The sequence below is a fragment of the Cupressus sempervirens genome, chromosome 5 (genome assembly GCF_028749045.1).
Source record: "Cupressus sempervirens isolate cs-2001-9-10 chromosome 5, ASM2874904v1, whole genome shotgun sequence".
Classification (NCBI taxonomy): domain Eukaryota; kingdom Viridiplantae; phylum Streptophyta; class Pinopsida; order Cupressales; family Cupressaceae; genus Cupressus; species Cupressus sempervirens.
The window spans coordinates 306,218,651-306,290,739 of NC_143122.1; the positions used below are offsets into that span (position 1 = coordinate 306,218,651).

The 72,089-nt window shown below is 35.6% G+C and overlaps 1 protein-coding gene across 1 annotated transcript; it reads left to right on the forward strand.

Moving 5' to 3' along the window:
* The first annotated feature begins 4,568 nt into the window (after positions 1-4,568).
* On the forward strand, positions 4,569-42,869 carry LOC149555803 (exosome complex component RRP4 homolog). Its single transcript, XM_089829958.1, has 7 exons — positions 4,569-4,967; positions 5,060-5,161; positions 11,819-11,864; positions 39,302-39,391; positions 41,180-41,245; positions 41,558-41,626; positions 42,038-42,869. The coding sequence occupies exons 1-7, from the start codon at positions 4,813-4,815 to the stop codon at positions 42,488-42,490; spliced, it is 981 nt and encodes a 326-aa protein (XP_089686084.1). The 5' UTR covers positions 4,569-4,812; the 3' UTR covers positions 42,491-42,869.
* Positions 42,870-72,089: the final 29,220 nt, after the last annotated feature.

Consider the following 72,089-nt stretch of genomic DNA (forward strand, 5'->3'; position numbering starts at 1 on the left):
TATATATATACATATACATATACATATACTATTTTTGGTGTGTGTATATATATACATGTATATACATATACATATATATATGTATATGTATATACATATACATATATATATATATACATATATATGTATATATATGTATACATATATATACATATATATGTATATATATATATATGTATACACATATACATATACATATACATATGTATATGTATATACATATGTATATGTGTATACATATATATATATATATGTATACACACACACATATATATATATATATATATGTATACACACATATATATATATATATATGTATACACACACATATATATATATATGTATACACATATATATATATATATATATATATATGTATATATATATATATATATATATATATATACATATGTATACATATATGTATACATATATATGTATACATATGTATATATATATATATATATAGGATAGGTTATGTATTGTGGGAAACATATATATACATATATATATACATATATATATATACATATATGTATATATGTATGTATGTATGTATATATATGTATATATATATATATATGTATATATATACATATATATATACATACATACATACATATATACATATATGTATATATATATGTATATATATACACACACACACATATATATATATACACATATTTATAATTTTACACATATTGGTAAAATCCTAATATGGTTTACCTTTGGGAGTAGCCCTAAAGTGAAGTGCATGTTATAAGCATTTTTAGGGTTGTGAAGAGATGCGATACGAAAAAGTGGTGTATTGTTGGTATTGCATGTAGCTACTGGAGTCTTCTGTTATCGATGTTGAGCTTGCACTGCAAGTGTATTGTAACCTTTTGTTGAAGATAATACATTGTGCAGGTTCTGGAGGGGTGGGGTTGTTTTACCAAAAGGTTTTTCACCACCGACAAATCCTTGTATTATGTGTTCCTTTCTCTGTCAATTTTCTGTATGCATGGTTGGCTACAATATTGTTGTTTACATGATATTGAATCTGTAAGTGTAGAAGATTTTAATAGGATTTGCATCATACTTTCCTTATGAGATTAGTGTAGGAAGCTGTTTCCGCACCTGAGTTTCCTTACAGTCTTATGTGGGATAATCTTTGTAAGCACAAATTTTAGGGCCCCACAATAAGTGTGTTGTGTGGTAATGGAGAGGAGTCTGTCTCCCATCTTTTCTTCTATTGTTATTTTTCTATTCAGATATGACACCTTTGGTGGAATGCTTGGGGCTACCCCTATTGGTGTGTTTCTTCCTTGTCTACTTTCTGGGATCAATTGGGGAGTGCCCCCACTAAAGCCTCTCCTCTTCTGGTTTCTTGGGTTGTTGGTCCTTTATTTATTCTTTGGCATGTCTAGTTGGATAGTAATAGGCAAATATTTTAGGATGTGTGGGTCAGAGCAAAGCAACTCTAGTAGAAGATTATCCACTCTTCATGAAACAATTCAAGCTAAGTGTATGTTAGATGAGGGTATAAACCCTGGAGATATTTCTATATGCAATTGCCTCAACTTTCATCTTTAAGGAGGGGTTCCAATGGTTGTGGTTCCATAGTTTTGTAGTATGCCCAAGAAACCTAGGTGCTAGGTGAATTAAGAAGGGCATTGGAATCCTCTACTTGAGTTCTAAAGGCCAACATTGATGGTTCTTCTCAAGGGAATCCAGATCCTGCTAGCATTGGGGGAGTGCCCTGTAGCAACTCTGGTGAAGTCCAATATATTTTCTTTATGCATAAGACATTTCCTACTTATAATCTTATGGAGGCTCTAGCCATTTTACATGCTTTGGAACAATGCTATTTGCGGGGGGCACATGATTATCTATGAGTTCGACTCCCATATGGTTGTGAACTTGCTAACTACATATGCGCTTGTGGATCTTAGTTGGCACTCGACTTTAGTTGTTAATTAGACTCTCCTCTTCTATAGATATCTAGAGTCCATTAGTTTTATTTACATCCCTTCAGAGTGGAACGAAGTTGTTGATTGTGTGGCTAAATGGACATTCGCTCATGTGCATGATTGGAACATTGTGGATGGGGGCAATTACCCCCTAAGTTATCTTGTGAATTTGATGACCTTGTTGATCGAGATAGAGCTCCTTGTTTAGCTCTCTATTTTGTATTTCTTTTTGTCTTACTACATTTTTACCCCTCTTTTGGTCAAGAGATATTAAAATTACTGGTTCAAATGTTGCCAAAGTTGCACTTACATTTATTATTAACTTACTTAGAAATGTTAGGTCAAATGACAATTGATAATTTAAAAAAACAACCAATTCTTAATTATAAATGAAGAATAATTAAATTTATTAATTATTATTTTAAAAATGTGTAAACTCATATTTATAATAATGAATAAAATATAAATTTTAATAAAAAATAATTTACACCTATTAATCTTTTCAATAATATTTAAGAATATGTTAAATTGAAAGGTCATTTATTTGAAGAATAGACGGAAAAAATAAATTATACTTTAGAGAAAAGTAATTGTTAAATATATTAGAAGTGATGCTATTAAATGCATTAATATCTTTATACTATTTTTGGTGTGTGTGTGTGTGTGTGTGTGTGTGTGTGTATACATACATACATACATACATACATACATACATAACTCCTCTTCTAGAGGATAGGTTATGTATTGTGGGAAACATAAATTTATTTCTACTGATATATCATAGAAAATGATAAAAAATTTGATACCAATTTCTTCTTAAAATATTATAACTATAAAAAAATTCAAATTCAAATTCCTTAAATAGGATCTTAATATTATAGTAAATATTAACCAATCTTATATTAAAAATTATAATCTCACATTTTTTTTCAAACTCTTATTCGTTAATTTTTAAAAAGATATGCACTTAAAAAATCTCAACGTCTATTTATTATAAGACATGTTTCAATGATACATTCAATATCATAATGATAACATAGGCAATTGTAAATGGATAACTTTTAATTGTAAACTCCTTTCTAACAAATCAAAATGTGCAACTTGACACAACCATATTCTTAAAGCATTAAATGTTTGCAATCTCTTAAATGTTTTTCTCATAATTTTTTACATCTTATTCATTGATTCTTTTAGATAATCGATCTCAAAATGTAACACCTCATATACACTTGAAGATAGCTTTTCCTATATATTTTTATACTATTAAAACATTTTTACAAGAGTTGACAACTAATTTCTTCCACTTTTCTTTTAACTCTTTTGATATTCTTAAAAAGTTACTCCAAATATATCTTACTTTCAACATAGCCATTGCACCTTATTAATCAATTACAAAGAATGAATGAATGGATGCAATTTTAATGAGGTCCACGAGACCACAACAGTCTATGGGACCAACCGAATGTGCTAAACAAATTCCATATTTCTTTCCATTTCCAATCTTCTGATATGGATCTTAATCAAGAAGTTCGTTGTTTGCTCGATCCTGTCAACCTCAAACAAACTATGTATGTTGACTATCTTTTGTATGAAATCATAGTATATTCGGATGTTGTTATAAGTTGTGCACTTGGTGAGAAAATGCCATTTTGTTTCACTCGCGTGTTACAAAACACACATATCCTCTCCTCCCAAACCTCCTTGGGCCTCTTCCATTTGTTTATCTCGCATATGAGGTGATGGGATCTAGTCCTCAACTGAGCAAATAACAACCTTGCCTTACCTTTTATAACAACCCCAAACCCCAAGACACGCTTTCTCGCTGTGATCCCCTGTTGGTTTGAATTCATTAATGTAATAAGCATTTTTTCTGCCAATATTATTATTCCACATGACACTGAAACTTTTCCCTAACAAACTTTTTTATGCCCTCATTATCATTTAGACACTCATGCACCTTGATGTTCCATTTATCCACCCATTTAATGTTTTTCTTCATCTAGGTTTTCTTCCTATGGTTAAGAGCTTCTTCTTTCACGATTTTAGGCCACCGATGATCATACATGTTTTTTGTCCTTTTTAAGAAGCTAATTAACAGAATTAACGTTGAAGCCTCTAATGGAAAAGTGTCAGCTTCTGATGAAAGAATTGTATAGGGAACGAAGGATTTGACTTTGAGATTGCTTGTGGTTAAGTGTTTTTTAATTCTCTCTATTTGCCTATATCCACAATTTGATATGGTACCCCCCAAACCTCGCAACCATAAAGAACCACCGACATGACCAACAAACCAAAAAGAGTCTTCTTAGTTATCCAATCTCATAGTTTCGTTGTCTTAAGCAAAAATGAAGCTTTCCAATCCCCTTGAATCCTTTTTGCTCTACATGTCTCCCGAGTGAGTTTATGATGAAAGTCAATCCCAAGGTACTTGTATTCTTTCACGATTTCCAATAGGTTGCCTTAGAAAAGGAATGTGGTGTTCTTCATGACATTAGTTTTAGAGATATTCACTTGCATCCCAACTTCTCGACAAATTTTTTCCAAATGATCACTTAATCCTTCAGCCCTTTTTCTATCAAAATAAGGTCACCCGTCTACCCAAAAAAAAGCTTCACCACATACACAAGCATGTGTTTGTAGACCATGTAAACACTAAAATCCATCTCTACCAAGAGGACACCTTAGTTTGTATCCCGAAATCTAGTTGGCTTGATCGCCACGAGTTTGCAGAAGCGTCCAAGATTTTGAACACAGTAAAATTACAGTGTAATATGGGAGACAAGTACTGATAGCATTCGCTGGTTTTGAAAGCATTTACCCTAGATAGTAGCGTGTCCTTTTAGTTGGATTTGCAGAAATGAGAGGAATACATTTTCAAATGAGTGATAGCCAGCAGAAAAGGCTGGCCAGAGCTCAACAGCAGTTGCTTCAATCAGCTGCCAAAATCCCTTCTTCAGTTTGTGTCAATGTGGGCGATGCCATTCCTGTGAACCAGGAAGATGGAATTCTCAAGTAGTTTATGCTTGCCATGTCATTTTACCCAAAAAAATATTAATAAGAAGAAGCGCAGTGACTCATTTTACTAATTTATTTGTGTCTTGCAGAGGGCACGGAACCATCGATGTTAATGGCCAAATCGTCGCCACGCTGTGCGGTGTGGTTGAGCGCGTCAACAAACTCGTTCTTGTTCGCACTCTCAGAGCCAGGTCACTTTTTCTCGTTAAATCTTCTTATTTTTTTTTCGCGCTTTCTTTTTGCAATGATCTATTCTTGGGAACCTTCACATGATTCAGGGGAAATTTTATTAGTAAGTTAAATTCATGGAATTTGTAGCATTATTGTCGGGTGCCTTCTTTTTCCTTTTTCCTTCTGGCTGTCGGTCCATATCTCAGCTTTCAGTTGGAGCTAGGTAACCAAACTGAGAGAATAAAAATGTGATACGGATTATGTTATGCATTTTTTCCCAAATGCTGAGAAATCCCCCTCTCCAGTTACATGCTAATTCCAGCTGTAAGGAAATCGCTTCTTCATCTCCATGCTTATTCCAACGGCCAGAAAGTTAGAAAAATGGAAAGTGCATCTTTCATTAATTATATGTCACACTTCTCCTTCTCTTGTAATTTTCGGCGGTTTACTGTGTCTTTTCCCTGCCATCGAGAATAATTATTTATGTTTCCAGTTGTCTTATTTGTTTGATCGAGCTTCCTAGTTTCTGTCATGGCAACCTATAAATGATAATTTAATTATTTGAGCTTAAGTAATGAGATAACAAATTATATATGACGACAGAGCTGTAACATTACTGCTTATCATTTATGTGCACGCCTTCAATAATGTAAAAACACCGTTTACAGCTGGAAAACTAGGGAAGTTTATATATATAGTTTGAATACTTGATTTGGTGTTTCTCTCTCATTTTCTTTGTATTTAACAATACTGATATTATTAATCCACTTACTTTTTGATCTTTTTCTGCATTTAGTAAATAGCACATAAGGTATTTCATGGATTATAATTATATACTTGGATCAAAATATGATTGATAGTTACAGGACTTGTTATGTTATTCTTTATCTCTGGCATACGTTTTTTAATAAGAAAATGACCTTTGAAGTATTACATGGACGGCAATCAAATTCTTAATATGATTGATATTCACCTAAGTTGCTTGTTTGGGTTTTGGTTCACCGGCCTGGCAATGTTATCCTGGGTTTAGTATGGCTGGATTCAATCGCATTATATATATAGTACAATTGAACATCCATAGTTTGTTAGAGAATATATAGAAGTGAAAACATTGTTGATAAGGTGACTGAAAATTCAATGTCATATTTATAATTGGTACGAAATTACAATCAATAGTCTTCAGATTGCTATTCATCAAGAACACCAACGTCATCTCTTTGTTTGTTTAAACTTTAGATCCCAAGAAGTGACAATACCACTACTGCTAGTGACATCGTGCAAGTCTTGTGTATGACACTCCTCATTTTCTAAATAGCCTAGTAAATTTTACAATATAAGCATCTAAGTTGACACACCTAGGCATTATGTCCCAATTCTCATTGCCCCTTTTTGCCTTTGACCTGTTTATTTGATAGGGTTACATTGTACAAGCTGGAATGCACATAGATGGATATCTTTGGCTTTCTTAAAGAAAATTGATTGCACATAACTCATAAGTGAGGGATAAAGTAGGACATATTCTAGTTCTGCTCATATGAAGAATTCACAACCTGTGAAGAGTGTGGATAGTCAATACAATGTTTGCAATTGTAAAATATGTTATATGTAGCTGCCAAAGATAAATAATAAAAGTAAAAATTTATACTCTTGATAGAACTTTGATTGCAAGAGGCTGCAGGCAGACAAAGCCTTGGTCATGGAGGCAATGCCATATATGAGCATACTTCTTGTGTTAGTCTCAAAGAGTGCTAATATCTAAATTTCTAAGTTCACCCACACTTAGGTCTTCCAGGTTTAAATCTGGGAAGAGTCTACGAATGCTGCCTTTTGCCCATCACTAATTTTGACATCTCTATATAAAATCTTCCCAAATGAGCAAAGAAAGTATCCCAATGTTGTAATATTTGGGGGAGAAGGCAAAATGCTAGGAGATGAACACTGCAATCATTTTATTCCATCATCCAACAATGATTTTTTTGTATCTGTTTAGAAAATGTTTCTGTGTGGCCATTCCTCTTAGCTCCTATTATGCTCCATCTTTTTCTATCATGGAGTTAATTTTGTCATTTATCTTGCCCAAACATCACTGATTTGTATTGCCAAACCAGATTATACTCATGATGAGCTTAGTTAAACTTAAAACATAGTCTACACTAGGCCATCTTTCATTATCTAGGACCAATTCATTAATCACTTGAGCTCCCCCTGTATTTGTTCATCTCCATATGCTCCAAAGGTTGCTAGTGACTAGGGTGTTCAATGTCTCATGCACCTTCACAAGTCATCTCAACATGATTGTGTGTGATGCAAATCGAGTCATAACATCCACTATTGGAGATGGCCATGTATGTGGCTTGTTTGATCCTTTCTTGGCTGATGGATATGATCTTGGTCTTAATCTCTTAGTTGCACTATAAACTGCTTGCTCTTTGATATAAGAGACAATTTCCTTAATTGGCAAACCATATTTGTTTCTCTTGAGATGAACTCTAATTTCTGGCCAGCCATTGCACATGGGTAACTGTTCATTTCAATATATGAGTTCTTATACTCATTGAGGCATTTACTACAATGCTAGAGCTAACCCTTGCCTCTAGCAAGCTGCTTAATTATTGGGACATGTCATGGAAGAGATGACACCTTGTCAAAGTTGAAAGGCCTATCGTTCTTTGGGCTCATTGAACTAAAACTAACAGCTATTATTTGTTAATGTTTAAAATAAACAAATATCAGGAAAATCAAGGAAAATAATAACCTAGACATATTATCTTGGTAAAACTAAAAAACAACAATGTAAGCCTATGATACTTTAAGAAATGAACAAGAATTCATTAAACAAAAAACACTTAAAAAAGGAAGCTAGGAAATAAATTTTGAGAAACTCAAAAAGCTTAAGAAAACTTATCTTTAATGATGAATCTCCTTAGTGAAAGCATAATTGGAAGAATCTCCTTAAGAAAGGTTGAAGGCATAATTGTAAGAAGAGTTTATAGCATAATTCTATGGAGTTTATATGCAGGAATATTTGCAAATATAAAGGAATATGCTGATGCGAATTGAGAAGAGAAGTCTATGCTGACTTGAAGTAGAAGTATTAAGGGATGACATTACTTGAAGATATATCAAGAGAGAATTAATGGAGAAGAAAGAATAGTGAAGCAACTCCTTTAGAAAGCAAAGGCTGTGAAGGGTTGTGACTATTTCAAAAGGTGGTAATGATCAAAGGTTATGACTCATTCAAAGGACATAGAGGATGAAGGGTTGTGACTCTCTTGGAAGGTTCTAATAATGAAAGGTTGCGGCTCTCCCATCATGAAGATATAAATAGGAGGAAAAGTCATTGTTGAAGTCATGGAAGAAGGAATCATCATAAGATAACCATAGTAAGTTTTAACCTGAGATATAAGACAGCTCTGATCTGCATAAAGGGAGCATAGGAATTAAGGGGGAGAGAATAAGGAAGTACTTCTGTAAGGGACAGCAATGATGAAGGGTTGTGACCCTTTTAAATGTTGTTAATCATGAAAGGGTGTGACCGTTGTCAGGGGCAGATATGGTGAAGGGATATGACTCTTCCTCACATTGAAAGATATTAAGAGAAGGTTTCATTTGAGGAGGGCAGCCAAGAGTGATAAAGTTGGGGAATAATATTTTATTCCCGGAGGCCATAATGGAAAGTGGTGACTCAATTCTTATTAATGTGTTGACCCTTTCACCAATAATGTATCAAGGATCATTTCTCTATCATCACTCACAAATGAATCAAACCAGAATGAACTCACTCCTCAATCTATGAATTCCACATTTATTCAGTCATCATTCACCAACATATCAAATCATCAATTGAAAGGACACCATTCTACCATTTGTCAAACATCAATTGGAATCGAGCAAATAGACCTGCAATCAATTTTTCAATCAATTCAATCAGTCTACATTAATTATTCAATCACCGACATAAGGACTATCAAGCAAGACAGGAATTTTACCTTATAAGCAAACATTAAAAATGACCGAATCAGACAGAAGGAAGGAAATCTGCGAAGTCTGAATTACAGGTACATGAGTAGATGTTATAACAATCTCAGCTAAATGACCGCAGATAATTATATCACATTGAACTGACATAGATGTGGCACTGTTTATGGACTGAATATGACTGCAATATATTAATACAAATAACTGCATAGTATCACCTTAAATCTGATCAATATTAATTACATATGCGATCAGGCTTTGTATACTTTAGTGGCACAATATGTTTATATGGTGTAAAGCACATTTTGTCAATATAATTATTAACATCATCTGTCTGCAATATGGTATGAAAAGTAATTGCAATAAGGAGAAATGGTAAGGCCTCACTAAGTATGCCAATCCCATGAAGTATGTGGCGAAGGGGGACAATGTTTTCGCTCTTTGGCCTAGGGTTGAGTTAAGGGAACCCTATTGTAATCCTTCACCAACTTATATCAGAGATTATTGTGATAGCTAAGGAAAGAATCCTTAACCATATGAGGTGAGTAAGATAGAGTGATGGAGGGGAATGGTGTAGTTATGCCAACCCCATGAAGCATGGGGCCAAGGGGGATGGAGTTTCCACTCTTGGGCCTAGGCATAGACAATGAGGGCACCTCATCAAGTCTTTCTTATCTCATTTCTCATTATGGTTAAGGCCATGATAGTTAATCACTTTGAGTAAGTTTCTTCCATAATCTTAAATATGCATTATATTGTCACCTAATTGCTAGGACTGGATTCTAAATCTCTCTGTATTATCAATTTGTAAAGCTTAAGCCAGATTATATTATGCTAACAATATAGTTAGTTTGTGTGTATGTGTGTGTCTATATATATATATATATGCACTTGTTCCTTATTCAGTGATTGCATGACTTATATTCAAAGCACAGTGGATAAAATATCTAATTTGGTAAGACACCTCTCTAACCCTAGTAATTGCAATTGTGTTTTAAAGAATATAAATTTGGGCAAATTCTAGAAGGGGACATTACAAAAACTAAAAAACAATAATGTAAACCTAATATCTAAGTTGCTGAATCAAGAATCATAACGGGTACGGGTACATGGGTACAAAACGCTGGTGTGGCAGACATTTGTGGAGGGGGTTGGTTACGTCTTTGGTAAGTTCATATATATATGTGTGTGTATACTATATATATGTGTGTGTATACTATATATATGTATGTATATATACATACACACATATATTTATATTTATATGTATATATATACTTACATATATCTACATATGTATGTGTGTGTGTATATATGTATCTATATATGCAGCTTAAAATAGGTTAAGTTTAGAATGTCATATACCTATAGGTTTGCTTAACAAAACCATTACACATCTCAAATTTTGAAACATATTCGATCTTATTTAAATTCAGCTTTCTGCATCAAGAAGATTAAGCCAGAATCTCATGGTAGATAAGTTCAGAGTTCGTTAATCAGCAGTCTATGTCTTAAATTTTTTTAAAAGATTAAACTAGAACATTAAATATTTCAGCATTTAAGAACACAAATCCAGGTGTGTACCCACAGGAGTTTCGTTTCAGGATCAGATCCCAGTACGTTCGGTATCTGGAAACGCTCAGAAAAGTCTCACGATTCAGCAGCTTAGCCTAATATACATAAGAAATGAACACAAACTTATTAAAAAAAACCTAAGTTGTTTTTTTGGATGCAGGTTTGAAATTCTCTCAATTTTTTTGGGGGTGGGTTTGAATTTGATTTGGGTTTGTTTGTATAACATTTTTTTTTCAAATATATATCTTGTGTATGTATATATATTATATGCACAGCAGCAAATAAGTTCGTACACCAATATGCTAATAGTAAAACAACAAAGCAAAATACACCACCGTATATATTAATGTTTTAGTCCAAATGACATATATTTTACCTTTCTGGCCTTTTTAGTGGTCTATTTTAGGGTTGGAGGGTTGAATTGACTAAAATAGACTTTAATTTTTATTTTCAAAAGTTAAAAAAAAAAATCTATTTTTGGCTGAATTTGGCCTGGGTCCTGCTGCAGATTTGCAAATTTGCAATAAAAATGGTAAAATTAATGCCGAGTTCATCTGACGGAACTTGGGCAGACTTTGAAGGCCAGAATTTTGCACAAACTGACCCAGATTTTGGGATTGCGAAGAAAGAATTTGGTAACATGGAAAAATAACATTTAAATAAAGGAAGCTAGGAAATAATTATATAAAAGCTCAAGAAAGTATAACTTAAACGATGAATCTTCTTAATAGAAGCTGTTTGCTAATCTTTGTATTACCTATCAGACATGACTTGCAATCGTTAACACTCAGAAAAACCAGTAACCGAAACAACTGGTTTTGGAAAATTTTAATGGTTTGTGTTTTGTGTTCATATGCCATCTTTTAGGTTTAGGATCTAAAAAACAAGAGCTTTTCTTAAAGTGAAATGGCCTTTTTTGGGATGCATATGCTCGTGTATAACCAGGATGCGCCTTAGTGGTTACTGTGACTGGATCCAGTAATATACATAAGCTTTATCTGTTAATATTATATATTTTTATATCTTTTAAAATATAGATTTTTTTCCTTTCCCTCTTTAGTTTGCATAAATTTCTGTTCCAATGTTATTTTTTGAAATTTACCTTGATTTGGCTTTTTTGGCAGATATAAGCCAGAGGTTGGTGATATTATAGTCGGTCGTGTGGTCGAGGTGGGTGCCTTGGGGTCTACTACCACTACTGCCACCATATTTATCCTCAAGAGAAAAAATCTTAGATTATATAATTCTGTTCAAAGTTGGTGTGAATTTAAAATATATGCTCATTTTTACTTAAGTTTTTGGGTTCCCTGTATGTTTTAATCTGTATATCAAATCTTCCCTTCTAATGATTGAAGTACATTAGAATAAAACTACTGCTGTGAGGCCCGACCTTGTTGGTGCAAGGAAAAATACAATGATCGCACACAAACCTTATGTTATTATAAATCAAGTGCTGTCCCGATTGATTGAGCTCTACTTCCCAAGGATACCATTCTCTTAGGTAGGCAATGGCATTGGATTAATCATTTCTGTGATGATGGGTCAAATGGGGAGGCTTGAAATGTCAGAAACCTTTTGTACTGTGCGTTGATCCCAGAAAGAAGTTGTAATTGATTCCACTGCAAACAAATCACTCTTTATGTAAAAGTATGTAAGGATATATGATAGATGGCCAGCCCACTAACATAATTATAGGTAACATTGTTATAGGTAACATTGCTAGATTATGAAACTGAAAGATTCCTTTTACTAGTCTCTTTAATGATTATTCATTTTGGATAACAAGCAGGAAGTTTTTACTGTCACCACTGTTCTATAGTTATTTCATGTTCTTTAAGTTTCTATTATGTTAGGAATTTCTAACATGCATTTATGATGCCTCTTGTTCAGGCTGTGTCTAAGGCATACAAAAATTGATACCTTTCTATGAGTCAAGTTTGTAGATAATTCCTCTTCGAACTCTTTGTGTTCTTGTGAGCATTCTAGGGAATCTTGGGCATCAAGCAGAAGAGGGAAGAGCATAAAACAAAAAACTGAGGGTAATGGTCTATAAAAAGTAATATTGTTTCAGAGATGCATAATTGATAATTTTCACAATCATTGGTACACTAAAGAAAGGGCAAGAGGTGCTTGTTTATGTTTAGTTAATTTCCAATTTCCAAACATCAATGTAAAGAGATAAATATAAGGTTGAAGAGAGCTGAGAGGAAGCACTGGAGCGGGGTCTCACCCAAGGGAAAATTGAAGTCTGTAGTACAATAGACAGGTCAATTTCATAGTGGATTTATATCTTTCTCAAATTGTCTATGTCGTCTTGCCCAAAGGAAGACGGGTCAATTTCATAGAGGATTTTACTCAAATTGTCTAAGTCCACTTTTTGAATGTATTGAGCTCAGTACCAAGTCCAATTATTTCCATGTGAGAGCTTTTTGTCAATTTGTTTCTTGGATCTCCCAGGTAAGTTGTCATCTTGGGAGTTTCTTGTGTCTACATTTAAACCCTTCTTGTCTTGTTCAGCACAATTTTCCACAAAATAAAATTTGTCTTGGAACAGAATGGCACTTCAAATATATGCACAGACGCAAAGATTAAAAATGTAATTCATATTAGTGTAGAACATGTTTGCACTTTTTGGACCTCAATGGAAATTTATTGAACCAGCAACATGGCTCATCTTGTGAATTCGTTGTGGCCAATCTTCATGAACTTACATATCAGTGTAGAAACAGTTTATCTGAGAATTATATTCCTCACTGTATATTGCACAAAACCATGGAGTCTATAACCCACTTGAGTAAAAAGGAGAAACTCCTCAAACCAAAAATAATGATTCTTGGGCTCTAGGACAAGCAAGGAGGGCATTGGTGTGGGATAAATAAATTATTAATGGATTAAGTAAGAATCTGTAAAGTTAGATTGATGACAGTCTGGATAATGTATAGAATGCTCATTTCTGTTCGGTTGAAGAATCCAAACAAGGAATTTGGCGCTAGAATAGGGAGCTGCTGTGAATGAACAAATGAGAATTAAGTAGAGGAGGCTGTCATATTCTAAAAGAATGGCAGGAGAGAGTATTTCAGACACTATGCTCCCTTGTTTGGCTAGTAGCAAATTGCTAAGGGTCCAAATCTGAAATTTCTGAAGTTGACACCACTAGTGCAAAAAGGGTTGTGGTGGAAGCAATGTGAAACGTTTGCAGTCTAGGCCTAGACTGAACACAGTTTTATAGGTTTAAGAGAAGCAATATTCCATAGTAGTTCTTTTCTTTACCACCTATTCGACTTTTTTGACATTGTTAAAAGGCAATAATGAATACATAAGCATGTAAAGGTTGTAGCTATGCTGTAAAAACAGCCAAGTTTACTCACTCTTCATAAGGATTGATTTCTTTTTAGAAAGTATTGTATCTATCCTTGCTTCCATAAGTTCTCTCAAATTCTTTGTGCAAAAGGACCCCCTGCTAAGCATGATGCATTTTCAAAAATAACTACAGATTATGGTTTATAAAGCAGCAATGCTGGTAAATGGTAGCATGGGAGTAATAAATGAAGTGGTGAAGAGATTGGATGAAGTCCGATTTGAAATTGTGCCCCAGGCAATATAGATAAGCTATCTTTGTTCATCACTGCGTAATGGCTATGGCCAATGAATGACAAAAATACATTAAATTATAAAATGGACATTGTTGGCAATTAAATTGCCATATTTTTGGATCACAACCTCCTTTGTAGATGCCCACATTATTCTGAATGAGCACACAATAAGCAGTACTGTTGAGAGTTGTAATTGCACGATGACAATGACAAAAATTCATGAGAATCTCTCTCTTGAAAAGTCAATAAAATATCAAATCCAAAGTTCTGGGAGGCTGTTTTTCAACTGATTGGGTAGCTCAATTGAAGATAAATGTTTCTGTTTAACAAGGAGGCCTTTGCTGATTCGGTGAAGTCCAATTTGTAACTCTGTGACACTTCAAAAATATTTAGTAGAAAACAATATCATTGTTATTTTCCAGTGTAACACGGGGACGCGTCCCCCCCTGAAAACTGGGCCGTTTCGGAGACGGGGACGTCCCCAGGATGGGGGGACGGCGTCTCGGTGTTTCGGGCGGCGCCACTTAGAGCGCCACCGCCGCCGGAGACGGGGAGACGTCTCCGAGACGGCTAGAGGTCTCCGAGACGGGGGAGACATCTCCGAGACGGCTAGAGGTCTCCGAGTGTGGGGGTGCGGGGGGACGCCAAGGAGTCTCCTTCATTGAGGGGGGACGCCAAGAAGTCTCCTTCATTGTGGGGGGACGCCAAGGAGTCTCCATTGATTTGACATTTTGATTTGGACTCTAGGAGACTTGTAGTTTTTGTTTGCACTATATACTTATTTTGATATCATGATTCATGGCACATGATACTTATTGTAATCATCTTTATGTCATGACTCATATGATCATTAATTACTATTAGATAGTAGAATCTAGATACTCATACTATTGATTTGAAGGTTGATATATAGAGTTTAGACTAATATTTATTATTTGTTGATGTTCAATGTTTAATGTTCATTGTTTGTTTGTCATTTGCTCATGAATCATGATATTCCAGTTGATATGGTATATGCTATACCATATACACCCCTACTCCTTCCGCCACCGCCCATCCCCCGCCGCCGTCCCCTCGCCGTCCCCTTGCCATCCCCAAATCAAAGCCCCTTTGTCCCCCCGTCTCGAAAACCCGTCCTCCCGTCCCCTCGTCTCCCAGGGCGGTGTAACTATGTTATTTTCTGAATTTTATGGCGATGCATGCAAGTCTAAACTAATATGAATTTCTAACTTAACCAGATTTTTTGTGAAAGCAAATTACAAAGATTTAAGGTAACAAGAAGATAAGCAAATTGCTGAAAGTGAAATCTAAACGGACATAAGCCACAATGTCAATGTTTCTGCGAATTAAATCTTTGAAGGAGATGGTACAAAACCAACAAAATTCGGAGCAGCGTGACTGGAATCTCCCTAATGCAACTGTCAATGGAACTTTGTAAGATTCTATGATTTGTTAGAATTGATCAAATCGTGCAGCTACGGAAAGTGTGCGCACACAAGACAAATGGCTATGAACGCATGTAAGGAATCCGCTTCTCCAATTAGTCACAATAGAGGTATTATGTGCCTATTTTTGACAAACTCCTAGAATACTAAATTCACACGATCATTCAAAACAATAAGACTATTAGCACCTTTGTTATTTATGAATTATTAATTCACAAAGAGAACACACATTCTAGCAAGAATCACTACATAGAATGATAGCACCAATAGCGTACTTTATTGCATAGAACTTCGACCTTGAATACATGTTACATCCTTGTATTTATGGTGAACCCTCTCAGTATGAATTTTGGTGCTAGGGTTTTTCCCATGCAAAGAGTATGCTAAAACTATTAAAACAAGCTAAATATATACAAACTGATCCCTAATATGGTGCTAAGTAGTCTTGTACACTTGTTTTTATTAGTTAAATGGTGCATGGGCCTTTACATGACTCACAACTATAAAGAGAAGAAGAAGATAGGCGAGAGACATCTCTGAGTGGTAGCTAGAGCTTAGGAGCCTTATAAAAAAACAACTCATCCTCCATGCATATATAGCTGTTAACCACTGCCCAGCTTAAAAATGTGGTTTTAGTGCATGAAAATGCCAAAAATAGAAACTGGTAGTTAATTGTTGGCACAACTATAAGTGGTTGGAAATTGTCGCACCTGCGAAGATGTGAAATTATAGACCTGTGAAGTTACGGAGTTGCGGAGCTACAGACCTCTTTGGAGCCAAAACTGCAAAATTTATTCGAGTCAAAAACTTAGTTTCTAGCATCTGGGTTTGGCTCTCCCTCATCCAAAATGACACTTGGATAGGTTGTCTTGAACTTTTCTATAACAGCTGTGATCTTTGAAGGATCTAGTAAATCAAGGCCTCATATTTAGCCTACACCTCGCCGTAATAACAACGAACTTCTTGGTGCACTTCTTTAAAACTGGGAGCCCTCCCATCCAATTCCCTGAGTACCTTCTCAGCTTTGAAAATTCTTTTAAGGTTATCCTCAGAAGATATTGCCTCAAAGATGGCTCAAAATTGTTGTATAACTGCCTCTAAAGAGCACAAGGTCATTTGGGAGTCATTCTCAAAAATCTCTAGGCTAGCCCTAGTATATAACTTGTCTTCCTCCATGGTTTTGGCCTATGCCTTATCCCATATATCTTGGATGTCAATGAACATTAGAAGCATAGCTTGATTGTTAGCTTCAATCTTCTCAATCAAGTCATCAAATTTATCCAACTCCGTGGGAGTGAAAATGGCCAATAGCATTTTATATCTTTGCCCTTTGATTGTTCTCACCTTATCCAGATCCTATGACCATGTTTGAACATCATCGGTTAGGCTAAACTCCCTATCAATCATGCCTCCTAACTTTCGCATACTTGCTTGTATCCCATGTGATAGCCACATGTTCTCCTCTATATACTCTGTTCCTTTCTCCTCAAAATTGTGCCTCCATTTATAACAAACATCAAAAAATGAATCTCTAGATGGTGCGTTTGGCGATCATTTATCGAGGGCAACCTTTAGTGTAGCCTAAGGGTTAGCTAGATCAATGGGACCCACTACCTCTAATATAATCTTGCAAAACTTCGTTTTGTTTCTTCAAAGCTAGAATCTTCTCTCCATCTCTGTCCAGCTGGTAAAATACTTGCCTGAGACCGATGGTAGTCAACCCATATCCTTGGTGAGCTTGTCGAGCACTATTTCTTGCATCTTGCAGTCCTGTGGATCTATGGTCTGAATATCACCAAGCGGCGGCGGCATAGCAACCTGTGCTACGAAGTTATCTAGTTTGTCCTTGTTATGAAAGCTAATTGCCAAGGGTCCTCATGAATAGGTGTTGGAGTTTGTAAGGCGCTAGTGAGCCATCCCCTTAGATGCCTCTGTGACATAAGTCCTCTTTGGAGCTTCTATCGTTTGAGCCAGTCATTTAGGTGTTGTACCCACTTTCGATAGGTATTTGCTTAGCGACAGAGTTGTTGATGCCAAACCCTTTCCTTTATCTGTACTTTGTTCTGGGGTCTTCTCAATCCTTGGCTACTCTTGTTCCTCTCAGGCATTGTTTGCGTAGGAGGGGATTGGCTCTTGGTTACTTTTGGAGTAGCTCTCTCTTGTTTAGGAGCTTGTTTTGCTTATGTCTTACTCATCTCATGTTTCTTACTTATCTCTCCCTCTTCCAACTCCTGACTCTGTGAAGGTGGAGGCAAAGTTATGGTGTCATGCTCAGGTGGAAGAGTGAACCTTGATTGGTCGAGAGGAGAGATGCCCGTGTACAAAAAATTGAGTGTGTGTATACACACATCCTCCATGCTCTACCCTTAGTGCATCCCTTATAACTCTTCCTTCCATGTATGTCCCGACTAGCATGAAATTAAAATCGGTCAGGTCGAGGGTATTAGAATCATCCCTGATGGTGGTTTCTGCCCATCCCTCCTGATTTTGTGGAGTCTTTAACCACAACGGCTTGCTTTTGTGTCAAAGGAGGGGTTTGTGTTTGGCTCCGCCTCCTTTCCTCTTCAACTACTTTGGCTAACTAGGTCCTTTGATTAAGAGGTATATGTTCCTCTTCTTCTGTTTCCTCCTCTTCCGGCTCCTTGAGAATGGTCTCAGGAATAATGTGAGAGACACTTTGTTTCTTCTTCTTGAGCCTCTTGCCTTTCTAACCCACTATCATAGTGGATGTCCTTTTCTTCTTGGTAGCAAAGGGTCCGGGTGTAACCTCTTCTTGAGTCTCTTGCTTAGGTGCTTGCTCTTGCTCCGAGGCCTCCTCGTTCTTCATGGACTTCCTCTTCCTCTTCTTGGTCTTCTCCTCACGATGGTAGTAAGCGACATCTCTGTCGTATCCATAGATCGTCTCTAAGCACACTAGGGATGCAAAAGACCAAGTAGGAGCTATTACTTTTACTCCTTTTCCCTTCTTCGGGTGTGTGTTGGAGCCTTTAATAAGGGCTTTTCTGGCAATGGGTCCAACGGTAAAGGTTTCTTGACCCAATTCGTGGTCAACTGAACAATGTGCCCAACGCGGTGTTGTAGTTCATCATTTTCCTCACGATGGCTTTCAGAATGGGCTTGTCAAAGATTTTGTCCTTGTTATACAAGGGATCTGGGATCTTTGGAGAATCTTTGTTCCATACTTTGCTCGAGATCCATGGCCCTAAGACCTTTTTTGCCAAGCTTAGGTCTATCTTGCAACAATCCCTTATCTTGACCTCATAATCATCTACACAATTGATCCAGTGATCTTCTATAGAGGAATTAGGTACAAACACCTTGCCCGCAATATGCTGGAACATGCCAATGTTGTTGAAGTTCGGGCATGCGACAGGGTAATCCTCTAACGGGCAATCTTCCTATTCTGAATCAAAGGTGCGAATATACTACTTCTGTTTGACCTCAATGGTGATGGGCTACTTAAAGACTTTTGATGCTTTTCACAGATCCTGTCATAAGTAGAATTGAGCTGTCAGGCTATCTCCAACAATGAGTTTGTTTGATGGATATCAAGGTAGCTTCTTTGGGAGTAATGATGAGCCATCCACTTGAATGTATGTGAATGTCTGAAACTGGATAAAGTAGGCTTTTATCTCAGTTATCCTGGCGACTGCTTCTACAGACATCCTCTTTGCATAATCCCTTTCCAAGAATTTAATTATTGCAAAGAAGATAAAAGCATCATTGACGTTCTTGTATTCGGGGTTGCCTTCCTTCAGCTTCTTCTTGACTAGTTGAGGATATATTATGTATGACCATGCTTCATTGTCTAATAGGCGCCTTTTCTTTGCTAACCCTAGGTACTATGCCTTGGTTGTGAGTGAGTATACGACGTAGGAGGTCATGTAGAACCTAGGGTCTATCTTCACTAGTCGCAACTGCTCATCTAGGGATTCACTAAGAAGAGTGTTCCAATCAATCATGTTGGCCCTAGTTCTTAATCTTAATGAAGTGAACCATCCATGTCTCCAAGTGCCTAACTGTTGGAAGTCCCATTACTTGCTCAATAGAATGATATAATATTCAATATTTGCAATCATATAGCCTCCGGTCATATCTTTCTTGTCAACCTTCTTCCCCTTAGGAGTCTTTTCTAACAAGTATCTATCCTATACTATCTTGTGAGTCTCTTGTTTATTTGGCTTATACCAGTTGAGTGTTGTGTAGAAGGATATGCTATAGTATTGATTTGCATGGGGGAGATGGAAGACCTTTTTGATCTTATGTGGTTTGATGTCTAAGACGATTTCTCCCATGACGTTCCTCACCACCCTCTCGTCGGGAACATAATTCTAAGCCAAAGCTATGATGAGCTCAAAAAATTGTATTGATGTCGGGTGGGATGGTGCATTCACCAATTCCAATTTGGATCATCGCTGTCACAAATTCCAATCTCTCATGAGGTTTGTTGCATAAGACAAGGAAAGTCATTTAGGTTCATGTGTCCAAGTTCGATGTCTTTGATCTCTGAATGCAAGTTCATGAATTGGGACTTGGGTTGGACCCCTTTATAGGTAAAGGTCATTGTTTTAGGGGAAATGTTTGTTGCTACTGATGATAATGATGCTACGGTTAATTTGCACAAATAGTAGATGTTAGCAAGCCATGTGTTTTGAAAAGAAAAATGACTCTAGAGGACTCGGGAAAGATAACTAAAACCCTAAAAACTGAGAAAAATTGGTGAAAAAAGGGCAACTTTGGAAATTGTGCACTTAGGCACCCACGCACTTGCGCAAACTACAGAAAGGGCAAGTGTAGGTGTTAGGAATGGGGTTTTTTGTACACCTGCACATGTGCGTAATTGCACATAATGGAGAGCATGGGAGCAATGTCGGTAAGGGGGAAACAGGGAGGTTGCATATGTTGTGCACCTGTAGGGTGCGCAAGTACACATGATGGCCTTACCATTGGTGCAAGCTTGGGCCATGTGGAGGTTGTGGAGGTTGAAGGGTGTGCAGGTGCACACTTCTGGAGGCTACAAGTGATAATGAGCGCATATTATCACTTGTCGTCATATGCTTATGAGTTGCGCTAGTGCGAAAGGTGCGCACTTCGTAGTGTGAGCAAGGACAACTTGCTTTGAAACCGCTAGTCTTGATCGGCAATGTCTTTTCTTGACTACCAAATCTAGGTCATGGTACTCCTGCTCTTCAAGGCATCTCAGAAGATACCCTATTCTGAAGAGCAAATTCCCGTGACCTAAAAGAATAAAAAGGGGGGTCCCTATTTTTGAAGTTGAAAATGGGGCATGTGTTGTGAAACCACAACAAGTACTCATCTCAACTTATTATAAAGTTGCACAAGATTGCATAAAGACAAGTAGTTCATACACATTGAATGTGTCTCATAAGCACCTATTCCCTAGAATATGATAATTACAATGTAGAAGTATGAGAAAGAGATGCAACTACAATGTTTGCACACCATGGGCAAGGAATGTATGTCTAAAGGCATTGTATAATTGTATTGGAATGTCAGAAAATAGGTTTAGCCCGAGGCTTAGATTGCGACTTGTTTGTGGAACTGATATGATGCCTATAGCAAAAGAGTGCTATGCTAATGAATTTGTGGAGGTTAAAGTAGGCATTCTCCAACTTATGAGGAGATTGTTGAGGTTTTTATTTGTGTGGGTATGTATTCAAAGTAACCACTCATGTTATTATGATCTTCACACTACGTTTATTGTGTTAAATGATTGAGTTAAATGTTAAACCTATATCTTGCAGAATGTTGTGTGTGTGTGTGCGTGAGAGAGAGAGAGAGAGAGAGAGAGAGAGAGAGAGAGAGAGAGAGAGAGAGAGAGAGAGAGTTTTATACTAGGGATACATTGATTTGATTGCAAATTCACAACTTATTTTTTGAGTTATGGCCTCCTCTCCACTTATTGTGACATTATTGCTAATTGTATTCTCTGATTTCAACCTTCCCAAAGTAAACAAGACATTAATAATTCTTCCTTAAGGGGTGTAGCGGAGTTGGTAGTTGAGTGTTGTATTATGAGGTAGTTCAATCATCAAATTTTACAACCCCTTTGATCAAACGTTCAATTGACTATCGGTAGCCTTACTACTAAATTAATAGTTTGTAAACCTTTATTTCGTAATTTAAAGACTTGGTCTCGCCATGGACTTGGCAAACCCAAAAACTGGATTTGGACTTGGACTTGGACTCATGAAAGAATTCGGCAAAAGGAAAATAAAAAAACTGTAGTTTTACATAAAAACAAAAAGGATTCAACACATTTAAAGAACATAAGAGACATAATAGGTAAAGTGCACATGTCATATGAATCCCAAACACTCATATATGAAATATCATCATAGATGCAAACTTTAAATTGTATGCAGCAGCATAAGTTTTGTAAATGTCTACAACATCAGATATAATGATATGTCCAAATGTGAAAAACAGCAAACTAAAGACTACATCCTCCTCTTTCCTCTCCTAGTAAACTAATTTTTAATGCCTTGAACTAGTAGTTGTTGAGGTATTTAATTGAGGAGTTGATTCTTCTTCTTCAGCATCAAAGTCCTCATCTTCGTCATCCTCCATTTGATTGGAGTCTCCCTAAAACCTTGTTTTGAGCAAGCACAAAGAACAAATGACTCATGAAGTGAAAAAAAGAGAGTCAAATTATAAGTTGCTAGGTGTGTCCAGGCAGCAGCAAGAGTCCATCACAATGAATCACTCGAGTCCATGCAGGGTTGAATGGTGTAAATAAATCCTGCATCAAATGAGAGAGACGAATGAAATTCTTTTCTATTTCAGCATTCCATTTTTTTGGGTTATCTTCTAATGCAGCTCTACTATTTTTCAATATTGTAAAGTGCTAAATTAACCCATAATTATTTATGTAGCATTTATGTGTTTATATTGCTTTTGAAGTAATGAAAATTTCTTCTTATAGCTTAATAACTGTGCTAAATATATGTGTGTGTTTTTTGTTAATATCATATCCAGCTGTATCCATATTGAGGTTCTTCAAAACAGCCATATCTGTATTCTTGTCCATGCAACTTTGTTATGAAGTAATCCAATGTAATGATTTTCATTAGAATCGTGAACATATCAATGATCAAGTTTTCAAAATTTGAAGGTATATCTTTGGCATTTGGCATTGATCAATGATAAAGCATCATACTATGAAATGATTTAGTTTTAGAATTCTGTATAGTTCTCTTATTTTTTTGTATACATAATGCACGCACACATGTACACACACATATACCCATACATGCCCAAACCCTTAAATTTTTTCTTGTGTACCCACGTACCAGGTGCTCATATTGGAACCCATCCCTAAACCTAAACTGGTAACTTAGCATAATTGTTATGGATAGGTATTATTAATCCGAGTTTGTGTATTACACCCAATAGATATTGAAATTGTGTTGTGACGATCAAACAATCGTCTGAGCCATGCTAATGTAATTTGTTGTCGATTCATCTTTTCTTATCTTGGGGGTTGATAGGTCTATGTATGACATGCATAAGTATAGGGGATATTATTGTCTTCCCCTCTTGGAAAATGCTTGTCCACAAGCATTCTTATATTGTCATGATGATTCTTGTGTTGTCACTAAAACTATACTGTACCTGACAAGATTAGTATTCGTGTCCAAAAGGTTGTGTGACGTTTGAAGTCACCCCCTTCGAGAGATATATGTACATCGTCCTAATGGAATTATGAAGGATCATTGTAATCGGAATTGCATATATGCTTATTTGAATAAAGTATCTTGTTTTGTGTTACATTCTAGCCTCTTAATGCATTAAATATCCGTCTACCCTGTATCGTAGACATTTGGCACCGTTGCCAGTCGAACCTGGTACAAAGATGTGTTATGAAGATTAATGCCAAATTTGCTCAATAAAGATTGAAATAAAATAAAAGACAAGGATGATGTACGCACAACACGAGAAACATTAATTCTCACACAACAGGTGGAGCGAAGGCAAAAGTTTCAACAACTTGCCAATGGGCATTGAAGTGGTGAAGGAGCACATACCGACGGAGTGCATTCACCTATTAGACCGAGGAGTGTCGAGGACTTGCTTGAGGAAATGCGACAGAGATAGAATTTGGTAGAAGAGCCAAGGGTAGAGAATTTGGACGGAAGGGAAGGAACCCGCACGGCTCAAGGTGCCGAAGGAGCACGAGCGTGGGGTGAACTCTTTGTTCATGTACACTTGACAAATGGATACAAGCTGAGAATCGAACAACTTCATGTCTAGAAGACCTCTTCACACCACAGAGTAATGTAGTTGTGCAGAACAATGCGGGTACAAAACAAGTGTGACAAAGACAGAAGAAGTTAACATGGCAGGACCAAAGGAAAAATTATCAAAATTTAATGGCGATGGGACGCTCAATCCAGTTAGACATTATAAAACATGTGAAACAATTTGGACTGCAAATGGTGTAATGGACCAAGATGACCGGGTCCGATAGTTTCCAGCTACCCTACGAGGTGTAGTGATCGATTGGTTTTCAGACACCAGCCTGAAGAAGTTAACTACATGGCCAGACATCAAGAAAGAATTTATAGCAGAATTTCGACTACTCAAGGATGACAATGAGATAGTAGTGAAAATCTACAATACAAAATAGGGAAAGAATGAAACAATTTGCATATACGCGAGGAGGCTAAAGGAGCTGGTAGGAAAAATGGAAAGCCAACTAGTGGACGGGTTGAAGAAAAGGTGGTTTGTCGAAGGGCTACGGCCAACATTGTGGAAAAAGATGAAAATTGTACCTCTAGCATCACACATTGATGCATATAACCACGTGATGGACTTAGAGAGCGAACATCAAACTGACAAAAAGAAGAAAGATAGATCTTCAGGCTCTGAAGACTCATCCTCCGAAATCAGCAATGATGAGGAATCGAGTAAAAAGGTTCGGGCACTAGAGAAGGATATGCTACGTATAATGAAAGAATTTAAAAACATGAAAAAGGATCCTGGTCAAACGAGAGAAGGGGAACTATGGTGTACGGATTACAAGGAGGAGGGCCACACAAAGGGCTCTTGACCTAAGAACCAATTTTGCGATATCTACTAGATTGCTGGACATTCCACTAAGGAATGCCCGTTCAATATGAAAACAAAGGGACACCATCAAGTATTATTAATGCAAGTGTCGACTTTAGAAGCAAGAACAAATACAACCAGCGACAACCTCAGGAGGGTACCAAAACAACAACCGACATAGATGAGGTGACAACAATAACGAGGGCCATATTCGGATACAGTATGATCCAACTGGACGACCAATGATAGAATGCCGTACGTGCAACCTCTGGGGCCACTTCGCCAGAAACTGTACTACGAAGGGAACACCACAACTATTGTGCAGATTGTGTGGTCCTGGAGATCACGATGACTCAAAATGCCCTTAACCCGGATTGAACCTATTGACCATAGAAACATGCGATGAGGAAACATTAGCAATCACTCGCACACAAGCAAAAAAGATGTATCCAAATTTGGAAGAGGAAAAGAAAAGAATGCAGCAAGCGAGAGCAGAAATAAAAAAGGAGATGGACGCTGAAAAATCACAAACAAAAGACACTGTTAGCACCTCAAGGAGGAACTAGGTAGAACAAAGCATCATACGAAAGTTAATGCAAGTGGAGGTTCCCATGAAGCTGAACAATCTTTTTCTTGCAATGCCTTAGTTACAGACCACAATCCTAAACATGATACCATTCCCGAAGGCGGTACACTCAAGGTGGAAGTGGAACGACCACGGTAGACCTAGTGCTACTTGTGTTGAATACAAGAAGACACCCTGCAGTAGTCGAGATGGGTATTCTTGGAACAATCCTCATGAACAACTTCGTAGATGGAGGGTCGGGAGTAAATGTATTGCTAGAAGAAACATGGAAGAAGTTTGGGCAACCTACTCTATGGCTGCCCACATTCCAATTGCTCATTGCCGATTATCATGGGATCAAACCCCTTGGGACTCTAATGGCATAACTCGTAACAATCAAGACACAACCTTTCTTACTGGACTTCATGGTCATTCCGTTGAAAAGGGAAGGGTACGATGCCATTCTCCGAAGGGGCTAGCTGGTACAAGCAAAGGTGAAAATGACTAGAAAAGGAACACTGTCCATGGAAACAAGAGGTCATAGCTTCATAATTGACCTACACCTAGATGGTGGGAGAGGAGGCAGCATTGTCAAAGTTTGAAGGGGAAGGAGATGACGAAGGGAAGAAATGAATGGAACCCAACGAATAAGGAATCTTGAGACTGGAAGGATGATTCGTCGATGATGACTTGGATTTGGTGAACGGCCTACTCCATTGGTAAATGGACTATGAGCTCTTTCCGAGCTGTCACATGTTAGGGGTCGAGGAAGGAAATAAAGGAGAGGAAAAGAACAAATTTCCAATGAATATAGAGAAGTGAAAGGAGAGGCGTAGATAGATGAAACACATGCACACATTCAACGACGAGAAGCCTATTAAATATGAAGAACCCACGGTGAAGACGGTGAACTTAGGAGACGAGGCTAATCCGAAAAACATATTTGTATGTGACGACTAGAATCCAGTTTTGAAAGCAATGACATTTAAGATATTCATGGAATATGAGGATGTTTTCTTGTGGACATACAAGGACCAGAAGGGGGTACTGACCGAATTGTGTGTCCACCACATCCCACTGACAGAAGGAGCAGTACCTGTATAAAAGCGACCATACTGCATGAACAAAAACTATGTCACACGGGTCATAGATGAGATTAATTGGATGCTTGAGGAAGACATTATTTTTAGGGTATAGGCCAGTGAGTGGGTATTCCCAATTGTGATATCACAGAAGAAGGATATGCATAGACTTTCGCTGTTTGAACACAGTAACATTAAGGATCCGTTTTTGATACAAGTTATTGACAGTATTTTGGAGGAAGTGGTAGGGCATGAAATATATTCATTCATGGATGGATTTTTCGGGTACAACCAGATATCCATCACAGAAGAAGAAAAGATCAAAACAACCTTCATGATAGAAGATGGAGTGTACGCCTACAACAAAATGTCGTTCGGTGTATGCAACGCTCAGAGAATGTTTCAAAGAATCATCCTACACATCTTTGACAAGATGTCAATAGGGAACTTCAAAGTGTTCTTGGATGATTGTTCAGTTTTTAGTGCGGAGGACAAGCATTTGACCCCACTTGGGGACTGCATGGAAAGATGTAGATGAGCATGACTAGCACTAAACTTGAAAAAGTGTAGATTTATGGTACCTCAAGGAAAATTGTTGGGACACATTGTGTGCAAGGCAGGATTAAAGACGAACCCGGACAAGGTCCGAGTGATTCTGGAAATGCCACCTTCGACAGATGTGATTGAAGTAAAATCATTTCTAGGACACATGGTATTAGTGAAGGTTTATTAAGAACTTTGCCAAAATATCCTACCCGCTCAACAAGTTAACTTGCAAATAAGAATGTAAATAATAATAATATAAGTTAACCAGGAAGAATGTAAATAATAATATATATTTAATAATATGTAATTGATAGCGACTGAGTTCATGTGATAACATTAGTTGAGGGAAGGATTTTGCAAAAGTGCATTGCAATCAAATAAATGAACATTAAGTACAATAAACTAGACAACAGACTAGTAAAGTCTATACGACTTATCTCAAAATCAAGCACAACCCTCCTATGGACTCGACATACAAAATGAGAAAGGTGAACATTGTACGACTATTTGAGAAAGTGGAGCAAAAACTACTGTACAAACTAGAGGAAAGGTGTCCTGAACATTTGCCTTGTGCCGTACATCGTATGGACGTTGGAGACAAAATCTTTAGGGACATAGTACTGTATGGTTTGGGCAAAGGGAAAGTCCAACCACCAACAAAGCATATGGGAGAAGGAAGTCTAGCCACCAACAAAGCATACAATGAAGGTACCACCATACAGTTGGTAGAAGAGGAAGGCACACTATATGGTCATATGGGCGCAAGACAAACAAAAATTACAGGACATTGTACGATACCGTACAACCTTAATAAGAGACAAAGAGAACTTTGAAGGGCATGAGTGGAAGGCATAAGGCATCATACGACCAACTAAGGAATCTAGCAGGAGTAAAACACCACTGTACTGTACGGACTTTGCAAAAAAATCAGTGAGTGATAACCATATGGACACATGCCCATCTGAGATAGAAATTGCTTCCATATGGCCACAGAGAGCACAATCATCGTATGACCGTAGGGGGTGAAGATATTACCGCCATACAGATTCCATACAAACCTAAAGAGAGCTCTATATCATACGGATATACAACCATAGAAGAAAAATGCTAAGGAAGATTGAGAAGAACTGTCGTACGATCGAGCAGAGACCACAAAATGTACTGTACGACTAAGCAGAGGCCCACCAAGGGACAACGTATGGCTTCAGGGAGCAATATAAGAAAAGGAATCCAATTCGTACAGATTAAGGCAATGGGACCTCATTGTATGAACTGCCAAAGATGAATACGTGACATAAGGACAATACCATACGGTTATTTAGGAAAACAAGAAGCCCCCGTATGGTGATTAAAACATTTGCGGATTGTAGTTGAGGAGCCATAACATGAAGGGTTTTTCAGATAAGTGTACAAAATTGTACGGAGAAGTTGTGACAAGTGAAGGAAAACCTAACTGTTTTTCTTTACATAGAAAGACAAAAGAAAGACATTTATACAGTCAACCGGGAAGAGAGCTTGGAAAAAGAAGTTAGACGAAGATTCAGTAACGAGCACAAACATGAACAAAAATGTGAAGTCTTTGTCCTCAGGTGTTCGTGTTGCAGGAGGCATAGGCATAGGCACAAACAAAAAGAAGGGCAAACGGGCAGCACAACTAGTGGCTACACTAGCTCACCTCACACCACAAAATATTTCTTTCGAAGGCTTGAATGGAGCCGAATGCAGAAAATGGTGGTTGGATACCCCCGAGAACCATCTGGTGAAGAATAGCATCCAAAAGGTGTAGGTGGAATGGGTGATACAAATGCTAGTATTTTGTGTTCAGGATTATGAGGGCTTTCTGCGCACGATTATAGAGACCTACGACCAGTTCTTTGGAACCAATTCGTCTACTTGTCTTGGGTGAGACTTGGTAATCTCATTTAGGGCATCAGATTTCATGCTAGTATTTGGAATATCTGGCCATGCACAGTGGGGGAAGAAAATTGATAACAAACCGAGGAAGTTAAATTGAGAGGTGAAGGCGCAGTTGATACAACTTGTATGTGGTGACCTGTCGCAAGTAGGAAAAGAAGCTCTAATGGACAATTCGAAGGGCAAAGGACTGAAGAAGTCCAACATTCAGGAATGGCATTGGTGTTGCCTTATGGACCTAGTGAAGAGCCGACTTATAGGATCAAGCCGTGCGCCGGATATCTCATTTCCACAGGTAGCGATGATGAACCCTTAATGAGAGGGTGTATGACTGGGCTGCACTATTGGCAGAAAGGATGTATGAATTCATGACACTTCAGCATAAGACATTCTATATGCCTCACTATGTGATGGGGTTATTTTTGGATGCGATAGCGCGAATGATTCCTCTCAACAAGCTAGAGGCCAAGCCTGGCCCACTCGCGCTAGGTGAGCCCCCTATTATGCAGTGGAGACACCTAGACACACTTGTTGGCTAGATGGCCACAGTCGGGTAGAAGCGACCCAGACAAGATGTAGGAGGTACAAATAGTGGCCGACAGGAGACATCTTTTGATGAGAGTGGGACCAACAGAGAGGAGGAAGAGGATGACAAAGAGGTGGAAGTTATTACGGCAACACTATTGCTATTTCCATGACCCACACTTTCGGCAACAACAAATTTGGGTCCTCTAGGTACGCACAGTGCACACATTCTAGGGTTTGGACAGTTCAAACAGCCAGTGGTGATGACCCTTATCACAATAGTGGCTTAGCCGGCTGCAGTGAGCTCGACCATTCCAGAGGTTGTGGCCATAGTTGAGACAGAGCCCCACTCATCACTGATGACAATCTTGCTAGAGGAGGTGGAGTTATCGACTCAGGAGGTTACAATAGCCTTGCCGGAGAAGGTGATGGAGTTACCAATATAGGAGGTTCCAAAGAGTTTTGGGACACCATAGGTCAGACTAGACGTGGTGGGAACAGATGCGATGGTTACGATAGATGATGCATTACTGGCCACCAGTGAGGGTACTGCAACACAAAACTTGAGTGTGTAGAACTTAAGTGAGCAGGATTTAAGTAGGTACTTGGGTAGGAGATTTAGCATTAGATCGGTAACATTGACATCCGTCACTGTCTCACTTATGAGAGAAGTACCTCAGGTGATGGATCTCCCAACCCCACCAGAGGAGAATCCTTCTACTGTTGAGGTTGAGCCACCACCACCTCCTCCAACAGGGAGTATTGCGGATAGGATGTTAGAAGCAGTAGAGGCAGCGATGGCCATGGAGCACCCCACACCATTTGTCCCCTTGACAGCTATAGAGGAGGATGTCGAGATGTACTTGACGGACGTGATGACTTGAGGTTGCTGAGTAGAAGTTTCAGCACAAAGATGTGCTTCGGAGGCAGTGGTGCGGGAGTTAGAGAAGGTGTTGTCATTCATGTGGGTTGGTTGTCCAATGACCTTCTCAGTATGTTTTGAGGCGAGAGGATGGCCGAACATAGAGACTCTTGAGATGCGGTTGGAGTGGACTGATAAGGGGCTCATAGTAGAGAACAAAGTTGAGAGCTTGGCACAAGAGATAGTACAAGTGTATTGGGAGGCGTACTATGCTCTACGTAGGAGAGGCGGATTAGGTGGTAGCAGCGAGGGCTCGAGAGGAGGAAGCTACCAGATTAGCCACAGTAGAGGCTAGTTTTGCTGAACGACAGATAGCTTGGGAGAAGGAGTGGGCAACACTTATTGTTGAGAAGGAATAAGAGAAGTCAACATTTGTATCTTAGTTGGGGGATGCGAAGAGGGAGTCAGATGTGAAGGATGTAGAACTCCGAAACATAGTTGAGATGATCAAGAGATCATTAGAACTTCAGATGCAGGCCCAACTGAATTAGACACTCGGATGCAATAGGTACATGAGTTGTAGGCACAGCTGAGTGAGCTATAAGCACAGAGGACATCTACTACACCAGCCCTACTAGGGACGCAACCCTCTTCTTTTTAGTTTGTTTTGACTCTTGATGTACTTAGTAGTTTAGTTGTCTCTATTTTGTTGTCCGAAGAAGACTTTTCTTTTGTGGGGGATGATGTCGTTAAAACTCCATTGTAGCCAACGGGATTAGTATTAGTGTCCAAAAGGTTTGTGATGGTTGAAGTCACCCCTTTGGGAGATATATGTACATCGTCTGAATGGAATTATGAGGGATCATTGTAATTGGAATTGCATATCTACTTATATGAATAAAGTATCTTGTTCTGTGTTACATTCTAGCCTCTTAATGCGATAAATATCCGTTTACCCTGTATGGTAAACATCTTGGATCTCAAACTTGGAATTGTCATCTTTGTATAGCATGGTTCGGTTGAGTGGTCTCCAAGATTAGATTAGGTTGTATACATTATTGAGAAGATTGTCCATCAAAAACTTCATGCCTTACAAGAACATTCTTACTATCCTTATCATAAACTATCTTGATTGTACATTTTTAAAATAGTCTTAGGAGTGAATCACAATCTATTCAGATTTCAATAGCCTAGTGCTTATGTCTCCGACTAGAATAGATGTCATGGCTGGCCTTGATCTTGACTAGTGAGAAGATTGGGTTCAACCCCATGCTCCATGGGACGTGTCACCTGCCCATTTGTCCCACCTCCCGTCCTAGGGACGTGAATCTCTCGTCGCCAATTCCATTCCAAAAATGTAAAAAAGGGACCATCCTCCAAACAATGTTTCACACAAAATAGTGGACTTGGGAACATTATTAGGTACTGAGGACGACGTAGCCATCCCTTGTACCTAATGACGTCCCCTTTTTTCCAGCCAAGGAAAATGCCCATCGTTTTACAAATTTTTGAATTGTTGGGAAGGCCTCGTGTGGGTAGAAATAACAATAAAAAACTATGAACCACTATTTGGAGGCTAAAAAGGTAGAGTCTTCTTCATTTCAACCATTCTTGGTAAGAAGAAAAAGAAAGATCAGGAACAAGAAAGTTTTCATTTTTGAGTTGCAAGAGGAGGGTTTTCAATTTTGTTAATTTGCTACGTATTTAACTTCTAAAATGTCTGGTTAAAGTTCGAAAAATATTAGGATATGCATATTTGAATTCTCTCTTTGTATAAAATTCCCCTATTTTAATAGCTGTCCCTTGATGTCCCACCCCCGAAAATCTGGCTTTGAACCGTACTTGTATTGGAAACATGTCCTTGTCCCCTAATCTATCCCCGTCCTAGAAACTCTGTGGAGCATAGGTCAACCATAGTATCAAATCCTTGATGCCTTTCCTCAAGTATTCAAAATAATAACTCTTGTGGTTCCAACTTATCATGATCATGAATGACCTAGGCTGTTGGTAGGAATCATTGGTTCGCATGATGGAAGTAATAATTAATCTCCATGAATTTAGATATGTTGCAACTTCCAATAGACCCTCCATTAATGTCATTTTAATTGGAGCGCATGATACTTATTCGTCATAGGATAAATGATGGACAAGTGTCTTCTCCTTACTCAAACATTTACCTTTGTCAAATATAGGAATCCTGATCTGACTCGTAACCTTTTGTAACTTGGGTGAAGACTGTCTAGTAATGACATTGTTAGGTCTTGTCATATTTTTCTAAGTTTGTCTTAATCCTTCCTTGATTGAAGAAGTACCGAGATCCCAAAATTTATTTTCATCTTCACCTTTGTGCGACTTCAAATTGGACTCTTAATTCGCTTCAAAGAGTTGGTTGCCATAAAATTTTTCCACTTCAAACAATGAATTAGGAAAAAGTTTAAGATTAGCTTTACTTCTAAATTCTAACTTATCTATATCCAAACTTGCGTCAATTGTTTCCTCATCCAATTCTTTCAATACATGATTTTTTCTCCTATATTCTGATTTCCCAACCTGATCATATGTTTTTCTGTAATGATCGTCCTTGTCCATTAGCTTTTGTATTTTATCTCCCCATACTTTTGATGTTACAATTTCTTTTTCATCAAGATGATTAGGCTGGGTACAAGTAGTCACTTTGGATTCTCATACACTAGAAGCATTAGTCGTCTCATCTACAACTATGGTGAAAGAAGATTTTGTTTGACATAAATTTGAACAAAAATAATCCAAATTATAGTTTATTACTTCACTTTCTCTTATGTAATCTTTTGGGCACGATCCTTAGGAAGATGTGAGATCAAACTCATGATCATTATGAGTCCATGTACTTTATTCTCTTGTGATAAAATATATGCATGAAGAGTTAACCACTTCTATCCCTTTAGAGATGTTTGGAACCATTTCCTCATCTGGTATCTTGAACTCCACGAATTACTTAGAGATCATGTCTTCACTATCCGCTTCTCATCATGATTGATGACTTGTATTAATCTTTTCCAAGTCTTTATCAATTACTCCTTCCTCCATTGATGTGACTGTTGGACTAATCGCCAACATTCCCCTTTTGCCACCCTTTTGTTCTGTAAGTCTAGTGGTTGTATCAAGCATTGATAGATCGATCTTTTGGTGCAGCAACAATTCTAGCTTGTGACAAGTGGTATCAGAGCTTGGTTATAGGTTTGAATCTCCTTGGGTGATGCTGAGAGGGGGGGATTGTTGGACTAACTACCGAGGTTCCCTTTCGGGATTCGTGACATGGCTTAACCACCTTCTGTGTTCTATAAGTCTAGTGGTTGTATCGGGCATTGACAGGTCAATCTTTTGGTCCAACAACAACCCTAGCTTGTAACAGTGACGACCTTCAAGGTTTCTATTGTTTGTGAACTTCTTGATGCAGATTTATACTCACACTTTCATTTTGTTTCCTTAGGTCAAGGTAATGACCTTTATGTTCTTTAGGTGAGTACTTTATCCTTATGTCTATGTTGTCCTCTAGGTACATGTCATTATGCAATCTGCCTTTTACCCAATCTTGTCTAATTGTCTCATGTATATCTATTGATGTTGACTTATGGTTTTCTTGCCTTTCCACATCAGATAGGAATATTGTTCTTGAACCAGGTGTAGCCACTTGCTGAGTTACAGTTAGAGTGACGAGGGATTGTTCTCCATTGATATTGCCTCCATTGTTTATTATAGATTGTGTTAGCATTCCCAGTGATTGAGCCAATTTCTTCTGCATCTTTATTTGCTTTAGCATGCATTGATGCATGCACTTCTTTTGTTCTTCTTTTCTCATATTTGAAGCTTCTTGTTACACTAATTCCTCAACTGTTTCCATATTTATTAATTTCTGAAATATGTTCCCTCCACTGGCTGGCAGGTTTGATAACTCTGATACCAATTGTAATGTCCTCTTTATGGCTATTTGGGATTATGGGAGAGTTAGCTAGAAGCCTTACAATTATACCTCTGATATCTCTCATAATGTATGCTGGTAAAGAATCTGGTATCAATACTTTTATGACTGATTTGCACAATTCTACATAGACAGAAGCAACTTGATTATAATGCCATCTCTGTGGTATTTGATACAGTAGTTTGAAAATGCATAATATTTTTAAGTATTTATAGAATGATCTTTGCTGTTTTAGATACGGCAATTAAAATATGCAATAAGGTGTGACAACATGTTCCTTTCTGTATCTGATGCGGCAGTAGTGTTATGCAAATATGATGGATGTGTTTATGAAGAGGTCCCTGCAATCTCTGATATAACAATCTGGATTAGCAAGAGGATCAATATATAATCACTTACAGTGATGGTTTTCTGTGTATATATATATATATTTGTGAAGAAGGCAGATTCTTGGAGCAGATCCAATATGGATAAAAAAAGTAAGATACAATGTGCCATGATTCTCAAGTGATCATTCTCCACTCATCTAAATATCTTCTTCAGGGAATGGACATGTCTCCTAGATGTCCAAAAGACATGTCTTCTCTTCTTCCAACGATTGCCTCTTCTCATAGTTTGTTCTTGATTAATTAATTTATTAACTTAATCACGATCCATTGGATTTCACTAATCATTGTTCAATTAATAACCATTTAATGGTGCCATCTCATATATATAATGGACAGGTATTATAAATCACCGTCTGTGTATTACTTTCAATAGTTACTGAAATTGTGTTGAGACAATCAAACAATTGTCTGAGCTGTTACTAACATAATTTCTTTTTTATTTCTCTTCTTATCGATGTTGTTGACAGGTGTAACAACCAGTTTTCCTAGGTCTTAATTTAGAACTAACATACTCAAACAAATACAGTTATTACTTCATTTTCATAAGAAGACAGTTATATCAGTTTTGTTCATATGAAAGGGATTGATGGTTAAAATCAGTTAAACAAATTTTCTTAACTAAAAACTTAAAATACCAAGAAGGAATTTACTATAGAATTTAAAATCCACATATCTGTGAAATTTGAACTGATAAATCATTGTAAGAATGTTTTTGCAATCACCTAGATTAGTCCACAAATACTGCTATATCAAAATCAAATGACGATTACTATTAAATACCACTATATAAAATTAGGGCATCACAAACCACTGTATCAATTAGGGCATTGATACCACTGTATCATTTAGGGCTTCAATTACCACTAGATCATTTAGGGCATCAGATACTACTGTATCAATTAGAGCATCGATACCACTGTATCATTTAGGGCTCCAGATGCCATTGATTCAACTAGGGCTTCAGATACCAATGTATCATTCATTTCCCTCCGATTTCTTAACTGTGGCAATAACTTACGATTAAAAGATATGCTCATATTCAATATTCATATCAATAAAAGACTGAAATAACAATTCATTAGATAAATCTATCTCTCGCAACTAAGTGTAAAGTAATTGTAATGATGATAAAACTCAATTAATCTTACCCTCATCTTGCATATACTTCATAAAAGTAAAACTACTTGTTTTCGACAACAATTGGATGCATAGCTTATCTTTGTCTGTTGTATGTCTGACAACTTGAGGAGAGGTGAAACATTGTGGCCCTCCCTACCCAAAATCGACAGGGTTCATCTTGTCATCCACTGAGCATCCTGATGTTTAACCACATCCCTTGACTTGACAGCAGGAGATTACAATAACAGGATCATGCATGAGCTATTAAATAATTCATATTAAAAATGATAAACATTGTTATGTCATAACTAATACTGTTTCATGTTATTGTAGATTCCTTTCTCTCACCTCATCACCCATTTCCTTGGCTACACAGCCAAGTGTGTCCCAGGTGTTCAAAATTTTCAAAACAACCAATTCTGTCAATTATACAAGAAGATTACATGCATCCAACATTTCACAATCTGTGATTACATGATTATGGTCTTTGAGGATTCCAGAATTTGATTCTAATATCCAGTGGCATAATAATTTATGGATCCATACCATGGTTACTTGGCTTTCACTTGCCATGAACAAGGTAAATTTAAAGAAGGTCAATTTGTAAATTTCAAACTAGATATCATCATGATAAATGTTGAGAATTGCTGTTATGAAATTCGATGTTGTTATTCCTTTTTATTTTTTAGGTTCTATTGCATTTGGAAAAATCTCTCCCATAAGAGATACTATTCAACTGGATACAATGAAAGTAAGAAGAAAGTTCATTATAAATCATAGGGATTATATAGTAAGATTAAAAACGTGATCTTAAACAAAAGATAACTGATAAGAGATTCCTGTGCCTAGCCGGCTACTTTAGAAAATATACATATTGGTATGATAACTTCGGACCTGTTAAGAATTTGGTAATGCTTTGAAGATCTTGAAAACTAATTGGTTTCCTCCAGTTACTTGAGACGTCACCTTCAAAGCATACAATCTGCTGATTCTTAGCCGGATTACTTGCACAGCAAAGGGAAGATATCGCTCTGATTGATCAAAGTTACTTATTGATAAATGCAAGGTATCGGTAGGAGTAAATTACTGAAAACTGAGATGAAGTCGGGTGTTAAAGAAATAGGAAACAAAACAGTGGAAGGAATTTGGAAATGTGTAAAACGTATGGAATTAATAATAAGTCCAACTCCTCTAATAGCTTCCTTAAATGGAGAGCAAACATGACTCCTTGGCTCTCATCGGTTACAAAAAGATTATTTGCCCATTCAAATTTCCGAGTATTAAATCGATTGGGAAAAGAGAGGAAAAAGAAAATAAAAAGGTTGGAAAGATTATGGTTTGATTATTGTTATAATTTATATTTACATACGTATATGTAAATATATTAATGTGGTGACATCATTTTATTATATTATTATAATATAATGGTGTCATTTCATTTTTATATGTATATGTACGTATATACATATATATTATAATAATATGGCGAAAGATCATTAAAAATCATGAGGTACGTTTTATATTTCAACTACATTATTTTAATTAAATTATTTTACGTTTTAAATTATTTATTTAATAGATCATGCAGGTCCCACAGATGTATCCTATTTCAAGTTGCTAGGTCCTCAACCCATTTGCCCAGTGATGGTGATGCTCCTGCCTAATTCTTTTCTGACAATGCTTCCACCCCTTAGACATGTTTCCTGCAAAGAAATTCTCCACAGTTAAATTATATTATCATAATAAATTATTTAATCATAAATAATCATAATGGTTAACTATCTTCTCAATTCCATGAATTCGTAATAAATGATCAACTAGCTTGTTATCTTCACTTGAAATTATAACAACTAACCATCTTACCATTTCACAGGATTATAACCAAATTAACTGTCAACTGACTTCATGTGAACCTCAACGGCTATATTTTAAATTAGGTCAAATGTAACAACAGGTCTATGTATGAGATGAATAAGTATAGGGGACATTATAGATTCTCTTTTCTTAACCCTTCATTAGAGGGCATAGGCTTAGCCTTCTCTTGGGGCACTTCCTCTGAGGATTTCTGTGCAAAATCACTGAAGATAGCTTGAGGAGGATTAGTTTTTGGAGTTTTCTGCTATTAAGAGTCTTAGGGCATTCCCTCTTTTGATTGCCAATAGACTTCTATAGAAAATAGGACTTTAGACCCCCTGGGCTTCAATTTCACAACTATAGATTTTTGTCACCTATAGAGCATTCTATAATTCCAAGGATTTAAACCCCTTCATCAAATGAAATTAAAATTCTTGAATTCATATGAGGCTGAGTTGACCTTGTTTCTACAATTTGCAGGGTTTTGCCAATAGGGTTAAGCAGTTGCGGATGACAAACCCACGTTTGCACAGGGACTTTTTGACACATCCATTTAGGTATAGTTAGAACATTATTTCCTTTGAGTAACATTTAGAGACTAAGCAAGGGCCTTAAACATAGATTTACCTATATTCCAGTAGTTTTCTCTAAATCTCTGGTTTGCATATTTTGGTTTTTGAGGAAGATAACAAAATGATCATTTTATATCATTCTTCCAAGTAACGCATATAACAAAGTTATCTTCCCCACAGGCATACACTAATGAGCCAATTGTCAAAGAACCTCCTAGCCAGAAGGTTGTTAATGTCTAGACAAGCCAAAAAACAATTACCATATTCTTAAGCCTATTCTCTTACTTTTTAAGGCATTAAGCATGTCTTCATTAGTGCTAAGTCTCAGAACTCTGGGAAGGAGAGGGTCATTAAATCTTCAGTTTGCTTGTTCTTGCCTACCCCTTCACGTCCGATGGGTTGTGAACCATTTTCTCGAGTCCCAGATTGGAACTTGCTTTCTTAGACGGTGCTTCTGGTGCCTTTGCTTGCAAAGCCTCTTTGTACATTTTTAGTTTTTATCTTTAGTGGTATTTCCCCCTCTATCAACTGAAGAACTGGTTTCCATACAAGTCTGTATAGACATGATCAGCTCATCTGCACGAGCAATCAATCAGGATCAAACCCTACAAACTCTGTATCACTTAAGTTGACCCATCAACAGAATTGTGGATTGTGGAAATCTGATATCATTAATCTTCTGGAAAGTTTACATTATTTTAATTAGCTGCATGTGTATTTAATCTGTATTATTTTTCCCTAGACATGTCTCATCCTGAGGCAAATCTGTCGCAAGTTGTGTACTGAACTATGTATATGACAGGATGCTTGCTATACTAAATTGTTTGTAAACCATATATATAGATAGATAGATAGATAGATATGTTGATTGACTGGCATTCAGAACCCATTGGATTTCTCAAATTTGAAATTTCCCGTTTATCTGCTTTGGAAAGTTCAATCTATATATGTATTATTTTCCCCTGGAAGCTCTAAGTTTCAGAAACATATTACAGCATTGAAAATTTTCAAACTAAACTTTGTGTGCCATTTCTTGCTATGTAAAACTCTTATGTTTCCAATAGGTTTTTCACTTTTATACAATCTTACTTATGTGAATTAAAATTTGTAGGTTGTTCCAAAACGGTGGAAAGTGGACATTGGTTTCAATCAGGATGCTGTGCTAATGCTTTCTGCCATGACTTTACCTGATGGCATTCAGGTGACGAGATTTTAAATACTTAATCATGATATAATCCTTTGTGCTCTTCATTAGTTGGTTATATGCATGATACATGGCTCAGTGCATATGCTAAAACTGCACATTTGTTGGAAGCTTCTTATATAATAGTTTGTGAATAGATTAGCAGAAGTTTGTGCACGCTTGCTTTTTTAGTCACACCAAAGTTAAACTATGTGGCAAGACTAAACTTTTCTTGTGCACATTGATCTCTTTGAGATGATTTAGAACTGATCCTCGAATGAATCTTGAATGTTGTCCCAACACAGCATATAAAATGTGAAACACTGAGTAATCTAAATGTTGAATTTTCAAATCTGGAGAGGTGTCTAATAGGGCATCGAATATAATTTAAGTAACACCTTAATGATGGTCAAGTGGATTCAACGTATTGAGATCGCGCAGCATTGTATTCTAACCTATAAGAGGAAATAAAAGTCTTCAAACGATGAAGAATTAGATCATTTTTACTTGGCGACTGATACAGGCACTAGGGGAATGTGCTCTCTGCTTTGGTAGATTGAAACTTTTCTTTTGATTAAATATTTGCCAAATTTAACAGGGCTGACTAAGAGTTGTGATAAAATTGAATGTACACAGTTCAGCTAGTCTCACTTACGCATTTCTTTGAGGGATTTCCCCTGCCAGTTTGAAAACCATTGAAAATACCAGGCAGATTTATAGCAGTTTACTCCTGGATTCTTAGTGAGGATTTACAAAACAATGGAATACCACTTTGTATTAGCATTATGGTAAAACTCACTGCTCAGTCATGAAAAATCATATTTCAATATTGTGCTAGCTATGTAGACTGTACAACTGACAAAGGATTTATCAAAAATGTCAACATGGAAATCAAAGTTTGTGCATAAGCAAGTTTTTGTTGAATCTCACAACTTGGTTCTATCGTGCATTTTGGCATGCTCACTTCAAGTATTGGAAGAACCCAGTTGTTTCATATGATAAACTCACCAAGTGTTCTGGGGATTTATTGAATTTGGTGGTGGTGGCCTATATTTTCAGATGTTTGCACTACCGCTCTTGGTGCAGCAAATGCAATTTTATATTCTTTATTCATTATTTCAATTCTTGGAGCTGTTCCTCAAGTGTACAGGTTGCATTTTAATTTTAAGCTATGTTGGCAATAGCATAAGCCATAATGATGATACATGTCGATTTGTGTCTGGGTTCCTTTTTCTGTGCTTTGAACTATAAACTAATGAAAATACGATGGTACAGGTGCTAATTTTGAATATATACTGTAGACACTGTTCCTTGTTTGGGGGGATGGGTCAACTTAAATGTATTTATTAAGCTCTAAAAATACATTGAAACAATACCATTTTGAATGTACGGAAAAATGTTAGGCCATAATGATGATGCATGTCGATTTGTGTCTGGGTTTCTTTTTCTGTGCTTTAAACTGCAAACTAATGAAAATACAATGGTACAGGTGCTAATTTTGAATATATATTGTAGATTCTATTCCTTGTTTGTGGGGATGGGTCAACTTAAAATGTATTTATCAAGCTCTTAAAATACATTGAAACTATACCATTTTGAATGTGAAGAACAATGTTTTCTGTGTACTTACAAAGCTCCTCTGAAGACACAAAATAACAGTTATCTTTGGCAATCAATGTATACTTGTCATTTGACACATCATGCTATCTGAAACTGCCTTCCTGTCCTCCTACATGTGAGGTTTGAAGTATTTGAAAATGAATAATTGCTCTTACATGTCACTGAAACCCTGAATTGCATTTTCAGAGACGCCGCACATCTGTGGATGAGTTGAACATGCGGAGTGTATTTGAGGAGAATGATGTTATCTGTGTAAGTTCTACAATCATCTCTTTTTCATATCTAAAATTTGAAGCATGCTTTATTTTGTGAGGGTCCTGGTGACAACATGCTCTAGTCTTGGAGCTGTTATTATTGACACATTCCTACAGAGTTGTAGATGTTTTTATGATGTGGGTATGTGAGTTTGAATCACCCTCTTTACAGATGTATCTCTTTAACTTTAACACCTCAATCTGATGGACTCGAAATGTGAAAGTTTTTTATTGTGAAGCCATACAAGAAAATGAAGCATAAGAACTTTATTAAATGAATTTTTGTGGAATTGCTTTTTATATTGGACAGGCTGAAGTTCGTGGCTTACAGCATGATGGAAGTTTGCACCTTCAAGCACGGAGTGACAAGTACGGCAAGGTTGGTTTTTACTGGCATATAGGATCCAGTTATTTTTCAATAAAACCTGGTAAATTTATTTCTCAGGAGAAGAGATGATGTTTAAAATGTTTTTGTTTGTATGAAAAGTTGTATATTGTTGTTGCAAGTTAGGGTGCTGAATGGATATGCTGTGCAACTGTTAATGACATTTATTGCTGAATCAGGTTTCTATTAGCCATCTTGCTATTTACTAGATTCTCAAGCAGACAATTATTGACATGCACTTTGTACTAATAGAACATATGATATACTTTTAAAGCTAAGCTTTCTTTTTGATAAATCACTTTCTTCTGTTTGAAAAGGAGTCTGATCATTTAATCCATGTTGCCGTGGACTTATTAAGAAATATTTTTTTATGCTCTAAACATGCAATTTTTGTGTCTTTGGCAGTTAGAGAATGGTCAGCTTATTACAAGCTCTTCTTATCTTGTGAAGCGACGGAAACAACATTTTCATTTTCTTGAGGACTATGGAGTTGATATGATTTTAGGCTGTAATGGCTATATATGGGTCGGTGCACACAGTGATGTGCAGAGTACTTCTAGGCCAGGAGAAGAGCCTGATGTGTCAGGGCAAAAAGAATCCCAAGCGACTATAATTGAAGCCCTGAATTCTGCAGATGCAGTTGCAGGAAGGAAAATCAGGGAAAACATTTGCCGACTTGCTAATGCAATTCGAGTGCTTTGTTCATTGGGTTTCAGTATTTCTGTTGAATCAATTCTTGAAACCTTGGAAGCAAGTATTACTTGGAATGTTGACATAAAAGATATGCTCGGAGCAGAATTCTATGTAAGAATTGCTGAGAGGGAAGCTGAACGCAGAAGCATAAAATCTAATGTGTAGTCTGGAGCCTTATCATTTGGTTTTATTCTAATGCATGGTGCAAGTGTTTCCCCTTAACATTGCCGCTTTCTTGAGGTCAGATATAATTTGAGTAACTTTTTTGACTCTGATTTTTCATGTTTTCAGTCTTTGTAAAGTTCAAGGGGTTCCGATGAAATGTTAATGGGAGGTTATTTTTTATCTCAATTCTCTTGGTCTTGAATTCCTGCCAAACTTGTTTGGTGTTGCCCATAATGCCTACTGGAAATTTTGTCAAGGATATTCAGCTTTTACAAAAGTGATCTGCATCAACTTCAAATTATTAACTTCTGAAATGTGTATTTGCCAGGATCAAGGATTTTGTAAATTTTACAATCTCATATTTGCTTGTTTGCCAGAATGTATTATTTTATACTGATGTTGTGGGTGTAACTAATATATAACATGATTAATTTTGTCAATGAGAAAAAACTGGCCACGGATAATGTCGATGAAATGCCAATTTCTAATTTCAGTGTACTCTTTTCTAGGTGTTTTAAAGGGTGAATGCTTCTGCAAATAATAGAATCAATCATTAAGAAGATAGTAGAAGATGCCTAAAGATGCCAATAAAGTTTAAAACACATGATGGTCAAATTATTGACGCCAGCTGAAGCTGGTAAGTTAATATAATTTTTCAGTTAAGAAATAAGAAGAGAGACAAAAGATGAACAGAAGGCTAACGGGAAAGGAAGTATGATATAATCTTTTAGCTAAGAAAAAAATGAAAAGATGAAAAGAAGGCTAGTGAAAAGGAAATATGAGAAAATAAAATTCTATGCTCCCCTAAGTTTACCTTATGGATATGGCGGTGTAGGGGGACACATTTTTGGGATCGGTTTCTAAAAACCATTTTAGGGGAAGGCAGGGAGACGCATATCTGGGATCAGTTTTTAAAAGCCAGTTTTAGGGGAAGATGGGGGTTGACTATTAAAAACAGAGAAAATTTTAAAATGTAATGAAATCTCAAAACAGGTATATGTTCGACTTCAGCTGGGATAGTAATAGATGGAATTGTTCTCAGTTGTCTCTGCAGGGCATAACTTTCACTGATTTCAACTGCAAAGATGTAAGATCTGCAATTGTCACAACTCGTGCCCTTAGATACATGTGTTTTCCACCATATTTCTAGGACTATATTACTGTTGACTAAGTCGTTGGACTTTGACATTAATAGGTTTTATTTCGGATAATTATATGACATTAGTTAATTAAATTCTGATATATTTTAATTTATCTCTGATGAATAATTTATTCTGATATAGACGGTATGATCTACCATATTCATGTTACTTATGAGGATGCAAGTAATTTTCTTTAATTAATTATTTAATATGTGAAATTAAATTAATTTATGACTTATGAGTTAATATTGGATTTTGGATTATCGGACACTGACCTACTGATGTGTCTTTGAGTGTGTCTGAGTGGTTGTAGGAAGAAGACAGAGTGTGGTCAAGGTAGAGGAGGTTAGCTTGTCAGAAGGATTGGTGGGGATCGTCTTGTAGCCGCACACACCACTTTGACATTTTTACATGCTAGAATATTGATTTCATTTCTATTCTTACTGTGCATTTTGTCTCTACTTTACTCCTTATATGAAAATAATATATATATTATTCTCAAAAAAAAGAAATGTTAAAAATTTTAGTATGGGAATGTGAAATAGGACACATTCATTTCCTTTAAAAATTGGAATATCATTGAATGAATGTACAAAATGATGAAATAATATATCATAAACATAAATTGTCTAGACTGATTAATGTATAAATAGATGTAGTTCAATTAATTGTTTTCTTTACAAATAAATAAATAAATAAAAATTTGATTGAAAATATAAAGAACTGAAGTAAATTTTATTTAATTAAAATCGTTTAAGTTGTTAAGAATTTATGTTAACATTATTTAAATACCAAAAATAAGTAAAAAAAATGTTCCATCATAGTTAATTAATAGATAGGAACAAATAGACATTTTTCTATTTATTAAGCATGAGCACCCATTTCCTTCATTTATTAAAACAAAAGGGCAATCATGTCCTGTAGCCGCCCAAGCCATCTATCTCGGAGTTTATTTTAGTTTTCCATCTACCTCTTTTAAAGAGTGTTGGGCACCTATTTTAAGAGGGTGGGGGGAGAATGGAGGAAGGGGGAACTGATTGGGAACACTAGCAACAATCCATTGTTTAATTTATTTTAATTTTTATTGTCACAGTTTCTTTTTTCCATTCCCTTGCGCGCCTGGAATTGTATGGCAGATTTGGCGCTGTTTTTGTATGCCCCTGTTCGGATGTCATTTCCAGCTAAAAGTTTTATTTTTTAAATTTTTTTGATGGAAATACATAAGACTCTCGGACCCACATTTCATTGTTGTTTTGATATGCACAGTAATAGTTAGTATTGGAATGACGAGATCTTTTGTTTCTATTAAAATAATACTTATTCCATTCTACTAAATGAATGGTTTATTTTCATTGATATATAATAAGATTGAAATTTCTATTTCATAGTATTTAGCAAATTAAAGGAGATCACTTTATTAGTATTGCTTTATAATGGTTAAAATATTTTATTTTTAACAATGAGAGATATATTATTTCCAAAATAAGAGTGCTGAATTATTACCAAATGGTAGTTCCATTTATTTTTATTTTATTTTTGGTACGAAATAGATATGTTTCTTTAAGTTATTTTTTTAATTTTAATTTTATTTGGAAGAATATTTCTATGTCATTTAGAGGTTTGGAAATTTTGTTTACTTGATATATGACACATCTTGATTTAAATGATTAGAGAAATTGGTCTATTTCTTTTAATTGATCAACTTAAAGTTATCAAATGACATTAACAAATGTGTATAACGAAAATTAGTATGACTTGATTTATCCTATATAATAAATGTTGGCTAGATAAATTTTCTTAGATACAATGACATGGGAGGGGTGCTGAATGTGGAATAGCAGGGAAGTGTAGAATTGAAAGTGATGTACATTTGATTCTATCTAATAGTTTTTAAATTCTAGGTTCAAGTGCCTTGGCCAAAGCCACTTTGTCCATCTGTGATTATGTTTGGTTATTGTTTCATCTCCTTGACACATCTGTGATTATGTTTTACATGTCAGACGTGTGTTATTGTAATTAGTTTTATGACTGCACCAGATCCATCCAATCATATTGTTCCGGGTTGCTAGGCTTCAGGGCTGGGGAGCTCTTCGTATCATGATGAACCTCGGGGGAGCTAACAACTCCGTGGTTTGACGGTAAAAGCGCCTGAGCCACACTCGTCTTGAGACACAAATGGAATCATGTTCGAGGGCTATGAGACTGACTTCTAAATGGACTGTCGTTCGAGGGCACTATTGTGTATATTTATCTTCATGTAAATTCTCCATGATGCACTTCAATTATATGTAATTATAACTTATTATGATGTTGGAAGTGTTCGACGAGGATGTTGATATCATTGTACTTGATTAAGTATTGAAATTTTACGATACATAAATTTTGAATTATTCATAAATATTTTAGCTCTTTTATGAAATTTATTTTTCGTTGATTAGTCAAATGCGTGTTTTGACCTTGACTCTATTTGATCTTTTCAAGCTTAATCGAAATGGATGATGTGGAGTGCTTAGTAGGATGTTAGTCCTTACAGCAATGGGGGCAGGGATAACTTTAAGAAACCCCCCTTCCAAAAAATGTATAAAATTTGGCAAAAATTCTATAAAATCATGGCAAATCTTTCATTATTGATGAAAATCATGGACAAAAGTACACATACTTAGAAACCATGATATTATTATTATTATTATATGGATCCTAATTGATAATCAAACTTGAAGGTTAAATTTATTCCACATTTATCATTATAGTTTCCCTCCAAATTATTAAATGTTGGTATACATGCAACATTCATGTTATTTATGATCGTTGGAGGATCCTAAATCAATGACCTAAATCCTATTTGGGGCCAAAATTTTAAAAGGATACTGAGTTTTAAAGAAAGTCCCAAAAGTAAAGGTACAAGTTCCCAATCAAATTTATTTTGGGCTAAAGTGAGAAAGGATAAGAAGTTTCATGGAAAGTCCCTGGAATAGAGATGCATGTCAAATCTACATACTTAACATGTAATCTAACTCCAATCTTTACCAAATATTGGTTAATATGACATTGTTTAAGATGCGAATATATATAATTTATTGCATGGGAAAAATAGATTTCACTAACGAAGTCATCACTAAAATACAAATATTTTTGTATCATTATTGGCAATTGGCCTAAGCATTGGACCTAATTTTTGTAAAGTGCAGGTGACATGGCCACTCCAAAAGTGCAAAAAAAAAGCCAGATTTGGGGTCGTTGATGAGTGAGATTAGCCAATTGGCAAATATTAGCACTAAAGTTATCCTTGAATGGGGGATATGTATTTTGTAGATTTTGTGATTGCAATCAACCATTAGTCTATTACTTGGTCAAGTTTATAATTAGGTGGGAGTTTGTGGACTTACTCTATTTGGATTGGAGGACAACTCTCATCCACATTCCTTGAAACAATATAGGATGGGGTTGAAGGACACATTTCTCAGTGCATTCATTTTCGTGATATAAGGGCAAGGTTGAATGGTGAAGTCCCTTGCCATCAAGCCCAAATAAAGTCCTACAAAATCACACATGTCAGATTCACACCATTTTCATAATTTCTTGAAAAATTTAGAGAGGCATGTGATAAACCAAACACACATTGGAAGTTTAAGTTCAAAAGAGTAACTAAAATGTTTTAGGGTAAGATCAAGGAATGAATTAACATCCATGGGAGAGATGAAGTCCCTTGGATTGTCTCCTAATGTGTCCAAACATCTACAAAAGTAAATATTTGTAGTGGAAATGTTTTCGATTTACTTTTTTGCTCCAAAAATATTTTGGCCAAAATAGGGCATAGGGAGCATGAAGTGTCTATGGAGGCATCAAAACCTAAAACCTAAATCTTACGAAGGAGAAACTTTTTTTTTTTCAATCTCCCCTTGGTAAGATTTTAATTATTTGAACTCCCCTTGGCAAGTTTTTTATTATTTTAACTCCCCTTAGTAAGATATAAACTCTGATGGCTGCATAGATGTTGGCAAGGGAGTAGCCCCCCACATCCCCAAATTGTTTCCTATGGGGTTGTTTTAAGCCAGGGTGACGTCCATAGAAACTTTCAAATTTTAGAAGTTACCTTTGATTGATGCAATGTACTAGTTTTTTCATTATTATAATTTTTTAGGAGTATGAAGATGAGCATAACTTTTTAACTTCTATGATTGCTTCTCTAGAATTATAAGAACCTTTCAGACTAAAAAAAGCCTTTGAATGTATGATTTGAGTATTAGCTAGATTGATTGGTTATGGTTATTTGGGAAATACAAAAACTAATGTAAATCTGCTTGTTATATTATCAAGTCAAATCTAAGACAATTTTCAGTTTGCAAAAGATCTCTTTGAACCTTAGACATAAATAAGATGATAAATTTAAATTTTAAAAGGAACTTTTATATAAAATTATGTTTTTGATTAAATGACAATAGTTTTTGAGGGGACCCTAAAGCCCACACTGAAAGATGGGCAACAATTGTTAAACATGAATGCTTGATGTAATTATATGGGGGAGTTTGTTAGTATCTCAAAGAGATGATTGAGTACTTATGTGTTGCATTCATGACAATTTTTGTCATTGAATTCAACATATTAGTTTTTTGGATAGTTTAGCCAGAGTTGCAGAGTACTCGTTTTGCGAGGTTTATGGTTAGTGAGTTATGTTATGCGTTCTTGAAGGTGTATTACCTATCTTGATGCTTTGTCCATGTTCACAAAAAAAGTTATGAAGATTTGTGTAAGTTACATAAAATTTTGTGGAGACTGTTTACAGAGAGTTTCTAGATGACAGTTTTTGGTATTTGCATTGTATCTTTTTGGAGAGGTTGAGGATCGTTCAACGAGCTTGGATTATGGTTGAAGACATGTTTAGGATGCTATAGTTAACGTGGTAGAATTAGATGTTCATTCTGTGAGGATTTGTGAAGAGTGTCCAACGTGTTGTTTTTAGAAGTTAGCTATTGATAAAATCTTTATGGGAAGTGTTAAGTGTAATGTAACATGCATTGTAATATCTTAATGAGGTCCTACACTATTTATTGTAAATTGAGAAATCCTCAAGGATGACTCAATACTTGTTTTAGGACATGCTATAAATGAAAGATTGTTTCCTTGTGGTAAAGAATTAGTGAGATCATTTTTTTTGTTTATTCGAGTTTTGCATGCGAATTATGTTTGATTAGAGCAAAGATTGATGTAGAGGATTACTTTGAGCATCAAAGGAACTATATTGGCAAATAAGTTGTTGAGTTAGTTCAAGAACTTGGATATGTTATTTTGAAGATTGTTTAGTGAAGACAGTCTGAGGCTATTTGAATAGTGGCTTTAATTGCCCTCCTTTCAACTCCGAACAAGATTGCAACAATTCCTAATAGGGTTTGAATCTCCTGACATGGATTCAAAGTCTCATAACAGAGACTCATAAGTACATGTATCATCTTAAATTGGAAGCACTTTAATTTAATGAAGGTTTAGCACCTATTTAAGGTGATATTGTAAGTTTTTGCCTAAGACAATAATTCAACGCCAAGATCAAGAAACTTAGTAGATAATACAAGAGAGACAAATGAGAATGGATATCAGATGATTGGATCACTAGAAGAGCATGTATATAAAGGCAACTAGAATGACTAGGAATCAACAAAGAGATAATCATCACAACTAAGCACATGTCCACCAAGAGTGGATTATCCTCCATTGTGCATGAATGTACGTGCAACAATGAGAGGATATGGATACAAAGGTGTATCTCGTAAAGATATGAAGTAGACAACATGTGCTCAATTGGAGTGCAAACAACTGTTTTGTCTACGTGACAACTCATATGAATATGTGAACTCCTCGGTGTCTTCATGACCACTAATATGCTAATGCATTAACCTAAGTAAACTTAAGTATAAATAGTAAATACTTATTTACACCAACACCCCCCCTTAAGTGCAACTTAGAGGAATGCACTTCAGCTCACAAAAGCTAGATGAAAATGAATGATGGGTCCCAATTACTAGACCATGTTAGGTACCCATGTACAAACTGCAAGTGCAAAAAAAAAGATGCAATGCAATCTCTCGTAAAGCAGAGAAAGAGGGAAAATCACATGAGAAAAACCCCCCTCCAAAAAGAGAGATAAGTACAATAAAATAAAATGAGAGAGAAGACCTCATGTGAGGAAAGGATCCCTCCCATAGGAAAGAAGAGAGAAGTCAAGTGACTCCCCTTACTAAAATATCACGCACCCCCAAGAGATCTCGCAAATGGATATACTTGACCTCATTGAAGGGTTTGGTGAAGATGTCTACAACTTGCTCTACTGTAGGACAATGCCTCAACTTAATGACCTGCTCATGTATCAACTCTCTAATGTAGTGCATATGAACCTCAATGTGTTTGGTCTGCTGATGCTGAATTGGATGTTTTGAGATCTCAATAGCACTATGATTATCACAATGAATGACTGTAGACTGTGGAAAGTTGAACCCAAACTCCTTCAGGATATGTCTTAGCCATATAGCCTCTGTAGCTATAGTAACAATCCCTCGATACTCAGCCTCAGTGGAAGAAAGAGCAATAGTATTTTGCTTCTTACTCTACTAACAAATGGGGCTGGAACCAAGATGAAACATGTAACTTGAAGTAGATTTGCGAGAATCAAGATCTCCTACATAATCTGAGTCTATGTATCCAACCAACTGAAGTCCAATACCTGCTGCATAGTGTACTCCATGTGTATGTGTACCTTGTATGTAGTGCAAGATGCATTTGGTAGCATTCCAATGAAGCTCATGTGGCTTTTGCATGAAGCGAGAAATCGTGCCAACTATAAAAGCTATGTTAGGGTGTGTATGTGTCAAGTAAATGGGACTCCCAACCAACTATCTATACAATGTAGCATCAAGAAGTGGAGTGGAACACTTGGTCTCTAACTTAACACCTGCAAGAAAGGGAGTAGGTGCAGGCTTACAATCACTCATGCGAAAGTGAGAAAGTAAATCAAGAGCATACTTGGGTTGAGAAAGTGTGATCCCAATTGAAGACTGTGTGATCTCAATACGAAGGAAATAATGAAGTAAACCGAAGTTTTTCATGGCAAATCTATCCTACAAAGAAGTCTTGACACTGACAATGATGGATGAAATACTTCTTGTAATGATCAAGTCATCTACATAAAGCACAATTATCAAGTGTGAGTCATCCCTCTAAAGAATGTAGACATTTGAATCTGAATGACACCTAGTGAATCTTGCTAAGAGTAGGAAGGATCCCATCTTGGCATACCAAGCCCTAGGAGACTGCTTAAGTCCATAGATAGACTTCCTCAACCTGCAAACCATAGTAGAGTCTTGTATGAATCCTTCAGGTTGCTTCATATAGATTTCTTCATGAAGATCCCTATTGAGGAAAGCACTTTTCACATCCATCTGATGTACAACCCAACCATGAGCGGAAACAATAGCTAATGTCAAATGAATGGAGTTCATCTTAGCTACCAGTGCAAAGGTCTTAGTATTTTCAATACTAGGAACTTGTGAGAAACCTTTGGCAACAAGTCTAGCCTTATCCACACTTCCATCCGCTACAAACTTGGTCCGATAGATCCACTTACACCGAACCAACTTTCTTTCCTTAGGAAGAGGAACTAAGTCCGAAGTGTTGTCTTTCATTAAAGAGTTATATTCTTCCACCATGGCCTTGTCCCATTTAGGAACACCTGATGCTTCCTTAAATGATTGTGGATCAAAAGCAATGTCAATATATGCATGTGGAAATGATTTGTGTTGTGCCCTTGTCCTCCTAGTATCTGAAGGATTCCCCACCAATGAACCTACTAAATCGAGTGTTTGTTGTGCCCAACAAGGTCTAGTGGAAGAAGAAGAAGGAATATCCTCAACTGTTTGTGGACCTTGTGAAGTTGGTGTCCTGCAAGTCAAAGTTGAAGGAATATCATCTTCCAAATCACTATCATCATTATCATCACTTTCCATGAAGGAGGAAGGAGGAGTTGAAGGAGCCAAACTTGGACAAGTCTCTTCAAAGTGAACATTCCTCTCAAAGAAAATTCATGTGTCTTTGGATCCATGAGTTTGTATGCCTTAAGATGGTTAGGATATCCAACAAATATACAAGGTTTACTTTGAGGTTCCAATGCCCTCCTTTTTTGTGGAGGTATCCTTGCCCATGTTGGACAACCAAAAACTTTATAGTGTTTTACACTTGGTTTTCTTCCACACCAAGCGTCAAGATTTGTAATTCCATCCAAGGCCTTATGAGGACTTTTTTTTTGGATGTAATTTGTACAACTCATAGCTTCTGCCCAAAAAACTTGATCTAGAGACTTATGTTGTAGCATACAAGTGGCCATTTCCTTAAGGGTTCTATTCTTCCTTTTAGCAATACCATTTTGTTATGGAGTGTATGCAACTGAATGTTGAAGATCAATACCCTCATGAGTACAAAAGTCAATAAGTCTTGAGTTCACATACTCCCTTCCATTATCTAGTTTGAAGAATCTTGATGGCTTTCCCTGATTGCTTCTCACATTGAGCTTTGAAGGTGATAAACTTATCAAACACTTCACTCTTATGAGCAACAAAGAAGACCCAAGTGTAGCGCAAAAAGTCATCAATGAAGGTGAGAACATAGCAAGCCTTTCCAAATGATGGTACTAGAAATGGGCCAGCTACATCACTATGAACCAATTAAAGAACAATAATAGCTCTCCAAGACTCCCCCTTGTTAAACTTCTCTTCAGGATGCTTGCCTGCTTCACAACCTGTACATACACCCTCTGAATACTTGACTTGAGGTAGACCTATGGCCATCTCCTTGTTGCTAAGTTGAAGGTAGTGGTAATTGAGATGTCCAAACCTCTCATACCATAGTTTACTTTGTGAATTTGAGTGGGTCAACAAGGCAAGGGAAGTGGACTTAGGCACAAAATGAGAAAAATAATAAAGTCTTGTATCATGATTAGCCTTTCCAATTGCCACCATAGAATCATCCTTTAGATTTTTCACCACAAGTGGATCATGAAGGAACTCCACTTTGTTGCCACATCCATACTGATTTATTTGGTAGATTGAAAGGAGGTTGGTGCTAAGTTTGGGAACATGAAGAACATCCTTGAAAACTCCATTGTCCAACTCAACAGTCCCTTTTCCCTCAACTTCCACTTGTGTGTCATTTCCAGCATAGATGTAAGGTACATGTGATGGTTTCAAAGAGGAAAAATGCTCCCTTGAAGCACCCATACGATGTGTAGCTCCTGAATCAAGAACCCATTCCTCAGAATTGTTTGTACTTGCTACCAAAGCTTGTCCCTTACCTTTTGAAGTGGATGAGGATCCCTTATCATTATAGGTATTTGGCACATCAATTTTATGTTTCCTCATTATGTTTAGCAACTCATCAATTTTCTTATCCTTACACTCATGTTCATCATGACCTTTCTTCTTAAAATAGGCACAAGTTTTCTTCTACATTTTGTTGAAGTTGTTCTCCTTCTTATTAATGTTGGAAAAAAACTTTCCTTTTTGTGAGGAAGATTGTTGTGTGGAGGAAGATTGATGTGTGGAGGAAGATTGATGTGTAGAGGAAGATTGTTGTGTGTCATCTTGTGGCTTAGCCTTCCACTGCCTTTTCTTCTTGTTGGAATTTTTACCACCTTGATTCCCTTAATTCCCCTTATCAGCCACCAAGGCTTTGGACTTGGAAGACTGGAGAATTCCCATACTCACTAAATTTTCATGTTCTAAGACCAACATTCCTAAAAATGACTCAAATGAAGGCTTAGTGAAGGCACTTCTCATTGTTAACTTGTGAGTATTATAACTTGAAACAAAAGCCACACATTCAAAAGGAAGATGAGTCATCACATGTTTGATCAAATTTTCATCCTTGATGGGTTCACCACAATCCTTAAGTTGTGCCCTATACATGTCTACTTGAGTAAGATAATCTTTTATGGTGTCAAAATTCCTAGGATCCAATTTGAGAAGATTTTCCCCAATGGTGTAGGCCATATCTTCATCTACTATCCCATACAATGCTTCAAGTTTATTCCAAACTTCTATTGGATTGGTAATATTCCTAATGTGATATTTGACAAGATCTGAGATATTATTTAGCAAGGTTCCTAAGGCCATCTCTTGTTTTGATTCCTAGTCTTGTTTACGAGACTCATCAGCATCATCATTAGGTTTCTTTGCTGCACTAATTACATAATGTAGTAAACCTTTTTCAACTAATGGTTCCTTTATCTTTTATTTTCAAGTAGCATAATTATGTGGTGTTAATTTAGAAAAAGAACCCATAATGCAAAAAGAAAGAGCACAATATCAAGGAGATGGAAGAACACAAGACACACCCCCCCTTTTCACTCAATCAAAGAATCCCCACCCCAAAAAAAAAGATGATTTGACACTTTATATTTAGTGCGGGTACAATAGCCACTTGCCAATTTTGGGCCAAAGTGGAATTTTGATTTTAGATATTTACAACCGAAAATATGAAGCTATATATGACTAAACAAGATAAGACACAAGACCTCTCAAGGATCTAATTAATTAGAAGTGCCAAAATAGGCCAAAAATGACTAAATGATAAAAGTACTATGTCTACTAAGAATTACTCCAAACTAATACCAGATCTATAAAGTAGACAAAAAATTATGCACTTCCAAAAAAAAATAGCACTTGAAAATGTGTCCATATGAGCCTGAATGAAGCCTCTGAAGTTGTAAAAATTGGGATTGACAAATTTCAAAAAAATTCAGGAACAGAGATCACAGACAACTTGCACCAATGTGTACATCACGAAATTCTACCCTCCAAAAAAAAATTGCTCAAAAAAAGGAGTCTATATGAGGGAGATATCGCCATTAGAAAATCACCTTTGTAATTATTTTTCCCGAATCGCTGTTGTCGCACCTCCAAAAATCAAATGACTCTAGATTTCACTTCAGATGTCAAATTTTGATGAAATAAAATTTTATTTGGGGTTTTTTTGACCTTCTAAATGTGATACCAACATCTGATTTGCACCAAGCTCCAATCTTGACTTGCACAAAAAATCTCTCCAATGGCTATGCAATGAAACTCCTATGGCTTTGGTACCATGTAAGAATTTTCCTAAGGCAATAATTCAATGCTAAGATCAAGAAGTTTAGTAGATAGCACAAGAGAGACAAATGAGAATGAATATTAGATGATTGGATCACTAGAAGAGCTTGTATACAAGAGAGACAAATGAGAATGAATATTAGATGATTGGATCACTAGAAGAGCTTGTATATAAAGGCAACTTGAATGACTAGGAGTCAGTAAAGAGATAATCATCACAACTAAGCACATATCCACCAAGAGTGGATTATCCTCCATTGTGCATGACTATACATGCAACAATGAGAGGATAAGGATACAAAGGTGTATCTTGTAAAGAGATGTAGTAGACAACATGTGCTCAAATGGAGTGTAAACAATTGTTTTGTCTACATGACAACTCATATGCATATGCAAACTCCTAGGTGTCTTCATGACAACTAATATTCTAATGAATTAACATAAGTAAACTTAAGTTAAGTGTAAATATTAAATACTTAATTACACCAATATATATCATCAATCTCCTCACACCTTTCTTTCTTTCTTCCCTTTTATGTCCTTTCTCCTAGTTGGAATTGGGGTAAAACCTAATAGATCCTCTTTAAAGCTCCTATTTTCATGGCATTAAGCTCAAGGTAGGATCTATCCTCTTGGGTCCTCCCTTTCCTTCATTTATCTACTCTGAATCTACTCATCGTACCAAAACAACTATATCTCAGACTCTGTACCTGATTTGTGGGATCTAAATTTTCCAACCCTTGATTGTCAGGGACACATTGCACCCTTGACCAATTAGGGACATTGCAGCCTTGATGGGCCAATCAGAATGTAGTGCACCCTTGATTGGGCCCTATTTTGTGTACTCTATTCAGATCCGTGTTCAGATATCCTTAGGGTGTTAATTCCTAAGCAAGTTCGCATGTGGGAGTTAATCAATTCTGAATCCTATTTAAGCCTTTCCATTTCCTCCATTTGGCATAGATCACACACAAAAGTTCAAGACTCTAGGTCTCAAGTTCTCAAGCATTCAAGTCTCCAAGTCTAGAAGCATCTTTCAAGCATTCTTCCATTTAAGATCAAGGATTCAATGATTCAATTGTGGGAGCCATCTTCAAGATCTCCTTTAATCCAATCAAGTTCCTTTGTTGCATCTTCTACATCCATTAATCTTCATCTTCTTAATCCAAATCAATTGGTGAAGTAAGCACATTGCATTAGATTCAAGAGATCCTGCTATGGTAAGGTGAATTCATGCATTTGCTTTACATTTCATGTTGTTTCTATTATTTCTATTTAAGGTTAATTCCTAAACTAGGGTTTGACCAAGACAAACCCCCAATCGACAAAAAAAACCCTTCCTTAGTGTAGGTTGTGAATATTAGATTGATGAACAAGTTGCAGATTTGAGTACCCTTTTTGACCTTCTTCAGAATTGTTAAATCGGAATTAGTGTCACACTCATTCTACTAGAGCCAACTAGGTTTCCCTTGGCACATCAACAGTGGCAAGTCACCCTTGATCACCATAATCAGCCCTGACAAATTGTCAAACTATTTCTGAGTTTTGTTCGAAACAGAGTTTTAGGTTTTAGTTCTAATAATTCTCATTCATTCTGATCACTACACCAAGCATAAATTAGGCTTTAAGAGTTGTGTTTTCTACCTTCTTCATCCTTTCAACATATTTACTTCTATACAACTCTAGCTTACTATCTTATATAGGGCTTTCAAAGATTTGGTTATCTTTGCCCCTATTCTTCCTAGACCTAGTTTGCATTGGTGCTCCTTTTTTGTTTGGGTTAGCATTAATCTTCCTAGATTTAGTTCTTTTGTATTGGGAGTGAAAGGACTTATCTTCTTGATTTACCCTCTCTATTATGTATGTGTGTGGTTATGTGATGAACTTATGTCTAGTATCCTTGATTCACATTTGTAACACCACATTTATTGGTGAACCCAACTGCCAACATTTCCACTTTTAATTTGGTGTTAGATCTTTGCATTATCTTGTTATTTATCTTTGCATGCTTTATGTATTTCTTAGATTATATTGTGTGCTTTGTGATTTAGTTTATATCATAAGATTCAATTTCTTTTGTATCTTCTTTTTGTGCTTGGTGTATGAGTTTTAATACTTCTAGTCCTACTTATAGTATTCCTGTTAGGAGAAGTTGTAGACTCATGGTTCTTTTTGATCCAGATTCCTCTTCTCCTCTCCTTATAAACCTTAGTGACCCTATTGTTTCTCATGATCTTAATCTTGAGCATGAATTTTCCCACACATCTCATGATGATGATGAGGCTTCAAGGATTCCTCCTGAATAAGTTAATAAACCTACTATTGAGATTGATAAAATGCATGCTTTATATCTTCGTTAGATTATATTGTGTGCTTTGCAATTTAGTTCATATCATAAGTTTTGATTTCTTTTGTATCTTCTTGCCATGCTTGGTGTATGAGTTTTAACACTTCTAGTCCTACTTATGATATTCTTGTTAGTAGAAGTTGTATGTTCATGGCTCTTTTTGATCTAGATTCCTCTTCTCCCCACCTTAGAAACTTTAGTAACCACATGGTTTCTCATGATCCAAATCCTTCTATGGAGCATTGCTTTTCCCACTTATCTCATGATGAGGATGAGGCTTCAAGGGTTCCTCCTAAACAAGTTGATAAAATTTCTATTGAGATTGATAAAATGCATGATTGGCTTCTTCAAGAGAATCACAATATTGATTCTATTGCTGCTTTTGATGCTCTTAAGAAAGTGATCCATAATGATGAACATGATGTTAATCTTCTGTGGTCTTACTCACCTTGCCCATACTCATGTTAAGCCTTTAACTCAAGCTGCCTTTGAAATAGAAATGGTTCTGCCCATGTCTACTCTTGAACTTGTCTTAACCATTTTTGTACCTATCTCTAGTATTTTTTCTCATTTTTCTCCTATTGTGACTACTTTTGTTTAGTCATCTAATCCTCTTAGTAGTATCCCCATTCCTTCTTTTCTTGCGAGTGTTCTTCCTACTTCATTGCCTATTTCACAACCTTCATCTAATAGTTTTCCTTTCACTTATCCTAATCCTCCTACTGTGGTTCCTAGTGTTCAACCTATAGTTTCTTCTAAACTAATTCATACACCCTTCCTAGTGTATCAAATGTGCCTTTTCCACCTATTTCTTGTAATGATCCCACCATACTTAGTTTTTCTCAAACTGTTTCTTCCTTGCAACAACAAATTGCTTTTTTTACTCGATCTAAGTTTAATGTTCCTACATGTGATATGGGTAGTCCTTTGTCTTTTCACATTATTTGTACCGTTGCTCCTCAACAAGCTGATATGCCTTTCCTTGACACTTATAATGGCAAAGGTAATCTTGTGACTCATTTTAAGATTTTCCAAGTTATATGTAGTGGCTATGCTCATGACCATAGGATTTTAGCTAAGTTGTTTACTCACACTGTCTGTGACAAAGCTTTGCAATGTTATTTATCTTTGCCACCTTATTCTATTTATTATTTTCATAAACTTGCTAATGCCTTTATACAATAATTTCAAAATAACTTTGGTCCTTTTGTGTCTTTGACTGATTTGATGCATTGTGAACAAGGTCCCAAGGAGAAAGTGATTGATTTTATTGACAAATTTAAGCATTTGCATGCTTGTATTTCTTATCTTGTGCTTGATTTTGATATTCAACATGTGTTTATTGCAAATTTACAAAAAGACATTAGAGATAAGATTATGCTTATTGTGTTTACTTCCTTTTCACAACTTTGTGTAGTGTTTCTTCACTATCAATTATATGCGAGTTAGTTTGAGAGTACCACTCCAATGGATCCTGTATCTGTTCATAAGAGTAACGATGCACCTAATCATAACAAATTTCAGAAACCTAACAACTATGTCAAGATTAACAAAGCCACAAATATAATAGATGAACAAGTTGTTGTTGCACCTTGAGGTGCCACTACTTTTGCCTTTGTTTTTCAGAGGAATCATAAGTTTACTCCTCTTTCTAAGTCTTTACATTCTATTATGAGTAGGTTGGTTAGTGCTTATATGATTAAACTTCCTCCTATAAAACCTATTCTTCCCTCTACTACATCAAGTCCACACTTTAATCCTAAAGCCTTTCATCAATATCATCACCAGCTTGAACATGATACTGAGGCTTGCTATTCTTTGAAACATAAGATTCATGATTTAATTGATTCGAATTCTTTATCTTTTGATAGTCATGACACTAGAAATAAATTTCTAGCACCCCCTAATCAAATTCTTCAAATCTAAATCTAGACTAATCCTTTACCTCAACACACTACTAATATGATTGTTCAATATCCTCCTCTTGATGTGAATGTTGTTTATGATACCTTACACCAAGAGAATGATAATACCATTAATATTTTAGAATGTGTAGTTCAACTCCCAACTCCACCTAAGAAAAACATTCCCTCTACATCTAGTGATCAACCTAAGCCTAAACCTAATCATAAACATACTAGACCTTGTGTTATCTCCTTTACTAATGCTAATATGTTTAAAGCTCCTAATGGTCCTCTTTACATTACTACTTAGGTTGTTAAATATATCTTCTTATAGGTGTCTTCTTGATCCTACTTCCATGGTTAATGTTATTTCTAGGGAATATTTAAATGCTAAGAAAAAATATCACAATTTCTATAACTCAATTGATACTTGGATTCATAATATTCACCTCAAGGTTCCATTTCTTTTCCTATTTAGCTCTATGATGAGGTGGTGAGGAGTACCTTTTTTTGTTGTTCCTAATTTTGATCAATTCCATGTGAAGCTTGTTTTACCTTGGTTGACTATCATGCAAGCCATTACTTCCCCTATTCATCAGTGCATTAAATTTCTTTATGATGGTGAGATTAAGACAATCAATCATAGTTTTTATCATCCTTCTAGACCTCAACATTGTGCTACTCTTGATTTCTTTTAGCCAACTCTGTCGACTAGACCTCCTAATTGTTCAAATTATATTTTCCAAACTTATGAAGCTCATAAATATCAAAAGATTGTTGAATTGAGTATGCCTAAGAATATCTCTTGTGGTCTTTTTCCTACAACTTCTACGCCTATTTCTTTTATTTTTTCTATTTCTACTGGTCAACTACCTCTTGCATCTATTGGTCCTCCTAGTTTGGATCCTTCTTCTAGTGTGGATACTCATTCTAGTGTGGTCCCTTCTAGTGTGGTTCCTCCTTCCACTATGTTTTTGCCTTCTAGTATGGTTTCTCCTTCTAGTTCTCAACTTGTTGATGTTCCTCCTGTTAATCTTGGTAAGAAAGCTATGGTTGTTGATTCATCTTCCCAACAATATTTTAAAAAGACTACACATAACATACACGATCATGAACATCAAAAGGACTAAAAGGATCATGCTAAAGCTCATATAAATGCTTCTCATAAGCCCATGTCTGTAGAGGAACTTAATCATACCAATGAGATGGATATAATTGATATTCCTATTTTGGATTCTATTTCTATTAATCTAGATGAAGAAGATACTTTAGATGATGATGAGAATAAGATTATTGATCTTGATGTTGATTTACCTAACATGCTTTCTATGCATATTACACTTACATCTACTCCTGAGCATAGGGACTCTCCTGATGGTCCTTCTTTATATTTAACTATTGTTCGTACTATGTTGAATATAACTCCTCTTGCAAGTTATCCTCCACCTCTAATTACTATTGATCGAGATAGTGGAGAAGGGAAACATGCTTGAAGTGAGTGCTCTATAATAGTAGCTTTTTGTGTGTTTTCTTGTTGTTATGTGCTTCCCCTATAGTGTGTTTGATCAATGTTGTTTAGATTTCTTTAGATGACCCTTTTTGTTCAGTAGGCACAAGGTGATAAAGGAATCAAAATGCCATATCATTATTCCATTTGTATCTCATTTTCTTCCATATGGTGTTCTATGTCATTTTGTACATGTGCTATTGTTTGTACTTGCTATTGGAAATATAAGATGAGTAACTGAGAGGGGAGGGGTGAATCAGTTACTACAAAAATAAATCCCATATCCCTTAGATGTCAATACAAATCAAAACTCTAATTAAACTGTATTCTGTTGTAACTTGATAAACACACATGCTCTTGGTTTTCTCTAGCAAATACTGTCACTCGATAATAATTGAATAACAACAATAACTCGAAAAATGCAAATCATAAGATGTTTTCTGCGATTAGTCGTAAGATTAACCTAGTTGCATACACATAAAAGAAATAGCATGAACACAAGTGACACCAAGATTTAATGTAGAAATCCAATTTGAGAAAAACCACCAATTTCAACTAGTTATTGATTTTCACTCTTATGAAGTGAGCCCTTTTAGGGGCCAACCCTATTAAAGGTTACAAAACACACTGTTAAGTGTGACCCTATTACAGGGTTTAATCACCCTATTAGGAGTGACCTTGTTAGAGATCTTTAAGACACTTCAAATAAAAATGCCACCTTGTTAGAGGATTTACAAATAGTTGTTAAGCCAACTTGGTTAAGAGATTTAGATCACTACTACAATGGTTAGAGAGTAGCAATGAGATGACCTAATTTATAATGCAACTGAACTGTTGATTACATGTCTCAATTCTAGCTTGTATACTTGATCCTTCCTAATCGAATGTATCTTTGCAGTTCAACAAGCACTAGTACAAAAACAACAATATATTACTAAATAAAGTACTAAAAATTGTAGATATGTGACTAATTTTGATCACGTGACCAATGGTAGTTTATTGCCAAACATTTATCTCCTGACCAAATTTATGACTAAACCATTCTAATCATTGATTATGTCATTGATTTAGTCATTTATTGTTGTTACTTGGTAGTTTATTTAGTAATTATGGTAGTTTATTTGGTAGTATATTTGGTAATTTTTTGGGTAGTATATTTGGTAGTTTTTTGGGTAGTAAATTTGGTAGTTTTTTGGGTAGTATATATTGTAGTATATTTGGTAGTTGATTGGGTAGTTTTCTAGGTAGTATGTTTGGTAGTATATTTGGTACTGTATTTGGTAGTTCATTTGATAGCTTATTTGGTAGTTCATTATTGTTAATGTCATTTATTGATCATTTATATTCATCAGTAGCAAATATGGTTATGAAATGAATAATTTATTCAATAGTGTAAATTTTAATATACCAAAAAGCATGATATAGACTTGAACTAAAACATAAAAGAAAATGAAAATATACACATGAACAAGCCACAACATAATAAAATTAAAAGATTGATTTGATATCATGATAAAGAAAGGTAATATGCAATAACACATCAAATTTGTCTAAAAGAGAACATAATATAATAAAAATGTCAAAATTGTCTAAGAGTTTCCAACTCTTTCAAATACACCTTGATAGTCAATATTTAAAGACCACTTTCAAATTAGTGCAATATTAAGAAACGATCCAAAATTTCTAACATATAGAACATTATAAAGCATTGATCAACTATGTCATTTTTTGCAAATATTTTAGTGGCCATCATGTGAAGGTTCACTCTTTCTCTTTGAGACTAACGGCTCCATCTATTTCATCTTCATAAGCAAGCAGAACATTACTTGTGACCTTTATAATATTTACATTGGCATCTCCAATTCCATTTAGGTTGGATCCATGTATGATGGATAAAGAATGAATCCGCCTAATAGCTACAACATCACCATCATATGGATCCAAAACCTTAACTTTATCCCCTTCTTTGAGTTTATCAATACATTTCTACAAAATGAATAAAAAAATACATCAGATTACATAGGTAATGAACCATTGAATTAAAGATATGTAACAAAATGAACCATTGAATTCAAGATATGTAACAAATTGATAGGTCTTACCACTATTAGTTTCCAAGGTTTATTAGGCCTTGATGAAGTAACAAACTAAATTCTTGTTTATACGAGACAATTGCTAGTTTATGACAATTCTTGTAATAAATAAATATAAATAATCTTGAAAAAAATTCACTAAAAGTAATAGCAATAGCAGAAAGTATACTCCATCATAAAATGAAAGAAGAAAAATGGGTGGCAAGCTCTATTCAACGAGAAAACTCAGAATGAATAACTGAGTACATAATAATAAATGAGGTGAGAAATCTATCCAATTAAGCTAATTGTGGGTTTCTACTCTTTTCTTTCATCTTAATACTAAACTCTCTAGAATCACATTCACAAAGGGTCAACCACATCAAGAACTTATCCAACTATGCATGTCAGAAAGATAACATATCTAAAGACATCCTTGAAATAGAACAATAGTCTAGAGGTGAGTCTCTACTACAATGTCTCGTACAAAGGGGTTAAAGACCTGTCATATAAAATGGAAAAATATTTTTCTATAATATATGTTTACACCATAGAACCAAAATAGAAGCCAATGTCAGAACCAAAACAAAAGCCAATGTAGTTGCTTTCTTCACATCTATCATAGCTACTCCTATTGCTAAATCAAGACCTTGATAAGAAATAATTTTAGAGTAACTTTTCAGCCTATTTGTGGAATTTCAAATACACTAAAACCAAGGTTACAACTTTTGCACTTATAGGAACCAATTCAAACATGTTCAATTGTTTACGTTCGAAGAAGGTGGAGCTAATGACATTTTTCCATGAGGAATTCGTCATCAAGTATGAAGATATGTACTTGAGAAGTAATCACATTCAAGAAATTGGCAAACAATGTTAAGCAGAGATTGGCAATCGACATCCGCAAGTGATTCGTAAAGTAGCTATGAGGATAAGGTCGAAGAGGAAATCACCCAATGTGCGAGATAAGAAATAGTTGCCCAAGCAATACATACATATCTACACTCTTTTGTTAAAAGAGATCTCTCTTAGAGGAAAATGAATGTTGCTGTGAAGAGAGGGAAGCACCACCAAAACATAGAGATGAAAAGTAATAGGCCCACCTGTTAATAGTTATTAGACCATCAAAATCAGACTTCCGATCCATTTTCTTCCCTTAGTTGAAAATACAAAACAAATGTTATACTAATCAGAGAACTATACATATTGTCTTTTAATTGTTAATATTCTTAATGCCATTGAAATTAGTTTCAAAACTTGAAAAGCAATGACTAACTTCAAGTGCCATATTTCAATGCCAAGATTCTTGTCCATTATTTGTGGGTGTGCTCTATAACTTGTATCCTCCCATTGCTAGCAAATAGATTGTTCACAAATGTTTTATAGAATCTAATAGTAAATGACAATGGAATTTTCAGGGGAAAAAATGTGTTTCTTGAAGAACAAAATTGCTTGTATTCCATATACTGGACAATATCACTTTTCAACTTAGAAAAGATTGTAAAGGAAGATAAGTTTGTCACTGCCCTATTTTGTTCCTACTATGTATCCTCTTCTCAGCTAAAATTATTGTTAAACCAAATTTAGACAAGCTTTTCAGCCTGCTATTTAGATTCTAAATTCCAGTGTGTAGGCTTCTATTTGTAATAACATTTTGAATCATATTTAATGGTTTAGCATCACCAGGATCTGTAAGCTTTATCCTATAGCTCTATCATCCCTATGATGGATCATAGAGTGTGATCCAACACTAATGCAAACAAAAATCTTAATAAATATAGAATTCTAATCTTATTTCTATTTATTTATTTATTTATTACAATTGTAATTATTGCTATTTATTTATTACAATTACTAGTTTTTCTTATGAGCTACTTTGGTTAAGAACAATGTACTATGAGAGCTTTGTATTTTCCATATGCACTGTTTGTAGAATCTTGTAGGGTGCACACATCTTCTAATGTGAAATCTCATGTTGAAATTTCTTAAATTATTTTGAAAAAAATATTGCAAGATTGGGGAATTAAGTGAGTGGGCTCAAGGCCTTGTTCTTGATTTAGTTTCTAAGTATGTTCCTTCTAAAAACAGTGAGATTTTTGACATAATGAATCTTCTTGAGGATAGGCTACAACATGCAAACAATGCTATCGTCTACGCTACAATTAATGTATTTCTTCATTTGACAATTTCCATGGTTGATGTGCACCAGTGAGTAAGTTTTGAAAATGAGTTCAATGTAAATAATGTATTATTTATTAAGCAATTGTAAATGGAAAATCTTACTACTATTTTAGTCATATTTGTTCGATATTCTGATTTTGGTTGACTTCTCCCCCACAATAGAAATCTTGATGCACAAGTTCTTGAAGGTACTTGAGAATGGAGTTGTTCCAGTTAACTCTTCTAAGGTTTTAAATGGGCAGACTTGAAAATTTAATGAGGAAAATAAATGCTTCATGCAAGGACTTCTAGAGTTCATGAACAAGTAAAATGAAGAAGAGAACGAGAACAATACAAACCCAAAAAACAAACTGGACAAAGGCAAGAGAAAAATAGGGTTCCTCACTAATGAGAGGAAGGTATAGGCTTTGAAAAAGTTAGATCAAATTTGGATCTCACAGATCCAGTTCATATGCATTACTTGGATACTCCTAAAACATACAGTGCCAACAAAAATATTTGGATCAAATTTGGATCTCATAGACCCAGTTCAAAAACATTAAGTTCAAAAACTTTTAAATGAAAAATAGACTTGTAGAGGGTTGTGCCCTAGCATAATAGACTTGTTAAATATCAATAGAGGAAATCATGAACTCTAAATTACAAGTGATATAAATGTTTCCAGCTCCAGAAGACAATAGAGCAGAAGAAGTTCAAGTTTTTACCGAACAATAAAATAAACAAGAGGATATTGAATATTTTTATTAGATGGGGCTCTATCATTCAAGGGATTATTTAAATTTCGATGGCTTATGTAACATTAACCTCCAGACGGAAATCCCTCATACTATAGTTCAAAAAATTATAGTAGCTACCAAAATAAGGGAATAATCGTATGTAATAATATTATAACACAATCAAATACAATATATTAGCTAGAACTTGAAGTAGAGCCTCAATACAAGATGGGGAATTGTGATATGATCAAAGGAAAAGCATTATGAGTTAAAACTTGTAAGAAATGAGGCCCTTTATTTTTTGGCAAACATAAAGAAAAGAGCCACAAAGTAGTAATAATGTATTGTGAAAAATGACATGCTTGTACCAGAGAATCAAAGAGTAAAAAAGAATTAGTGCAACAAATCAGTATAAGCCTTACTTGAACCGAATTAACAAATGTTGAAAAAACAACTAACTTCTAAACTAGACACCAAAGACTGATTGAAATCTAATTTGTTTAAGTTTTCCCAAAAACAATTCATTCATGACCATACCAGGCTACCTGCTGGACATATCTGACTTCTTGGACTACAAAATAGATGGTTTTCCTTTTGTTGATCTATGTCTTTCGGTACTATTATCCTAGTGCCCAAGTGCTACTGTAGATCTCACCAAACTTTGATTAATATGTAAATTTTATGCTTCGACTGGTTGCCATCCAAAATGGGGAGTAATGTGGAATGTAATATATAACTATACATCTAGGGCCGGTTGATTTTCTTTCTAGTAATTCTCTGTTGACCTCTAAAAACTGAAAACTATCAATTTCTGTCCCAAATGACTGATATTAGGAGCAGATCTTCTTCTTCTTCCCTCAACATTCAAGCTAGGTGAAATTACGATACCCTAGATTGTATGGTAATTTAAATCCCTTTGCAATATTGTTGAACATGTCTTGCAACAATCTCAAAGGAGATGTATGCCTTGGAAAAATCTGCTGCATGTACGTGCAACCAAAAATTGGAGAATAGTTGCTACTCACACCAGGTTTTTGGAGGAAATGATATACATCCATAGAGATACTCATAATTCCTCACCTATTCTCCTCTGGAGGTGAAGATGAACTAGAATTTTCCTCATATTTTGATGAAGTTGTTCTACTCTCAACTTGATAAAATCTACATTTATTTGGAAGTGAGGTGTGATCTAGACAAACTATGGTTGGGTTAGATGTAGTCCCTTGACATTGGTTGGTATAATGTCCCAAAAAATCTTCATGTTGCTCTACTGTATGAGAATTTTCAATGGGTATTTGCTAAACCCAAACACCCCATTTTGACTGAATATGACAATTAGTAGGCAAGGGCATTGTTGTGTTCAGGGGAATGATAAAAGCTGCAAAGGAAACACATTCTTTTCTTTCAAGATCCTATTTTATACTTGACATTGAAAGCCCCTTCTCATACCAACCTTGCAGAATTTTTACAGACACCCCTCATATGGTTGCTGCAGAGGTAGCGAGGATTTCTATTTTTTATTTTCCTACTCTCTTTATCTACTATCTTTTGCAAGGTTTTGATCTGAAAATTCCTTCATAAGGTTTTTATTCAAAGAAACATCAACTTTGGAAAGAAAGCCTGGGTTGGCAAAGTTCAAATCTATTTTTCAAAATATCCATTTTGTGTGTATCCTACAGCTGCTACAATCCATGAGAGGGAATTTCTTTCAACTATTTTGTTAAATATTTCATATGCCTTGTATATGCTTTCGCATTTTGCGTACATGCCTACCAAAGCATTTACAACTACAATGTATGACAAAAAAATCCTCTTTTCATTATGCTTTTATGGTTGTTCATAACCTATTCCATAGATTTGATATGGGCACAAATAGGAAGGATGTTGAAGGTTTTAGAATTTTACTGTACAACTATCACTAGTATTTTCTTAATTTTTTTGAAAGAAGTTACAATGGTTCCAGTTTGTACATACCCTACAATCATGACATTCCGTGAAACCACCTTTCTTTCCATCATTTCGTCAAATAGTTCTCATTCTTTATGTATGCTTCCACACTTTGCAAGCATGTCTACTAGGGCAGTTGCAATTATAACATCTAAAAACAAATTTACTTCATTAATGCTAAGATGGATGGCCATACCCTGTTCCACAACTTTTATTTTAGCGCAGGCTGGGAGGATGCTGGAAAATATGGACTTTGATTTTAGATTTGACAATTACATTGAATTGAAAGGATCTAAAGCCTTATCAATGAATCTATTTTGTGTGTGACCTGTAATCGTTACACTCCATGAGAAAAAAATATGTGCGAGGCATTCTCTTAGACACTTCGCGTGCCTTGTATAGTCTTCAACATTTTGCATTCATATTTACCAGAGAACTTTTAACTACAATATATATTGAAATTCCTTGTCCGCTAAGCTTCAAATGATGTTCATACCTTGTTCCAATTCTCCCATCTTGGTGTAGGCTAGGATTATGCTGGCAAAAGCGAACAGATCAAGTTGGAGATATGCCCGTTGTATTTGGTGAAACAATGTGACTGGTTTGTGAGGATAACCATCTTATCTATTGTGATAATTGTATTTCATGAAACCCTTTTTGGATTTGCCATTTGGTCAAACACTTTATGAGCTTTTCCCAAAATAACACACTTGGAGCCCATTTCAAGAAGCTTATTACAAAACGTTAGGTTAGCAGCGAAGACAAAGAACTGACAAGTGATGTAAGCGTGGAGTTTCTTCCTTGTGAAAGCATGTTCTCCAGATTGCAGGTTTGCCATATTTGAAGAGATGTATGTAGTCTTTAAGGAACCTTGTCTTTGCCCTATGCTGAAGTGGGTGGACTAATAGAAGTAATTTCAAATCTTATGTCAATATGAAAAGTATAGTGGAAAAAAACTTGTAGAATCACTGCTTTAACACCATGCCCAAGAAGATCAAAATGATGCTCTAATTCAGTTTGCGAAGAAATGAAGGCATTTAAAGAAAAAATGTTTCTTTTCTTTTGAACATTGTTTTGAAGTGGGGAAATATCTTTTACACATTGGTTTTTCTTTTTCCTTTAATTCAAAAATTAAAATAATTTTACTTATTTAATTTAAGATAATTAAAATAATAATTAAAATATTTAAGATAATATATTAATTTCATCTTAAAAATGATAATATTCTTACCAAAAATGAAAAATGGTGATTTGAAAGTTTTTTTTAATTGTTAAATACATTTATGTAAAGGAAAAAAAGTATAGAAAAATAAGGAAGTATTTCATATTTGTTAAATTTTTAAATCTAAAAGAAAATATATTAAAGATTCTAAAGTAAAGTCTAAGAATAAGATTTCAAAAATAAAGTTAAAATCTTATCATTAATATCCACCAAAAAAGATAGCTTATAGTTACATCAAACACAAGCATTTAAGTGTGAACAATATAAGACAACTTGGTACAAGAGCACCATAATTTTTATTATATTACTAGTACAAATATCCATACTTTATAGTATGGCTCCTGTCATGAAAGTGGCTATGATATATAATATCAAGGGTTTATACTAATATAGAAGCCAAGCCAACACTAGAACATTATAGAACTAATCATAAGGTCCAACATTGATAGTATAGGTGCCTTTGTGAGAGTTCCAAAGAGATCCCAGTATAGGCATTTCTACTAGGAAAAACCTAAGACGATTGAAAATATAAGACCAATAGATATGATGGTCATTGAAAACAATTCTAAAACTATATGTATTCCACTTAGGCAAACATTATATATTTTTTGACTCTATAATTATATGGTACAAATTTTAGATATATGTGATATTCATAGAAACATACAATATATTGTAATTGAGGAAAAGATGCCTCGGCTTGTCCTTTTTCCACTTGTAATATAAAATCTATAAAACTCCAATTACAACTATAACTATATAATATATAGATATAAAGGTTGTAAATACCTCAAAAAAGTGATATTAAATCAATAATAATTTGTTCAAAACTACAAAAATCCTTAAGGATATTCTGCTTATCCTTTTAATTTGTTTCCTCTAAGCATCATCAAATCTTTTATTCACTTACACACATTCAATCCTCAACTTGACCTTATATTTATATTTTACATATTGTCAAGTTGGCTTGAATACAAATTAGAATATTTAATATTCATCTTCTCAGTTGGTTAGGACCAACAACTAAATCAATTAAACTCAATATGCAAAAAAAAGAAAATCCTTCATTAGCTGACCATGCTCGGTAGATACTAACTCATAAATGATTTTTTTGTGTTAACCAAGTGAACTCAGTTAACACTACATATTTACAGAGTTCCTTTGGTAACCAAGTGAGCTCGGTTAACATTGGTTCCATCCAACATTTTCTTCATTAACCGATTGAGCTCGGTTAGCACTCAACTTCTGTAAACTTTTCTTTGACGACCAAGTGAACTCGATAGACACTGTCTTTTGAACTAGGCAAACTCTAGAATGCTTAGGAGACACAAAAAACTGTCTTCATTGCTCGAGTGAGATTAGCATACAATGACTGGAAATGATATGACATTTTGTGTAACATCAATGACAATACACAATTAATCAATTGTTTTCAACAATCTCCCTCTTTGGCATTGATGGCAACACAACATGTCATAATTTAATGAAAATTTTAGAGAAAAAAATAAAGTAAGGAACATATCCTTAGTTTCATTCTGATTCTCATCCATGAGAACTCCCTCTATCAGTGTTAACTCCCTCTGCCTTCAGTTTCTCCTTCTGTCAGCAAAACTCTATCTTTAACATCTTCTTTTGATATCTCTAAAGTAATAAAAAATTTGCAAGTTATGACATCAAACTTCTCCCTCTTTGATAGCTCATGCCAAAGAGAATATTCAATGAATATCAATGTTATCAATGTACCTCATGTACTAATTCATTTGCAATGTGCCTTGTCAATACTACATCAATTGATTGATCTTCAACATGCTTTGGTTGATGCATCAGTAAACTGCATTTAGTGAGTGTTAGATAGGGGAATGACCCTTAACTTACCTCTTAGATACAAAAATGCATCCTTAGGTAATGGCGTAGTGAATATATCTACAATTTGCTCTTTACTATTCACATATTTCAATCTTACCTCTTTATCTTGTACCAATTCATTCAAAAAATGATATTTTATAAAAATGTGCTTGGTTTTGGTATGCAACACAGGATTCTTGGATATATTAATTGCACTATTGTTATCACAGAAGATAACCACTGGATCCTTGATCTCTATATTCATACATGCCAACAGTTGTTTGAGCCAAACAACATTGGAACAATTAATTGCTATTGCTACATATTCTACTTCTATTGTGGACTAAGAAATACAATTATGCTTCTTGCTTTTCCAAGATACTAGTCTTTTACCAAGAAAGAATGCTCTACTACTTGTGTTTTTTCTCTCATCAACACTTCCTGCCCAATCAACATCTATGAATGCTTCCAAATCCAAATTGCCTCTTTTTTTGTACCATAATCCATAGTCTTTAGTACCTTTTAGATATCTAATGATTCTCTTGATTTTCATCATGTGATTTTCTTTGGGATTTTCTGAAAATCTTGCCACCATATCAACTGTTAATGCAATATCAGGCCTTGTGTGCACTATATACTGCAATTATCCAATCATTGATCTGTATGTGGTTTGATCTACCTCTTTGGAATCATCATTTTTTGAAAGCTTATGTCTTGTACACATAGGTGTTCCAATAGATTTTGAATCTTCCATTTCAAACTTCTTTAGTATCTCCTTGATATATTTGGATTGAGTAATATAGATGCCATATTTCTTCTGTTAGATTTGGAATTCAACAAAGAATCTTATCTCTCCAAACATGGATATCTCAAATTCTTTACTCATCTCTTCTAAAAATGCCTTGCATAAGTCATCATTTCCTGTAAATAAAGTGTCACCCACAAATATTTCTGCCAACACAATCTTCTTGTCTGGTCCTTCTTTGATACATAGACTATTGTTATCATTTGTTCTTTGAAAACCAATCTTTATCAAGTAGTTATGAAGTCTTTCATACCAAGCTTTGGGAGCTTGCTTGAGACCATACAATGATTTTTGTAATTTGCAGACCATATCTCTTTTTCTAGGATCTACAAAACCTTCAGATTGTTCTGTATAGATTTCCTCATCAAGAATTCAATTCAAGAATGCAGATTTTATAGCCATTTGATAAACTTTAAATCCTCTATATGTTGCATATGCTAGTAAAGTTATGAAACCTTCTAATCTTGCAACAGGAGAAAAAGTTTCACCATAATCAATACCTTCTTCTTGAGAATAACCTTTACAAACTAACCTTGCTTTGATTCTTGAAACTTTTCCATCTTCATTTAGCTTATTTCTGAATATCAATTGTGTGCCAATTACATTTTTATCCTTGGGTCTAGGAACAAGAGTCCAAGTCTTATTCTTCTCTATCTGTTCTATTTCTTCATTCATAGCTTCAATCCAACTTTCATTATCCAAAGCATCTTTAACATTTTTAGGTTCAAATTCAGTAAGCAAACATGTACCTTTCAATTTGTTTCTTGTCATTGTTCCATCTGATT

Coding starts and splice junctions, on each gene's coding strand:
- LOC149555803 (XM_089829958.1), top strand. CDS start 4,813: ATGAGAGGAATACATTTTCAAATGAGTGATAGCCAGCAGAAAAGGCTG. Junction 4,968..5,059: donor CAGGAAGATGGAATTCTCAA/GTAGTTTATGCT, acceptor TGTGTCTTGCAG/AGGGCACGGAACCATCGATG. Junction 39,392..41,179: donor CTTTACCTGATGGCATTCAG/GTGACGAGATTT, acceptor TTGCATTTTCAG/AGACGCCGCACATCTGTGGA.